Below are 72,089 nucleotides of genomic sequence, written 5' to 3'. Positions count from 1 at the left end.
GTATTGAGAGAGGGAGCAGAGGCGCTATGTGTACCCCTAACAACAATATTCAATACATCTATCGAAACAGGGAGATTGCCTGAGGCATGGAAGACAGCAAATGTAGTCCCAATCTTTAAAAAAGGAGACAGACATGAAGCATTAAACTACAGACCAGTGTCACTGACATGTATAGTATGCAAAATCATGGAGAAGATTATCAGGAGAAGAGTGGTGGAACACCTAGAAAGGAACGATCTCATCAACAGCAGCCAACATGGTTTCAGGGACGGGAAATCCTGTGTCACAAACCTACTGGAGTTCTATGACATGGTGACAGCAGTAAGACAAGAGAGAGAGGGGTGGGTGGATTGCATTTTCTTGGACTGCAAGAAGGCGTTTGACACAGTTCCACACAAGAGATTGGTGCAAAAACTGGAGGACCAAGCAGGGATAACAGGGAAGGCACTACAATGGATCAGGGAATACTTGTCAGGAAGACAGCAGCGAGTCATGGTACGTGGCGAGGTGTCAGAGTGGGCACCTGTGACCAGCGGGGTCCCACAGGGGTCAGTCCTAGGACCAGTGCTGTTTCTGGTATTTGTGAACGACATGACAGAAGGAATAGACTCTGAGGTGTCCCTGTTTGCAGATGACGTGAAGTTGATGAGAAGAATTCACTCGATCGAAGACCAGGCAGAACTACAAAGGGATCTGGACAGGCTGCAGACCTGGTCCAGCAATTGGCTCCTGGAGTTCAATCCCACCAAGTGCAAAGTCATGAAGATTGGGGAAGGGCAAAGAAGACCGCAGACGGAGTACAGTCTAGGGGGGCCAGAGACTACAAACCTCACTTAAGGAAAAAGATCTTGGGGTGAGTATAACACCAGGCACATCTCCTGAAGAGCACATCAACCAAATAACTGCTGCAGCATATGGGCGCCTAGCAAACCTCAGAACAGTATTCCGACATCTTAATAAGGAATCATTCAGGACCCTGTACACCGTGTACGTTAGGCCCATATTGGAGTATGCGGCACCAGTTTGGAACCCATACCTAGCCAAGCACGTAAATAAACTAGAGAAAGTGCAAAGGTTTGCAACAAGACTAGTCCCAGAGCTAAGAGGTATGTCCTACGAGGAGAGGTTAAGGGAAATCAACCTGACGACACTGGAGGACAGGAGAGATAGGGGGGACATGATAACGACATACAAAATACTGAGAGGAATTGACAAGGTGGACAAAGACAGGATGTTCCAGAGATTGGACACAGTAACAAGGGGACACAGTTGGAAGTTGAAGACACAGATGAATCACAGGGATGTTAGGAAGTATTTCTTAGCCACAGAGTAGTCAGTAAGTGGAATAGTTTGGGAAGCGATGTAGTGGAGGCAGGATCCATACATAGCTTTAAGCAGAGGTATGATAAAGCTCACGGCTCAGGGAGAGTGACCTAGTAGCGATCAGCGAAGAGGCTTCTTCAGTCAAGGAAAAGTTGATAGAAGCAGAAGATACAGACGATGCTCGGACTCGACCCCAATATTGTTTCATACTATGGAACAATGCTCTTCTCCAGCAACCTCAAAACTTTAAGGGTGATGGACTGATTACATCGTCTTCAAGTATCTAGGACTGAAGAAGCCTACTGTGTAGGCGAAACGTTTCATAATAAAGATACCTAACTGTTGCATATGTGTCTTACCTAACAACCTGTCGGTATTTTATACCATTTTAATGTTCAGAGTGACCTAGTAGCGATCAGCGAAGAGGCGGGGCCAGGAGCTCGGACTCGACCCCCGCAACCTCTACTAGGTGAGTACAACAGGTGAGTACACACACACACACACACACACGAGCCTAGTCTCGACCCCCACCCCGGCAAACGCATCTCTGAGTACATGTAGATATGACAATAAATACAGAAGACGGAACACTACGAAAGCTGTATTATTACCCCTGTATCTATTACTCTCACTGTCACTTAACTTTCTAAGTGTGAGACATGATGACGACAAGGTGCCGTATTTTCCGGCATATAAGGCGCACAACAGAAGTATCATAACGGTAAATCAGTAATCATATTCAAGGGTTAATTATCCTCTTACTTTACGCTAAAGCGTTAACACAAAGCCTACCCCTGACCCTGACCTTGAACATATAGGGCGCAGGCTGATTTTCCAAGACTTTTTTTTATATGAAGAAGACGCGCCTTATATGCCGGAAAATACTGTACGTGTATTAACAACTGCTTAACCCTACACTGTAACACTGAAAATAACGAGAACATTAACATTCGGTACTGAGCTGGAGATCAACATTTATAACAACTAAAAACTGCTAAACATTAACACGTTATAAAAGTCACTGACAATAAGTTTTCGCCCAGCCTTGAGAGAAACGTTGTATAACGAGAATCCTCTGCTACCACTGCTTTTACCCTTTATTATTTTAACATGGTATATGTTAATATAACAAGATCAGAATACACCCATCGGGGTATCCCAGTGGTGAGAGGCGTGACTCTCACCACTGGGGTCCTGGGTTCGAATCCCGGAAGAACCACTAGAAAAAAAAATACGGAAACTGTAGGCCAGTGGTGAGAGGCGCGACTCTCACAAAAAAAATTAAAAATACTCCCCAGATAGGGAGCCAAGGCCGGGTCACCACTATTTGAAAAAGACCCGGGCCGGGAGAGTAACGGCGAATAAGAAAAAAAATCAGTATTATTAAATATTATTCAACATTATAATAACTAACAGCAAAGCTGTAGACAATATTAACAACGGAATAATTCACAAGTTACAAACCTCACTAATACAAGACTCCTCGTAACTCTTAACTTTTGTAACTCTTTGTTAAGAGTACTGTAATTAGGACCCTGCGTTCTATCACCTCACCTTATGACCTTTCATTACTATATTTCTCCCCTCACTCCATCTCTTGCACTCCATCTTCCCTCACTATCCCCTGCCCTCCATTTTCCCCTCCATCTCTCCTCCATATCCTACTCTCCATCTCCCAGTCCCTGTTCCCTCCATCTCCTCCCACTTCATGTCCTGACCTCCTCCTCCCATTCCATCTTCCCTCACTCCATCTCCCCTCACTCCATCTCCTCCCCTCACTTCCCTCGCCATCAAAAACTACTTTTCATGGGCGTTTCTTAATATCATTTAACATTGTACTATACAAGGGGGGGGAGGAGAAGCTACATCCTTTACTCTCCTAAAAAATCCCCTTCCCCACCCCAGCCCCATAGCCACCCCCTCCAATATGCGAATTTACGACCTAGGTGTGAAAAATCCGGGCCGAGGAACATATCTAGTAATGACTCTTCCTCCACCTTTCCCTCCCCATCAACACCCTCCCCAATCTCCAACATCTTTACCCATTCCGTCCCCCCCCTTTCCTTACTCCTTCCCCATCCTCTCCTCCTCCTCTTCTCCATCTACATAGCCCACAGTGATGGATGATGATAAGTAAACATAAGCAGCGGTTGTATCCACAAAGTGACTATTATACAATATAAGGTGCACCCGTTTTTTATATAGAAAAACCCATAGCCTCTTCCCGTTTTCATTCCCATCACCCCATTCCATGTGGCTCCCTTCACCCCTTTTTCCTCTGGTCCTCGTCACCCCCTACCCCATCATCCCCACCACAACAGCATCCCCCAACCACTTCCCCTCACCCAAGAGACAGTTTCCTCTACCATTTCCCCGAGTTTACGCGCGCAAAATGTAAATAAAGGCACGTGTTTATTTGCGCGCGCAAAATATAAATAAGACGGTAGTGATGCGCGCCTAAACTTTGTTTGCATATATCTACACCAGCAACAACAATGAGCTTAGAAATTATCTTATGAGTGGTGGGGGATGTGAGGTGGTGTTCGTCGTGGTGATGGTGGGTGGTTGGTGTGGTGGTGGTGGTTGGTGTGGTGGTGGTGGTTGGTGTGGTGGTAGTGGTTGGTGTGGTGGTGGTGGTGGTGGTGGTTGGTGTGGTGGTAGTGGTTGGTGTGGTGGTGGTGGTGGTTGGTGTGGTGGTGGTGGTGGTTGGTGTGGTGGTGGTGGTTGGTGTGGTGGTGGATTGTGGTGGTGGGTGTGACGATGGGTGTGATGGTGGGTGTGGTGGTGGTGAAGGTGGGTGTGGTTGTAGTGGTAAGTGTGGTGATGGTGGATGTGGTGATGGTGGTGGGTGTAGTGGTGGTTTTGGGGGTGGTGGGTTTGGTGGTCGGTTTGGTGATGGTTTTGGGGGTGGTGGGTGTGGTGGTGGAGGGTGTGGTTATGGTGGTGGGTGCGGTGGTGGAGGGTGTGGTTATGGTGGTGGGTGCGGTGGTGGAGGGTGTGGTTATGGTGGTGGGTGCGGTGGTGGTTTTGGGGGTGATGGGTGTGGTGGTGGAGGGTTTGGTGGTGGGTTTGGTGATGGTTTTGGTGGGGGTGTGGTTATGGTGGTGGGTGCGGTGGTGGAGGGTGTGGTTATGGTGGTGGGTGCGGTGGTGGTTTTGGGGGTGATGGGTGTGGTGGTGGAGGGTGTCGTTATGGTTCTGGTGGTAGTGGGTGTGGTGGTGTTGGCGAGTGTGGTCGTGGTGTGTTGGTGGTTTTGGTGGTGATGGTGGCCGTGATGGTGGGTGTAGTGGCGGTGATGGTGGCGATGGTGATGATGGTGGCGGTGGCAATGGTGGTGGTAGTATGGATTGTAGGGGTTCATGAGGGAAGGTGAGGATGGAATGTTATGGTTGGGGGGGGGATATTAGAGGAGGGTTAACATGATGGTAATGTGTTAACATGATGGTAATGTGTTAACATGATGGTAATGTGTTAACACTGAAGAAAAGGTTAAGGGAAAAAATATTGAATTACGAGAAAGGAACAAAATAAATCGCAGTTCTCACTCTGATTTATTAACAGAAATTACGGAGAATGTTATTCTTAGGGAACTGACAAGATTCAAACCTATGGAAAAACCTGCAACCAACAGGCCGGTGCTCTAACCACTAGACCACGCAGGCATAATATTCACCCAAAAAAGTAATTATATACACTAGAGAAGGGTCGTCCAGGTTCGACACTGTGGGCCGCTTCAGCACTAATGATTCGAGGACCACAAATCTTTTATATAAATGTCGTGCCGAATAGGTAAAACTTGCGATTTTGGCTTAAATAGTAACGCTCTTCTTGCCGAATAAGGCAAGTGAAAATTTTTTTATGCAATAATTTCGCAAAAATCATTCTGAACCTAACGAAAAAAATATACATATTTCATTGTGTTTAATAATAAATTACTGTAAAGTTATTTAAAATATATTAAATTGGATTAGGCTAGATTAAACTGCAATTGTTATAATACGGTTAGGTAAGTTTTCTAAGGTTCTTTTGGTACAAATTAATTTTGACAATAACATAAATGAAAAAAAAAAAAGATTTTTAAACGTATAAGAGAAAAGTTTAGAAAGGACTTAATTTTATCTATTCGGCACATTCAACTGTCATGTCTGTTAGGAATGCTAGGTTGCAAACAAAGTCTTCATCTTGCAGCGGAGTTTGGTACACCTGTATATTGCTCAGCTTTTCATGTTGAAGAAATGAAAGGATATCTTTCCGATGAGCAAAGAAATACTGGAGCATTTTTCTAGACTCATCCACCTAATACTTGAGTGCTGTGGTAGGTCACTGAATTTGGCACTCAGATCTTCAAGGAAACATATAAATTTTTGGTTTCCGACTTATTACCGCCTCTGCATGACATTATTCATCTGTAATACCCTGCCACATACACCTTCTTGGTGGATAATGCAGTGTAGTGATACAATAATAATAATAATAATAATAATATCTTTATTTACTACAAGTACATGTACAAGGTATACAGTCCTAGCTGACATCCATGACATACTACTATATAGAAAGCCCCTTGTTATGCTCCGCATGTCGGGCAAATTAGGTCAGTGTCCCAGGATGCGACCCACACCAGTCGACTAACAACTAGGTACCCATTTTACTGATGGGGAACATTGACAACAGGTGGAAAGAAACACGCCCAATATTTCTACTCTCGCTGGGAATCGAACCCAGTTCCTCACCATGTTAAGCGAGAGCGTTAGCCACCCGAGTCATCAATCAACTCTATTTTCCTTCAGCAAGCCAATTAACCTCACATTACTGCTGGTCATAGCTCTCGCACCATCTGTTACAATACAGGAACACGTTTCAAAAGCTCCATATTCATTGACAACTGACTCAAGAGTAGCATGAATACCTGAACCTCTTGTACCACCACTCGAAGGTTTTATCTTGACCGGTTCTTCATGTACCAAGAAATGCTCATCTATAGTACGTGTGACTATGAGCAACTGACTTGTGTCACATACATAACCTTAGCGTCGCAGATACTTTAATGTATTTTTTATAGAAAATTCAACAAATCAATATATTAATAGGAGTGCTCGCGGGCCACAAAATATCAAGTGGCCCGCGGGCCCGTAGTTGGACCACCCTGCACCACTGGGTAGCATGGCCCACACTGACTGTATATTCAAGGTTTTTTTTTATGGTGAATCTCACACATGAGTTTTTACAACCTTTGAAATTATTATTATTATTATTATTATATTCATGAGAAATTCTAAATCCTTAAGAGCGAATGAGAAATGTGAATCAGATTTGATTCGAGGAAGATTGCTAGCCAGATGCAGACATTTCAAGCCTTACTGGCAACGACGTGACAGAGGTCGCCTCACACGCAGCTCATTGGAATGTCTCGAGGAGGGAGGTGGTAGGCGAGTTCAAACACCAGGACGAGACCAGGCAGGTCAGGCAGGCAGGCCTAGCCTGTAGCGTCCTGTACTTACCTTACTCAAACCATCATAGCGGTTTGCTATGATTCAAGAAAGGTGTTACTGTACATGTCTGCGTGCTGTAGGAAAGCTGGATGTTCTCACCCGTAAGACTCCTTGTCTTACATTCAGTGGAACTATACCTTCCTGCTTCTGAGATGGCAGGGTGGTGGTTCACTCACCTGCATAACTTCTTCAGCACTAGATGGTTGTGTGGTATCACGCCTGACTGTTATTGACAAAATAGAGGTCCTCTCCCGTATGACCTCTATTTTACACTCAGTGGGTGAGCAGTAGCACGTCTCACTGCTGCTGCTGCTGAGGGTAGGTGTTATCAGCAGTATGACTGCTTCACACTCACCTGCTGGATGGTACAGTCTCTGCCTGTCACTGAACTTCAGGTGTAGGTGTAAATTTGCCAAAGTTATAACAACCAAAATGCAGAATGCCATCTCTGATCGGCTTCAAACTTTCACTGTGGAGAAATTTTCTCCAGGAGGGGGGTATCAGCCCCCTTCAGCCCCTTCAGCCCTGAGGGGCCCAGCCCTCTCAGAAGGGGCAAATATCTTGTTTACTGCTACAGCGAGTAATTGATCCCAGATGCAGTACCAGTATGCGACGTGCGGTCCAGTGTTGCAAAGCGTATTTTAATAAGAGACAGTCCATCTCTTACCTTAGCAGGACAAGGAAAATCCTGCTCCCACTTTATTATCATGGTAAAGATAGTGTATATTGTTGTCTATGCTTAAAACAGCAAGAATCAAGCATTCTGCTTTGCTTCTTGGAGGGAGGGGCAAGGAAGCAAAAGTACTAAGTCAGCTTTTCCTTTGTGCTGGGGGCAGTAACGGCGTGGGGCGCTGTGACATCTTCAGATTACTTTTGACCCTACTGGGAGTCACACTGACGCCAGAATAACCAAAAAAGAACACTGATCCGTGCGTTAGTGTGAACAAAGTGTCTCACAAAACACGATAAACACTTACAGAGAAGTGTGATCAACTTCTTAGTGATATTGTGTGAACAATTATTGATGGACAGTGTAACGAGTGTTGCGATCCAACAGAGTGTAGTGCGACATTCTTCAAAGAACACTATTCTTCAATCAACTCAACGGATATCCAGGCGTAATTACGGGTCAGATACATATACCCAGGTGAGTGTTCTAACTCGTGATGTACTACTATTGACTGCGCAGTTGAGTATAAAGTCGTGAGTTAGTCACTTGTCATAAACCCCGGTGATATGCGGACCTTTGAGTCCACACACGTAAGTTTGTCAGCCATCAGCGAATAAAATATGCTGACATAACACCCCCTAGGGGTAATTTATTGTTTACAAATTATAACTCATTTCAGCCCGTTGAGGAATGACTTCGACAGCTTCTTAAGACCTCGTCTGCAGGGGCGGCTGTGCAGGCGATGAGCTGTCTAAGTTAAGTTTTCCCTATACAAAATGTATAAGCTTAGCTGGTAATACCATTTCTCAACATTCACCACTGGTGCATTTTACTGAAATTAAAGTTCACTTTCTAATGGGACTGTGTAGGACCCAGTTTGCTAATTTTATTACATTGTGGGAAAATAACTAATTCAAGCATTTATGCGAGTTTAAAATTGCCATGTTCTAGCACATCTTGTGTAGGAGAACGAGCGGAGTCAGTTTCACATAGACCAATGTGTTGGTGAGACCTTCACCTCACCAACACCACTAGTTGTTGGTGAGACCTTCACCTCACCAACACCACTAGATGTTGGTGAGACCTTCACCTCACCAACACCACTAGTTGTTGGTGAGACCTTCACCTCACCAACACCACTAGTTGTTGGTGAGACCTTCACCTCACCAACACCACTAGTTGTTGGTGAGACCTTCAATAGATGTTGGTGAGACCTATCTAGATTACTGTTGGAAAGATGTTCACCTACACAGTTGTTGGTGAGACCTTCACCTCACCAACACCACTCAGTCAGAAACAGAGACCTTCACCTCACCAACACCACTAGCAGCAGATGTAGTGAGTTCACCTCACCAACACCACTAGAAGATGATTTAATCATCTTAGATGTTGGTGAGACCTTCATCACCAACACCACTTCGGGTGAGACCTTCACCTCACCAACACCACTAGATTTACCTCACCAACACCACTAGTGGTGAGACCTTCACCTCAACAACACCACTAGATGTTGGTGAGACCTTCATGATGTTGGTGAGACCTTCACCTCACCAACACCACTAGTTGTTGGTGAGACCTTCACCTCATCAACACCACTAGTTGTTGGTGAGACCTTCACCTCACCAACACCACTAGTTGTTGGTGAGACACTGCAATATGTGGGTATCTTTACTGTTGGAAAGTTTCTGGGTTTACTGACAAATACCACAGCCTGATAACCTGAACTTCCCTTTATTATACATCAACGCTAAACTGTAAAGCCGATCGGAAGAGGCATTCTCAAGGGAATGCACGGAAACCTTTAAGAAAAAAAAAACATACGACTCCCAATGGAAATAAATCACTGACTTTTTTTGGGGTAATTTACACACGTTACTATGCGTAAAAACACCACAGAGAAAACAGGAAATAAAACCTGAGCTTTCATGTTCCTATATACGGGTTCTAACCCCGCCCGTGGTATGGTACCTTTTAAATGTTAGATACTGAGATGAAACCACACTTAGAGCAGGTGACAAAACCTCACACAAACCCGTCATGCACAAACATTTATCGAACATCAAATCAAATTGTTCGTATAAAGAACATTGTATTTTTGTGAAAAATACTTTTACCTTTAAGATTATGAACAATATTCTGGACTATAAAACTTTCAAGTTTATAGATGCCAAAACTCAAATTTGAAATATGTTGTGCATCATGCGGAATAAGAGATGATTCCACAATATTTCGTTGAACTATACATTTGTTACTAAGCAAGACAAGCCACGGGGGGTGGAAATCTTTAGCTCAAGTACTTTCACACTTCTCAGTGCATCATCAGGAGCTGTGCAATGTTGCGAGGACAGCAACAGGAGAAATAGGGTAAGATTTTTCAGAGTATGGTAGTGCGGTGGCACCAGTCAATATATGACTGAGGTAGACAGGCCCAGCGGAATGCCAACCACACACTGGTTCCCTCACACCCCACCCCCAATGGGTTGGATGGGGTAGGCCCCACAGTTTGCAGACAACATGAGGTAAAATAACCAGGAGATAGTTAATAGACAGCCCTAAGCTTCTAACCCTTGGGAACAGGTCATGTGATGTAAGAAGTTACATTACAATAGTGGATCATTTACATACAGAATGCAGCTAATGTGAACAACCTTCTAACCAAACAAATAAAAGGAATAAATCCCTCATTTTGCCAACCGGTAATACCCGATGTCGCAGAAAGTTCTAGAATATTCAGGAAATACTCTCAGTGTAAATTAATATGCCTGTGTGAATTCTCCTATTCAGACTTTTCTTTCTTATAATAACTAGGCAATTTCTTATTTTTTCCTCTTTTAACACCATTACTATCATTATCCACTATCATTATCATCATATTACTAATAAACTAATTCAGTAAACCACTAAACTGCAATCACCATCTTGCCATCAACTATGTGCACCTTATACTGCTGTACCTAGATGGGTTACGGTCACAATTGGTCACTGCCTCTCTTTTGGACTATCCTAGGATGATCGCACCTGTGCACCCATACCTAAATGAACCCCCCCCATGCCTACTTCCTTACTACTGATGTTATATTACTCAGGTTGCAGTCTGTATTGCAGCACACTACCTAGAGCACCTGCAGCATTACGATACTTGTATGCAGTAGTAGATGGGTGGGTTGTATCGACGGTCACGGCAGACCTAACATGTTAAATATTGACGTTCGTGACGGACTTAACAGGATGTTATATATTACATCAATGTTCACGACGGGTGTACCATGATTTTCAGCTTGCAGACTCGGGTCGAACATAACCGAAACATCACGAAACTCCCTGGTATAAGGAGCAATCCTGCACTTTTGTTTAACATTGTTGTTTAAGCCTGTGCACAATAAACTCCACTAAATAACTATCTATCGAGTTTGTACAGCCCATAATTTGAGTTATATAAAGCATTCCTATCATGTTTCAAGAAGAACTCAATTATGTTTCTTTCCATGATGGAACTGTTGGGTACAATTATCTGGGCGGCAGCCCACCCCGGTGGGTGATTGCAAGAGCTGACACCTAGCATGTCCTGATTGAGTACTGGTGTTGGGAAAATCTACTTTCCAGAGGCTTACCTATCTGATCAATGTATGAGTGGGCAAAAGGTGCATGGCACCTTGTAGACACCACCCACATTATTAGGCAGTCTGTGTTTAATCAATCTCTGCTTCAAAGTCCCAGTGTTTTTGAGAGTCAGATTTACGTTGTGTGTTTTTTTTAAGTGCCTCACACAGGAAGACCAAATTGTCATTCTATGGCAAGATCAATACATTTTTCCTGTCAGGTGTTTCCTTAGGTTCAGTCTTGTAGGAAGTTTTCCTAGCTGACAGTAGGGCCTTCTCAACAAAATCCCTGGGGTGTCTCAGGAATAGTCAAATGTATTACCGTTTGCAAATGTGAAACTGAGGAAAATACAAATAGGAGAAGACAAGAAAAGCAAAGCCTGCAAACAGACCTGGATAAGCTGCAAGACTGGTCTGACAAGTGGCCATTATAATTTAAGCATAGAAAATGCAAGGTTTTGAAAGTTGGGGATAAGCAAAGAAGACCAAAAAGGAGCACAGGTTCGAAGGACAAGGCTACAAAACCTCACTCAAGGAGGACCACGCAACCTGAGAATAGCATTTCGACATCTAAGTAAGGAGTCATTCACGACACTGTACACCATGTACGTCAGGTCCATACTGGAATATGCAGCACCAGTTTGGAACCCACACCTAATCAATCACGCCAAGAAACTGGAGAAAGTGTAAAAGTTTGCAACAAACTAGTCCCGGAACTGAGGGATATGTCTTACGAGGAGAGGTTATGGGAACTCAACCTGATGACACTAGAGGATAGGAGGGACAGGGGGGATATAATAACGACGTATAAAATATTGAGAGGAATTGACAAGGTGGACAGGGCTCGAATGTTTCAGAGATGGGACACAGGAACAAGGGGCCACAATTGGAAATTGAAAACCCAGATGACCCATAGGGATGTTAGGAAGTATTTCTTTAGCCTTAGAGTTGTCAGGAAGTGAAATAATCTGGAGAGTGAAGTAGTGGAGGCAAGTTCCATACACATCTTTAAGAGGTATGATAAGGCTCTAGGAGGGGGAGAGTGTAACCTAGTATCAACCAGTGAAGAGGCGGGGCCAGGAGCTATGATTCGACCCCTACAACCACAACTTGGCGAGTATAAACAGGTGGGTACAACCCCCCCCCCCACACACACACAGCATTTACCAGGCACTACCTTCCAGTTATACAAGCGTGAAACAGTAACATGTTAAACGTTTTGTACTCTGGCAGTATGCTGGTCTTCCCTTTTTTTGCCTCATGTTAAGACTACAGGTAAGTTTATTCAGGTTTACACACATACAGTTACATAGATTATCATACATAGAGAACCTAGGATAATCCAAAAAAGCCAGACAAAGTGACTTATTTCCATTGGGGTCATTTTAATACCTTATTATACTATAACAATATAAAGGAGATGTACTAGGAATAAGGTAAAATGAGTTATTTATATTTACAAGTATGTTAGCTAAAAAAAAAGTCATTCTCCTCCCTTTCTCTCGTTACATTCATTAAGCATCTTTTGGCTCTCTTCTTGAACTGGTTCATGATATGACTGGCTTTGACACGCGCAGGCAGTCTGTTCTATTCCTTTAGTGCTGTACAATAAAAGATGTTTGAAGCCTGGCCACTGACTGTGGGTACTACAAAATTGTGCTCTCTCCCCCTAGTATCATGATTTCTTTGGTTCCCAACCTTGACAATATTGGCAGCAAGATATTCTGGACAGTGGACACTGTGAGCAATTTTATAAACTTAATTTAACTTCAGTTGTTTTACTCTGTCTTCAACATTCAGCATAATGCTACCTTCTACTTACACTCAATTCTTAATTGTTCGTATTCGTGTAACATTTCATATACTATTTAGCCCAAGATTACTCCCCATGGAAATTAGTCACTTCGACTTTTTTGGGTTATCCTAGGTTCTCTACACATATGCTGCTATGTATGATAATCTATGTAACTGTATTTGTATATACCTGAATAAACTTAATAACCTGTACGGGACTGCAAAGGGAACTCCAAACAAAATTGGTTCGAATACCTGGGGAACTGCATCAATAAGGTAACGGTAACTAAAGAAAACTGGCTGGTGCAGGGGTCATACAAATGGGCAACTCAAGTAAATTGGCCCTACTGGCCCCCATCAATTGGTCCGTTGTGGAGAGAAAAAAAATACAAACTTTTATTGGGACAACACCGCCCAGAAAAGCATATTCTGTAAGTACTGTGCGGCAGTGCGCCATCTGGATTCAGTGTGACCCATACATGATCCCGTCAATGGCGTAACTCAAACTGGCTCGTACTTACTTTTCCTTCCCGCGGTGACAGCGTCGTCGGATTTCGATGTACTGGAGATGCTACGAGGGCATACACGAACTCCTGACTCCTGCTCCTCCACATTGTCACTGGAGGCGCCAGTATGGGCGACGGTGGGCATGGGCGTGTGGTACTGGGCGGAGGTGGGCGTGAGTGTGTGCTGGGTGGATATGGGCGTAAGGGTATGGTGCTGGGCGGAGGTGGGCGTGTGATGCTGGGCGGTGGGTGTGGGCGTGAGGTGCTGACCGTTGGTGGGGCAGGGAGAGTAGGAACTGGGAGGATGGACATCACTTAAGGAAGCACAAGAAGAGGAAGTGGGGGAAACGGCTGTATTTTCACTCTCCATCTTGACCAAGACGCCTGGATGGCACCCTTTGGTCAGGCAAATAAGAAAAGGGGTAATACACAAGATAAAGGGCTAAAGAGAAGGTATATCTAAAGCAGAACAGTAATGCAGAGAACGAAAACAAGTAAGATAAATGCAAATTAATGAGTGTAAGTTGACAGAGCTGGCAAAATATGCTGAAATAAGGGTGGGCAAGACCAAAACAGGAAGGAGAGGGAGGATGTGGGAGCAGAGAACTAGCAGAGTAGGTGTGAGGGATGAGGCGAACACAAGGAAGGAGGGAGGGAGAGGAAGGATGTGGGATCACAGAGACGCAGATTCAACGTTACAAGGAGTCTTCACTTTCTCATACGCACACACACCTGCAAGAGACACACTACGTTACTGACTGACGTGCCATCAAACAATTAGGTTAACAAAGGTTTAAAATTACTGAACCCCCCTCACTCATCAATCTGTCAGTTATAATTGGTTCACCACTCCGTTCCAAAATCAGACATGTTACTACATTATATTCACAAGGCATATTATACGTATATATATATATATACAACTTTGGGCAAAAAGGAAGCGATCAGTTTGATCCGAGGAAGAGAGCATAGGCTTTAATTCCTTGGATCACGGGTTCCATCAGTATAAAGGAATCATCCCCCCCCCCTCGAGTGCAATTATTCAGCATTATTACATTTATGTGAGAGCTCTAAACCCATAGGGGTCATACAGCGCCTGGGGATGGGAGGTAATCAAGTTCGCTTCAAGGAGGGAGAGGTTAGGTCCCATTCCCTGGTCCATGTGCATCTCCCTCACCGGCATCAAGGAAATGCCTTTCGAGAGATAATAATTCCATAACTAATCAATAATAATGTCAATAATTAATCATTCTACACTACAATGGTTGTAAATTCGGTAGGAACTAAAGTTCTCAAAACAAATCACCATTAACCAATAATTAAAACTTATTATCGTAACTAGAAACAATTTGACTTTTATTTACGTGTGAAGTAATAAGATTGGCAGAAAACCCTCGATACATTATTAACTATATTAATATTACTCTACTTCCGTCTATCAATTTATTTTTAAACCAATATTATTTGTTTGCACCCAAAATAAATAAGGGTAATAGAATACTTATTAATTAGAATACCCACAAGGATATAAAAGGAAAGATCAGTTTTATTTTGGAAAATGTATAAATGTTTTACAGACAGTAGTGTATATGTTGGTACAATGATTCAGAGGTTAACATAAATGTTTCAGACACAATACTGGTTATGTAATGGTTAATGGAGGTTTAAAGCCTGTCGACTGCACGTTAATCTTTTCAACACCAGACAAGAATACTGTGATCTCTAAAATAGGGATTCTAGTCAACTCAGAATGTGTACGCTAAGAGAAATTCACACCCTTAGGATATATATCCTTTCATTAAATTATATTAAATTACGCAGATTAAGCCTAGGGTAACCTAATTAAGTCACTCATCGAGGGATGTGACGCAGACATGAATATTTTAAGCTCCATGATAAATATCTGGCACCAACAAAACCTGAAGAGACAAATATTTACCATGCGTCAAATGTTAAGTCCGCTAAACATGCCGAGATCCTGCCCAGATAGAGCTAATGTCTTGTTTATGAAATAATAATGCCACCAATCATTCATAAATTACGTACACGAGATCTCCTCTACATTACAGAGATCACTAGCACGACACCTACTACATAATTTCTTAAAAAAGTAACAAAACAAAACAAAAAAAAAAGTACCAAGGCTGCCACAGAATCAGCTGTTTCATGTAAACACAGCGCCAAGGATGTAAACAAAACACTACTCTCTACATTTATCAATGGTTTGCTCCTGATTTTCACGTCTTTGGAAGGGGCTACTACGAAGTATGAATCTCTTATAAGATACAGTGCAGTTTCTACGTAAATTACGGGCTTACGATGAATAACAACGCCGATGTATGGCGGTAGGACAGCAGGTCCCAACTGAATCCAGCGGGCGATACTTACTTCACGACCATGATCTTCCTCCGCTGGTGCATTGTGGGAGCCAGGAACAGCTGACTCCCTCACAGAAAATGGTCTTCTAGATTTATCATTTTCTTTCATCGAGGTGTTTTACCATATACTATAGAATTTTTCGCAATTCGCACTCGCCTAAAAGTAAGTAAGTAAGTGAGTTTCTTTATGTAGATAAATGGTTCAGAGAACCAACATACATAGTTACAGGGGTCGATTATAATATTAATATCTTTATTTACTACAAGTACACGTACATGGTATACAGGCCATGATGACATCTAAGACATACTATTATATTATATTACATAACTGTATCTCATAAATGTATAACCTGTGGCCCTATCATACTATATTTTTTTAATTACATTACCTAATATAATACTCCATTCTTTTGAATGTACAGTAACTCATCTAATGACCATATGACCTGTTTCTGCACTACAAATCATTAATTTTACTCGTTCTGATTCGATTATATTATACATTGTTATGCTACAAATTTGTACAACTTTAATGCTTCTTATTTGAAATACTCATTTGTACTTCATGTTGTTGAAGATTGAGACACTTATGCAGCATATGGGAATCTTTATTCAGGATAAAGATTCCCATATGCTGCATAAAGATTCCCATATGCCGCATAAGTGTCTCAATCTTCAACTTGTCGGTTTTTCAAACCATTCATCACACACTTCATGTTGTAATTTGTTTACTGTAATTTCTACGACTGAATATATCATTGTCTAGCCACGTTAGGTGTTCTAGTGGTACACTCTGTAATCATTATTTTACTACATGTAAACCACACAATAACCAAATTCTGTAAACTCAGCATTGTAATCCTTATAGAGAATAAACTTTGAATTATTGTAGATCGATACCATGCCTAACCCTTCTAGGGTAGGGTAGGTGCCTGAGTCCGAGCCTTTAGCTCATAAGACTGTCATTCCCATTTGCCCCCTTGGAGCGGGGATGGCAGACCAGAGAGGCCTAGCTTGTGGCTAGGCCTGGGGACAGTTGGTCCCAAAGATGAGGAGGTCCTTGTGCCTCCTCCCATGGGAGACTTAGGTCTCAGACACTCCCTAAAGAGGGAGCCAAGGCCGGGCCACCACTTGGAAAAGGCCCGTGCCGGGAGAATGCCGGCTAATCTTTAATAATAAAAATAATAACTTTGAATTGAATTGAATTTGAAGTTAATTTTAAGCCTGCCCATAATGTTCTGCATGCAAGGGACTTTTGGCAGGTACACCCAATCACTATATTTCTTTGTATAACTATGTATCATGTCCAAATAAATAAATAAATAAAGCCGCTTGTTATGCTGAGCATTTCGGGCAAATTAAGTCAGTTTCGTCGCAGGATGCGACCCACATCACTCCACTAACTCCCAGGTACCCATTTTATACTGATGGGTGAACAGGGACAGTAGGTGCCTTTCGGAAACACGTCCCTAATGTTTTCCAGCCGTACCGGAGTTCGAACACCGGACCTCAGAGTGTGACCTGCGTGCGCTAGCGATCGAGCTACGGGACACTTGCAACAATGCTACTTTTCGTTATGGTAATATTGCATATTATTTCACCTGTTTCGTGTGATCTTATTACATATATAGATCTATAATTACGTTTAAATTATTGGGAGAAATTATTAACATATAAGGAATCCCGTAGCTCGATCGCTTGCGCACTCAGCTCACACATTGTGGTCCGGGGGTCGATCCCCGGTACGGCTGGAAAACATTAGGACGCATTTCCTTAAGATACCTGCTGTCCAATGTTCACCCATCAATTAAATGGGTACTGGTTTAGGTCGCATCCTGGGACACTGTTAACCTAATATGCCAGAAATGCTCTGCATAACATAATGACATCAGTATGTCACTGATGTCAGCTAGGCCTACATGTATACCTTGTACATGTCTATCTGCCTGCCTGGAGAATACCTGGCCCGGTCCATGACCAGGCCTCCAGGTGGATCGGGGCCTACGTTGCACTACGTGCTGGCCGCACGTAGCGCAACGTACGAACCACAGCCCGGCTGATCCGACACTGACTTTAGGTATCTGTCCAGATCCTTCTTAAAGGCAGTCAGGGGTCTATTGGTAATTGCTCTTATGGCTGGTGGGAAGCTGCTGAACAGTCTTGGGCCCCGGACATTTATTGCGTGCTCTCTTAGTGTACTAATGGCGCTACTTATATCTGTGCTCTATACATTATGTACACGTACATAACATACGGAGTACACTATGTGCTTATTTCCGAGGTTAGTTTTCCCTTAAGATATTACAACGACCCGGAAATAACTCACTTTGATTTTTTGGGTTATCATAGGTAACTTACACACGTTAAATTATGTATGATAATTGTACTTGTGTGTACCTGTACCTAAAAAAAATTACACGACGAAAATATCATTACATACTTTCTCACCTTGATTCCTATTCTGTATGAACATTAAAATGGTATAATGTCAGACACTGCTACACAAGGGTATCTTGGTACAGACCATCAACTTCGACAACCTCTACTAGTGAGAACGGCTGGGTTTGAGAGGGACCTGCCCTCCCAAAGCAACCTACGTCTCACCTCCTGGCACTATATGAGGCTCCATCCTGTCACTTCAACTTCATATTGTTTCAGACAACGGGACAATGCTCTTCTCCAGACTGAGGGACTGACCACCTCAAAACTTTAAGGGTGATGGACTGATTACATCGTCTTCAAGTATCTTCTGCTTCTATCAACTTTTCTGTACTCGACTGAAGAAGCCTACTGTGTAGGCGAAACGTTTCGAAATAAAGATACCTAACTGTTGCATATGTGTCTTACCTAACATTCCTATTCTGTTAGTATATATACTCCTGGAGTTGATCATTAAGACATGTGCAACACTTGGTTATCTTCACTGTTGAAATGTTTCGCCTACACAGTAGACTTCTTCAGTCAGATACAGAGAATCAGGTGTAGTGAAATGAAGATGATGTAATTAATTAGCTAATTTTAGTTAGTTTAGTTTAGGTAGCTTAACTTAGTTAGCTTAGTTTAGTTTACTTGGAGAAAGTTTCGAGGCTCAACTCCCCCACGGTCCGGTCTGAGACCAGGTCTCGTGGTGGATCAGGGTCTGATCAACCAGGCTATTACTGCTGGTGACACACAAACCGACTGATCAGGTACTGACTTTAGGTGCCTGTCCAAAGCCTTCTTGGAAACAGCCAGGGGACTGTTGGTAATCCCCCTTATGTATGCTGGGAGGCAGTTAAACAGTCTTGGGCCCCTAACACTGATTGTGTTGTCTCTTAGTGTACTCGTGGCGCCGCTGCTTTTCATTACCTGGAGTTTACCTGGAGAGAGATCCGGGGGTCAACGCCCCCGCGGCCCGGTCTGTGACCAGGCCTCCTGGTGGATCAGAGCCTGATCAACCAGGCTGTTGCTGCTGGCTGCACGCAAACCAACGTACGATCCACAGCCCGGCTGATCAGGAACCGACTTTAGGTGCTTTTCCAGTGCCAGCTTGAAGACTGCCAGGGGTCTGTTGGTAATCCCCCTTATGTATGCTGGGAGGCAGTTGAACAGTCTCGGGCCCCTGACACTTATTGTATGGTCTCTTAACGTGCTAGTGACACCCCTGCTTTTCATTGGGGGGATGTTGCATCGTCTGCCAAGTCTTTTGCTTTCGTAGTGAGTGATTTTCGTGTGCAAGTTCGGTACTAGTCCCTCTAGGATTTTCCAGGTGTATATAATCATGTATCTCTCCCGCCTGCGTTCCAGGGAATACAGGTTCAGGAACCTCAAGCGCTCCCAGTAATTGAGGTGTTTTATCTCCGTTATGCGCGCCGTGAAGGTTCTCTGTACATTTTCTAGGTCAGCAATTTCACCTGCCTTGGAAGGTGCTGTTAGTGTGCAGCAATATTCCAGCCTAGATAGAACAAGTGACCTGAAGAGTGTCATCATGGGCTTGGCATCCCTAGTTTTGAAGGTTCTCATTATCCATCCTGTCGTTTTTCTAGCAGATGCGATCGATACAATGTTATGGTCCTTGAAGGTGAGATCCTCCGACATGATCACTCCCAGGTCTTTGACGTTGGTGTTTCGCTCTATTTTGTGGCTGGAATTTGTTTTGTACTCTGATGAAGATTTAATTTCCTCGTGTTTACCATATCTGAGTAATTGAAATTTCTCATCGTTGAACTTCATATTGTTTTCTGCAGCCCACTGAAAGATTTGGTTGATGTCCGCCTAGAGCCTTGCAGTGTCTGCAATGGAAGACACTGTCATGCAGATTCGGGTGTCATCTGCAAAGGAAGACACGGTGCTGTGGCTGACATCCTTGTCTATGTCGGATATGAGGATGAGGAACAAGATGGGAGCGAGTACTGTGCCTTGTGGAACAAAGCTTTTCACCGTAGCTGCCTCGGACTTTACTCTGTTGACGACTACTCTCTGTGTTCTGTTAGTGAGGAAATTATAGATCCATCGACCGACTTTTCCTGTTATTCCTTTAGCACGCATTTTGTGCGCTATTACGCCATGGTCACACTTGTCGAAGGCTTTTGCAAAGTCTGTATATATTACATCTGCATTCTGCATCTGCATCTGCATCTGCATCTGCATCTGCATCTGCATTGGGGAAATGCTGCATCTCCTGCCGAATTTTTTGCTTTCGTAGGGATTGATTTTCGTGTGCAAGTTTGGTACTAATCACTGTAGGATTTTCCAGATGTATATTATCATGTATCTTTCTTGCCTGCGTTCCAGGGAATGCAAATCAAGGGACGTAACCGCTCCCAGTAATTTAGGTGCGTTATCGTACTTAAGTGTGCCGTGAAAGTTATCTGTACATTCTCTAGGTCAGCAATTTCGCCTGCCTTGAAGGAGGCAGTAAGTGTACAGCTTAGTTTAGGTAGCTTAGTTTACAAAATATATAATGTTTTATTAAGGTTTCGTACATAAGTTAACTTTTTTAGAACGGTGTTACATATAGATATTACGTAAAAAGTTAAGCTAGGGTAAGACAAATTAGTGTTCCCTCAAGGGAGGTTCTTTGATGATGGTGCGGGGCTCTTGATCTAAGAGGTCAGACGTGTGCTCCAGTTCCTTGAATAGGCCCTGAATGGCCTTTCGTCCCCCTCCAGGGGCTGTATAACCCCTACGGATTTAACGCTCCCCCATGAATGAAAGAATAAGAATAAAATAAGTGTGACTTATTTCCGCGAAGGTCCTTGGAATAATAATAATAATATTAATTGAGGTTCAAGCATACAATGTGATTTAAAAGCCCATCATATACACAGTATTTAGACCCGGCACAGGTGTAAACACTGGTCGTGTTCCCTTACACCTGCTGACCCTTTTCACCTGGCGGTAAGTAGATACCTGGGTTTTAGCCGACTGGTGTGGGTCGCATCCTGGGGGACAAGATTAACCTAAGTTGCTCGAAATGTTCTGCATAACCAGTGGCTTTCTATATACGTCACTGATGTCACTTAGATCCGTATAAGTTGTATCATGTGCTTCTAGAAAACAAAAATGGTAGAAAGTGGCTGGTGGCTCAGTGGAAGCGCCATCGGCTAACAACCGAAGAACTAGCCGGGTTCGATCTTTAGGATTAATAAATCGAATGAAGTGCCTGCTGCAAACATAAGTGCACAGCACAAATATCTTCAAAAAAAAAAAAAAACTGCAGTCTAAGGATGGTAATACAAGAATTGCTTTTGATTTTCACCTAACCGTTTAAATGGAGGCCAAAAAAGAAAGAAGATATATACGCAGTGACAGGGCATGACCAGTCGTATGTCATACTGACTGGAGCCGACATGTGTTAAACATCTGTGTCTTACAGCTTAGCTTGCATTTTTAATATTAATTTACGATTTAATTTGACATTTTTATGATACTCCTCCATATCCAGTAGTTTCACTATTACAGTATCATATAGTGGGTTTAGGAACTGTGACTTATATAACATTCCTCTAGTCTTAAGTACGCCATAATGTAAATAAAACAATAAAAAACTGCAGTGCTAGAAACAAAAACTGTCTATACATGTAGGTAGGAGCCATACATAGCTTTAAGAAGAGGTATGATAAAGCTCATGGAGCAGGAAGAGTGACCTGTAGCGGCCAGTGAAGAGGCGGGGCCGGGAGTTGCGAATCGACCCCTGCAATCACAACTGAGTACAACGGTCATACAACGCCTGGGTAATGGACGACAATCAAAAATGATTCCAAGGAAGGGGAGCTTCATGTTCTTTGTCCAGTAAATGACCATCGTACAACTGTCTAAGAAATGTGAATATTCTTTTCACAACAACATATTACAAAAAATTATGGAAAATATTCCACCTCAGCCTAGTATAACTAAATGATAGCCACCGTGACACCTATTATCCTTCACCACAACCTGTTCCCATACCCCCCTCAAGGAAGGTTCCTTGATGTTGGTGAGGGGCTCTTGATTTAGGGAATTGGATCTGTGCTCCAGTTCCCCGAATTAAGCCTGAATGCCTTCCACATCCCCCCCCCCCTTAGGAGCTGTATAATCCTCCGGGTTTAGCGCTTCCCCCTTGATTATAATAATAATAATAATGTTCCCATACCACTCCTAGCTTTATGGCTCGTACGTTGGTTTGCGTGCAGCCAGCAGTAACAGCCTGGTTGATCAGGCTCTGATCCACCAGGAGGCCTGGTCACAGACCGGGCCGCGGGGGCGTTGACCCCCGAAACTCTCTCCAGGTAAACTGCAGGTATACCAGCGTTACTCAGCCAGGGTTCTCTGGAACCCCAGAGCTCAGCGAGAGGTCACTAGGGGTTCCCACAGAATTAGTCATAACTTGACTTAAGAAATCGTAATGACACGATTGCAAATAAACCATACCCCCGGCCGGGATTGAACCCGCGGTCATAGAGTCTCAAAACTCCAGCCCGTCGCGCTAGCCACTAGACCAGCTAGCCACAATAAGATTCATCCAACTAGGTATATTTCTACACCATAGGAAAGTTAGCACAGGCACCACTGTGACCACAAATGCAAGTTTTTACAGACGAATCTCCAGCTAGCGTGGCCGTGACGAACTCTAGCTCAAGTCCCTTCACTGCCGTCAACATGACTTAAGAAATCGTAATGACACGATTGCAAATAAACCATACCCCCGGCCGGGATTGAACCCGCGGTCATAGAGTCTCAAAACTCCAGCCCGTCGCGCTAGCCACTAGACCAGCTAGCCACAATAAGATTCATCCAACTAGGTATATTTCTACACCATAGGAAAGTTAGCACAGGCACCACTGTGACCACAAATGCAAGTTTTTACAGACGAATCTCCAGCTAGCGTGGCCGTGACGAACTCTAGCTCAAGTCCCTTCACTGCCGTCAACATGACTTAAGAAATCGTAATGACACGATTGCAAATAAACCATACCCCCGGCCGGGATTGAACCCACGGTCATAGAGTCTCAAAACTCCAGCCCGTCGCGCTAGCCACTAGACCAGCTAGCCACAATAAGATTCATCCAACTAGGTATATTTCTACACCATAGGAAAGTTAGCACAGGCACCTCTGTGACCACAAATGCAAGTTTTTACAGACGAATCTCCAGCTAGCGTGGCCGTGACGAACTCTAGCTCAAGTCCCTTCACTGCCGTCAACATGACTTAAGAAATCGTAATGACACGATTGCAAATAAACCATACCCCCGGCCGGGATTGAACCCGCGGTCATAGAGTCTCAAAACTCCAGCCCGTCGCGCTAGCCACTAGACCAGCTAGCCACAATAAGATTCATCCAACTAGGTATATTTCTACACCATAGGAAAGTTAGCACAGGCACCTCTGTGACCACAAATGCAAGTTTTTACAGACGAATCTCCAGGCACAGAGGTGCCTGTGCTAACTTTCCTATGGTGTAGAAATATACCTAGTTGGATGAATCTTATTGTGGCTAGCTGGTCTAGTGGCTAGCGCGACGGGCTGGAGTTTTGAGACTCTATGACCGCGGGTTCAATCCCGGCCGGGGGTATGGTTTATTTGCAATCGTGTCATTACGATTTCTTAAGTCATGTTGACGGCAGTGAAGGGACTTGAGCTAGAGTTCGTCACGGCCACGCTAGCTGGAGATTCGTCTGTAAAAACTTGCATTTGTGGTCACAGAGGTGCCTGTGTTAACTTTCCTATGGGCAGTGAAGGGACTTGAGCTAGAGTTCGTCACGGCCACGCTAGCTGGAGATTCGTCTGTAAAAACTTGCATTTGTGGTCACAGAGGTGCCTGTGCTAACTTTCCTATGGTGTAGAAATATACCTAGTTGGATGAATTTTATTGTGGCTAGCTGGTCTAGTGGCTAGCGCGACGGGCTGGAGTTTTGAGACTCTATGACCGCGGGTTCAATCCCGGCCGGGGGTATGGTTTATTTGCAATCGTGTCATTACGATTTCTTAAGTCATGTTGACGGCAGTGAAGGGACTTGAGCTAGAGTTCGTCACGGCCACGCTAGCTGGAGATTCGTCTGTAAAAACTTGCATTTGTGGTCACAGAGGTGCCTGTGCTAACTTTCCTATGGTGTAGAAATATACCTAGTTGGATGAATCTTATTGTGGCTAGCTGGTCTAGTGGCTAGCGCGACGGGCTGGAGTTTTGAGACTCTATGACCGCGGGTTCAATCCCGGCCAGGGGTATGGGTTAATTAGTCATAAATAGGCTAATCATATATAAATGCATTATTGAGTCATTTTTGTGTTTAATTTTATATTCGTAACTATACTGGTATAAACGTACGGCATAAAAGACAAAGAAAGATATTAATAATGATATATAATTTTTATGTAGGGGTTCCCTGATACATGAAAATTATTTCAAAGGTTCCGTAAGGGTATGTAGACTGAGAAATGCTGGTCTATAGACTCAAGACTGGAATACTGTATTACTGTGACATTGTTACTGCAACACTGTATTACTGTAACACTGTATTACTGTGACATTGTGTTACTGTAACACTGTATTACTGTGACATTGTGTTACTGTAACATTGTATTACTGTGACATTGTGTTACTGTAACATTGTATTACTGTGACATTGTGTTACTGTAACATTGTTACTGTAACATTGTATTACTGTGACATTGTTACTGTAACATTGTGTTACTGTGACATTGTGTTACTGTAACATTGTATTACTGTGACATTGTGTTACTGTAACATTGTATTACTGTGACATTGTGTTACTGTAACATTGTATTACTGTGACATTGTGTTACTGTAACATTGTATTACTGTAACATTGTGTTACTGTAACATTGTATTACTGTGACATTGTTACTGTAACATTGTATTACTGTAACATTGTGTTACTGTAACATTGTATTACTGTGACATTGTTACTGTAACATTGTATTACTGTAACATTGTGTTACTGTAACACTATTACTGTGACATTGTCTTACTGTAACATTGTATTACTGTGACATTGTGTTACTGTGACATTGTATTACTGAAACATTGTGTTACTGTAACATTGTATTACTGTAACATTGTATTACTGTAACATTGTATTACTGTGACATTGTTACTGTAACATTGTATTACTGTAACATTGTATTACTGTGACATTGTGTTACTGTAACATTGTATTACTGTGACATTGTTACTGTAACATTGTATTACTGTAACATTGTATTACTGTGACATTGTTACTGTAACATTGTATTACTGTAACATTGTGTTATTGTAACACTGTATTACTGTGACATTGTTACTGTAACATTGTATTACTGTGACATTGTGTTACTGTGACATTGTATTACTGTAACATTGTGTTACTGTAACATTGTATTACTGTAACATTGTATTACTGTAACATTGTATTACTGTGACATTGTTACTGTAACATTGTATTACTGTAACATTGTATTACTGTGACATTGTGTTACTGTAACATTGTATTACTGTGACATTGTTACTATAACATTGTATTACTGTAACATTGTGTTACTGTAACATTGTATTACTGTGACATTGTTACTGTAACATTGTATTACTGTAACATTGTATTACTGTAACATTGTGTTACTGTAACATTGTATTACTGTGACATTGTTACTGTAACATTGTATTACTGTAACATTGTATTACTGTAACATTGTATTACTGTAACATTGTATTACTGTAACATTGTGTTACTGTAACATTGTGTTACTGTAACATTGTATTACTGTTACATTGTTACTGTAACATTGTCTTACTGTAACATTGTATTACTGTAACATTGTATTACTGTAACATTGTGTTACTGTAACATTGTATTACTGTGACATTGTTACTGTAACATTGTATTACTGTAACATTGTATTACTGTAACATTGTGTTACTGTAACATTGTATTACTGTAACATTGTTACTGTAACATTGTATTACTGCAACATTGTATTACTGTAACATTGTATTACTGTAACATTGTTACTGTAACATTGTATTACTGTGACATTGTTACTGTAACATTGTATTACTGTGACATTGTTACTGTAACATTGTATTACTGTAGCATTGTTACTGTAACATTGTATTACTGTAACATTGTATTACTGTGACATTGTTACTGTAACATTGTATTACTGTGACATTGTTACTGTAACATTGTATTACTGTAACATTGTATTACTGTAACATTGTGTTACTGTAACATTGTATTACTGTAACATTGTGTTACTGTGACATTGTGTTACTGTAACATTGTATTACTGTGACATTGTTACTGTAACATTGTATTACTGTGACACTGTTACTGTAACATTGTTACTGTAACACTGTATTACTGTGACATTGTTACTGTAACATTGTTACTGTAACATTGTATTACTGTGACATTGTGTTACTGTAACATTGTATTACTGTGACATTGTATTACTGTGACATTGTGTTACTGTAACATTGTGTTACTGTAACATTGTATTACTGTAACATTGTATTACTGTGACATTGTGTTACTGTAACATTGTATTACTGTGACATTGTATTACTGTAACATTGTGTTACTGTGACATTGTATTACTGTGACATTGTGTTACTGTAACATTGTATTACTGTGACATTGTATTACTGTGACATTGTGTTACTGTAACATTGTGTTACTGTAACATTGTATTACTGTAACATTGTATTACTGTGACATTGTGTTACTGTAACATTGTGTTACTGTAACATTGTGTTACTGTAACATTGTATTACTGTGACATTGTGTTACTGTAACATTGTATTACTGTAACATTGTATTACTGTGACATCGTTACTGTAACACTGTATTACTGTTACATTGTTACTGTAACATTGTATTACTGTAACATTGTGTTACTGTAACATTGTATTACTGTGACATTGTGTTACTGTAACATTGTGTTACTGCAACATTGTATTACTCTAACATTGTGTTACTGTAACATTGTATTACTGTGACATTGTGTTACTGTAACATTGTGTTACTGTGACATTGTGTTACTGTAACATTGTATTACTGTAACATTGTATTACTGTAACATTGTTACTGTAACATTGTATTACTGTGACATTGTTACTGTAACATTGTATTACTGTGACATTGTTACTGTAACATTGTATTACTGTAACATTGTTACTGTAACACTGTATTACTGTAACATTGTATTACTGTGACATTGTTACTGTAACATTGTATTACTGTGACATTGTTACTGTAACATTGTATTACTGTAACATTGTATTACTGTAACATTGTGTTACTGTAACATTGTATTACTGTAACATTGTGTTACTGTGACATTGTGTTACTGTAACATTGTATTACTGTGACATTGTTACTGTAACATTGTATTACTGTGACACTGTTACTGTAACATTGTTACTGTAACACTGTATTACTGTGACATTGTTACTGTAACATTGTTACTGTAACATTGTATTACTGTGACATTGTGTTACTGTAACATTGTATTACTGTGACATTGTTACTGTAACATTGTATTACTGTGACATCGTTACTGTAACACTGTATTACTGTGACATTGTTACTGTAACATTGTATTACTGTAACATTGTGTTACTGTAACATTGTATTACTGTAACATTGTGTTACTGTAACATTGTATTACTCTAACATTGTGTTACTGTAACATTGTATTACTGTGACATTGTGTTACTGTAACATTGTATTACTGTAACATTGTGTTACTGTAACATTGTATTACTCTAACGTTGTGTTACTGTAACATTGTATTACTGTAACATTGTATTACTGTAACATTGTGTTACTGTAACATTGTATTACTCTAACATTGTGTTACTGTAACATTGTATTACTGTGACATTGTGTTACTGTAACATTGTGTTACTGTGACATTGTGTTACTGTAACATTGTATTACTGTGACATTGTGTTACTGTAACATTGTATTACTGTGACATTGTGTTACTGTAACATTGTGTTACTGTAACATTGTGTTTCTGTAACATTGTATTACTTTAACACTGTATCACTGTAACATTGTATTCCTGTGATACTGTATATAGCAATGTTACTGTAGCATTGTAACATTGTATTACTTTAATATTGCATTACTTCAACATTGCGTTACTTTAACATTATATTTTTAACACTGAATTTAACATTGTGCTACTGGAACACTGTATTACTGTAACACTGCATTTAATATTGTCACTGTAACACTGTTACTGTAACTGTGGAGAAATTACCTAACATAGAAATGTAACTCACAGTTCCGTGTCCTCCTTTGTTGATACCAGAATCAGCATGGCAGTGTCAGCCATTAAGGACACCGCTAGTCTCCAAGCGGATATTAACCAAGTCTTAGTGGGTCTCAGAAAACAATATGAAGTTCAGCGAAGACAAATTTCAATTACTTCGCTATGGAAAATTCGAGGAAATAAAAATCGGATCGGATAATAAAACAAATTTCGAGCACACAGGCTCGCCCACAGGATGGGTATGGGGTTGCATAACGAAGATGTTAAACTAATAAGCACACAGTAGAGCAAAAAACTAGTGTGAAGGACCTTGGAGTGGTAATTTCAGAGAATCTCACTTTCAAAGATCACAACAATGTATCTACTACATTTGCTAGGAAAATGATATGATGAATAATGAGAACATTCAAAACTAGGGATGCCAAGCCAATGAAGATTCTCTTCAAATTGCTTGTTCTCTCTAGGCTGGAGTATTTCTGTACACTAAGGGCCCTTTTAAGGCAGGTGAAATTGCAGACCCAGAGAACTTCCACGGCACGTATAAGTACAATAAAGTACCTAAATTATTGGGAACAGTTGAAGTCCCAGCACAAATAAGGGGGATTGTCAATAGACTCCTGGCTGTCTTCAAGAGCGACCTGGAGAGGCACCTTAAGTCAGTATCTGACCAGCCAGGCTGTGGTTCCTAAGTTGGTTTGCGTGCAGCCAACAGTAACAGCCTGGTTGATCAAGCCCTGATCCACCGCGAGGCCTGGTCATGGACCTGGCCGCGGGGGCGTTGATCCCCGAAATACCCTCCAGCAGCGCTCGAGATGGAATGGGAGGTAATCAGGTTTAATCCGAGGAATGGGAGGTCAGGTCCAAACCCTTGGATCAAGAGCAGTCATCGGCATGATAGAACCTCCCTAGAGCGGACTGTAACTTAGCTAATAAAACTCTCCGGTCCCGTTCAAGGACTGTTGTTTCATCTCAAGAGCGCCAGTTTCTGCTGCTGCTGTTTCATCTTAGTAGTGTCAGTTTCTGCTGTTGTTTCATCTCAGTAGTGTCAGTTTCTGCTGCTGCTGTTTCATCTCAGTAGTGCCAGTTTCTGCTGCTGTTGTTTCATCTCAGTAGTGTCAGTTTCTGCTGCTGTTGTTTCATCTCAGTAGTGTCAGTTTCTGCTGCTGTTGTTTCATCTCAAGAGCGCCAGTTTCTGCTGCTGTTGTTTCATCTCAGTAGTGTCAGTTTCTGCTGCTGTTGTTTCATCTCAGTAGTGTCAGTTTCTGCTGCTGCTGTTTCATCTCAGTAGTGTCAGTTTCTGCTGCTGCTGTTTCATCTCAGTAGTGTCAGTTTCTGCTGCTGTTGTTTCATCTCAGTAGTGTCAGTTTCTGCTGCTGTTGTTTCATCTCAGTAGTGCCAGTTTCTGCTGCTGTTGTTTCATCTCAGTAGTGTCAGTTTCTGCTGCTGTTGTTTCATCTCAGTAGTGTCAGTTTCTGCTGCTGTTGTTTCATCTCAGTAGTGTCAGTTTCTGCTGCTGTTGTTTCATCTCAGTAGTGTCAGTTTCTGCTGCTGTTGTTTCATCTCAGTAGTGTCAGTTTCTGCTGCTGTTGTTTCATCTCAGTAGTGTCAGTTTCTGCTGCTGTTGTTTCATCTCAATAGCGTCAGTTTCTGCTGCTGTTGTTTCATCTCAGTAGTGTCAGTTTCTGCTGCTGTTGTTTCATCTCAGTAGTGTCAGTTTCTGCTGCTGTTGTTTCATCTCAGTAGTGTCAGTTTCTGCTGCTGCTGTTTCATCTCAGTAGTGTCAGTTTCTGCTGCTGTTGTTTCATCTCAGTAGTGTCAGTTTCTGCTGCTGCTGTTTCATCTCAGTAGTGCCAGTTTCTGATGCTGCTGTTTCATCTCAGTAGTGTCAGTTTCTGCTGCTGCTGTTTCATCTCAGTAGTGTCAGTTTCTGCTGCTGCTGTTTCATCTCAGTAGTGCCAGTTTCTGCTGCTGTTGTTTCATCTCAGTAGTGTCAGTTTCTGCTGCTGTTGTTTCATCTCAGTAGTGTCAGTTTCTGCTGCTGCTGTTTCATCTCAGTAGTGCCAGTTTCTGCTGCTGTTTCATCTCAGTAGTGTCAGTTTCTGCTGCTGTTGTTTCATCTCAAGAGCGCCAGTTTCTGCTGCTGTTGTTTCATCTCAGTAGTGTCAGTTTCTGCTGCTGTTGTTTCATCTCAGTAGTGTCAGTTTCTGCTGCTGTTGTTTCATCTCAAGAGCGCCAGTTTCTGCTGCTGTTGTTTCATCTCAGTAGTGTCAGTTTCTGCTGCTGTTGTTTCATCTCAGTAGTGTCAGTTTCTGCTGCTGTTGTTTCATCTCAAGAGCGCCAGTTTCTGCTGCTGTTGTTTCATCTCAAGAGCGCCAGTTTCTGCTGCTGTTGTTTCATCTCAGTAGTGTCAGTTTCTGCTGCTGTTGTTTCATCTCAAGAGCGCCAGTTTCTGCTGCTGTTGTTTCATCTCAGTAGTGCCAGTTTCTGCTGCTGTTGTTTCATCTCAGTAGTGTCAGTTTCTGCTGCTGTTGTTTCATCTCAAGAGCGCCAGTTTCTGCTGCTGTTGTTTCATCTCAGTAGTGTCAGTTTCTGCTGCTGTTGTTTCATCTCAGTAGTGTCAGTTTCTGCTGCTGCTGTTTCATCTCAGTAGTGTCAGTTTCTGCTGCTGCTGTTTCATCTCAGTAGTGTCAGTTTCTGCTGCTGTTGTTTCATCTCAGTAGTGTCAGTTTCTGCTGCTGTTGTTTCATCTCAGTAGTGTCAGTTTCTGCTGCTGTTGTTTCATCTCAGTAGTGTCAGTTTCTGCTGCTGCTGTTTCATCTCAGTAGTGTCAGTTTCTGCTGCTGCTGTTTCATCTCAGTAGTGTCAGTTTCTGCTGCTGCTGTTTCATCTCAGTAGTGTCAGTTTCTGCTGCTGTTGTTTCATCTCAGTAGTGTCAGTTTCTGCTGCTGCTGTTTCATCTCAGTAGTGTCAGTTTCTGCTGCTGTTGTTTCATCTCAGTAGTGTCAGTTTCTGCTGCTGCTGTTTCATCTCAGTAGTGTCAGTTTCTGCTGCTGTTGTTTCATCTCAGTAGTGTCAGTTTCTGCTGCTGTTGTTTCATCTCAGTAGTGTCAGTTTCTGTTGCTGCTGTTTCATCTCAGTAGTGTCAGTTTCTGCTGCTGTTGTTTCATCTCAGTAGTGTCAGTTTCTGCTGCTGTTGTTTCATCTCAGTAGTGTCAGTTTCTGCTGCTGTTGTTTCATCTCAGTAGTGTCAGTTTCTGCTGCTGTTGTTTCATCTCAGTAGTGTCAGTTTCTGCTGCTGCTGTTTCATCTCAGTAGTGTCAGTTTCTGCTGCTGTTGTTTCATCTCAGTAGTGTCAGTTTCTGCTGCTGCTGTTTCATTTCAGTAGTGTCAGTTTCTGCTGCTGTTGTTTCATCTCAGTAGCGCCAGTTTCTGCTGCTGTTGTTTCATCTCAGTAGTGTCAGTTTCTGCTGCTGTTGTTTCATCTCAGTAGTGTCAGTTTCTGCTGCTGTTGTTTCATCTCAAGAGCGCCAGTTTCTGCTGCTGTTGTTTCATCTCAGTAGTGTCAGTTTCTGCTGCTGCTGTTTCATCTCAGTAGTGTCAGTTTCTGCTGCTGTTGTTTCATCTCAGTAGTGTCAGTTTCTGCTGCTGCTGTTTCATCTCAGTAGTGTCAGTTTCTGCTGCTGCTGTTTCATCTCAGTAATGTCAGTTTCTGCTGCTGTTGTTTCATCTCAGTAGTGTCAGTTTCTGCTGCTGCTGTTTCATCTCAGTAGTGTCAGTTTCTGCTGCTGTTGTTTCATCTCAGTAGTGTCAGTTTCTGCTGTTGTTGTTTCATCTCAGTAGTGTCAGTTTCTGCTGCTGTTGTTTCATCTCAGTAGTGTCAGTTTCTGCTGCTGTTGTTTCATCTCAGTAGTGTCAGTTTCTGCTGCTGTTGTTTCATCTCAGTAGTGTCAGTTTCTGCTGCTGTTGTTTCATCTCAGTAGTGTCAGTTTCTGCTGCTGCTATTTCATCTCAGTAGTGTCAGTTTCTGCTGCTGCTGTTTCATCTCAGTAGTGTCAGTTTCTGCTGCTGCTGTTTCATCTCAGTAGTGTCAGTTTCTGCTGCTGTTGTTTCATCTCAGTAGTGTCAGTTTCTGCTGCTGTTTCATCTCAGTAGTGTCAGTTTCTGCTGCTGCTGTTTCATCTCAGTAGTGTCAGTTTCTGCTGCTGCTGTTTCATCTCAGTAGTGTCAGTTTCTGCTGCTGCTGTTTCATCTCAGTAGTGTCAGTTTCTGCTGCTGTTGTTTCATCTCAACCGCAAGTTTTTGTTGCTACTATTGTTAATTTTATGTATTTGTTTATTGCAACCATTAATGTAACATCGTCTTCCTGATGCAGTTTATTTTGATTGTGCTTCAAACTATTATAAATAGTTCTGCAATATATCTTAGTTGATCTCGTTGCATTATTATTATAATCATGGGGGAGCACTAAATCCGTAGGGATTATACAACGCCTGTGGGGGGACGGGATGGAAGGTAATCAAGCTTAATTCAGGAACTGGAGCACAGATCCAATTCCCCAGATCAAGAGCCCCTCACCAGCGTCAAGGAACCTCCCTTGAGGGGTGATCTCGTTGCAATGTAGCCTATTTTTGCTGAAATAAGACTAATAAGGCATATGTATACAACAACACATTAAAGACAACATGTTAGTATTATAACTAAATCTATTATTATTGCAGTCATACCATTATTGTAGTAACTTACTGTGCGCTAAACCTGTAGGGATTATACAGCGCCTGAGGAGGGGGGTGGATAATACATAGCCTGTGGGATGGGGGGATGATGGAATGCATTCAGTCTTAATTAGGGAATTGGAGCACAGATCCAGTTCCTTACATCGGAAAGTGCCAAATCCGTATGAGTCATACAGCCCCTGTAGAACAGAAAATCAGGTTAGGTCCAGTGACGGGGAGGGTAGAGCCAGTCCCATGGATCAAGAGTCCTTCGTAAGCATTAAGGCATTAACCACCCTTGAAGGTGGGGGGGGGGTTAAGGGTGTATTATAAAGCTATCAAACAAAGATGTACCTCGCTGGTGTGGTGGTAGGGAGGCTGGTACTTGCACGGACCACGTTAGTTATTTCATAAAATGTTATTACTTCATTGTTCACCATACCCGTACCAAACACGTCCACCGTGGTGTTGACCTCCTGGGATCACTACTCGCAATATTTTTTTTTCATACAAGACAGCAGGTATGTACATATTACTCTTATTAAGTAGTGTCTTCCGTCAAGGTGTCTTGCTCTCAGCGGATATACTTACTGCCATAATGTGTTAAAATACTACATTTTTTTTTCTTTTCTAACTAAAGGAGCGACCAAGTTGTTGCATCAAGCAGTGTGTTGCATCCCCTGACTGGTTGCCTGCTCTTCCAACACTGAGTCAGACAGCCTCAGACTCTGCTCTGCCACCATCATTCTCCATCACATCACCCTGCTGATACACATCATTATAGTGTCTCCAGGACAACACTGCTTCTCTGAGACAATCATCACAGGTATCTTACGAATATTATGCTCACAACAAACCTGCTAAACATAAGTTAAATGAGTAATTCTTAAGTTTATATTTACTTTGTGTACATAACACGTAATGATTATAACAGACCCGAGGCCACACATGTTGAAGGCATAAAACCTACATTACGTAGATATAACGTAGTACAACCCACCTATTTTTTTTTTTTTTTTTTGGGGGGGTGTTAGGGTGCGCGGTTAATTACAAGTATCAGTGACTCGTAACACTAGGTGTCTTGTATTTCTTTATTACAACTTTAATTACGTAACTAGTGTGCAGCCCGTCCTCCGAGGTTATATATTATTATTATAAACCATAACCGAGGAATGCTAATTGACGTTCTTTGTGCTTAACGATACTTTATAATATGTAAATCACATTGTAAATCTTGCAAAGAAATGAAAAAAATATGTAATATATATATTTGAATTTGAAGCGCTAAATCCTTAAGGGTCATACGTTTGTTATATAGCCCAAGGCTACATAAACGTATTTTTGTTTTCAACGTCGCCGGAATGTGTTTGTAAAACAGTATAAACCTTCATTATCAATGTCTTGCTCAAGGGAGCTTAATTACCACTCCAGGGAAACATCGCCATTGTCCCACAATCATTTCCATGTTAGTGGCTGTCTTGTGTACCTAACAATGTTTTATTACATGTAAACTACATTATCCTCGTACAACATAAAAAGACATACAAATTTGAATCATGAAGTCGTATGCTGTTTTATCCATCCACAGCCGCTTGGTACCTGTGAAGAGCTCATGGTCCAAGGAAATGGAGCTAACCCTCCCTCGGATCGAATCCTATTGCCTTCCATTTTCCATTTTACGTTTTTAGCGCTCCTAATTTGAATACAATAATAATGGCATATTATGCGTGTTCATGTGCTGGTTGTCACTGCTGAACCTTAAATTAAAAGTAACGTAATCTAAGATGGTCACTATTTTTGTCTGCATTGATCGTTCAGAAATAGATGTTTGTAAATGAGTCTTAACTCTAGCTGGGAGTTAAGAACACGAGAATGAAGAACACTACAATAGGTCTACTGGTCCATGATGGACCAGTGAATAAAAGATTGCTTACTATTTTTTTTAATACATATGTAATAAGCTTTATTCAGGAAAATCTGCAAATATTTTAGGCAGTATAAATTTCTACAGTAGCTCTGAAATAGCATATATTTTTTGTAAGACATAAAACAATAGTATGGTATAACATAGATTATTATATGCAATGGAAAGCACAAAAATCGTAGGGGCTATACAACACTAAGAATCAATCTTAAAAAAAGACATAGACTGAACACGTCGACTTTTGGCTGAGGGACTGATTCCCTCAAACTCCTCATCATTCTCGTTCTCTGTCCCCTCAAGGAAGGTTCCTTGATGTTGGTGAGGGGCTCTTGATTTAGGGAATTGGATCTGTGCTCCAGTTCCCCGAATTAAGCCTGAATGCCTTCCACATCCCCCCCAGGTGCTGTATAATCCTCCGGGTTTAGCGCTTCCCCTTGATTATAATAATAATAATAATAATAATAATCTCGTTCTCTGTATTGGACTGAAGAAGCCACTTCCTGGTAAAACTTTTCCTCAATAGAGATTCCCAATTGCTGCACAAGTGTCTTATTCTTCAACTTATTGGTTTGTCAAACCATTTACATCACAGTAAGACATGACTACAGCATATATTCAATATATTTTAAACCATTGCTTAGGGTCCCTACCCTGCTGCACTGCATGACCTTGTAGATGAATGGTTCAGAGAACCATTCTCCAGACGTATGCAGTATTCTATTCAAGATTGATGGACTGACCACATCAACTCAAGGTTGAGGGACTGATTACCTCATTCTCCTCCTGTTCTTCGAGATTCTCCTTTGTATGGACTGATGAAGCCACTGTGTGGCGAAACGTTTCCTCAATAAAGATACCCAAGAGTTGCACATGTGTCTAATTTATCAACTGCATGACCTAATAATAATCCCTCTCGCTCTTGCTACCCAATACCCCTGAACCCTTCCCTGCCCTGCTGCGCTGTATGACCCTTGTAGGTTTAGCATAGGGTCAATAGTCCTGTTTACTTCAGAACTGCTAGTTTACCTGGCCACTGATTGTTTACATGATCAGTTAGTCATACTGCTCGTTTAACTGAGCTAGACTGCTGCCTGCTTGGTTACCTAGTCATAGTACTGACAGCTTGTTTACTTGGTCACTCTCCTTGTTTACTTAAGAACATAAGAAAGAAGGAACACTGCAGCAGGCCTACTGGCCCATGCGAGGCAGGTCCAAGTCTCCTATCGGCTTAAGCCAATGCCCAACCTAGTCAGGTCAGGTCACATTCACTCAAGGAAGGAACACGGCACCAGACCCAGCAGCACAAGCTAGTCAGGTCCAACTCACACCCACTCATGTATTTATCTAACATATTTTTAAAACTACACAACGTTTTAGCCTCTATAACTGTACTTGGGAGTTTGTTCCACTCATCCACAACTCTATTACCAAACCAGTGCTTTCCTATATCCTTCTTGAATCTGAATTTTTTCAACTTAAAACCATTGCTGCGAGTCCTGTCTAGGCTAGATATTTTCAGCACGCTATTTACATCCCCTATATTTATCCCTCCCTCCCATTTATACACCTCAGTCATATCCCCCCTAATTCTATGCCTTTCTAGAGAGTACAGATTCAGGGCCCTTAGTCTATCCTCATAGGGAAGGTTTCTGATACATGGGATCAACTTTGTCATCCTCCTTTGTACATTTTCCAGAGCATTTATATCCATTCTGTAATACGGTGACCAAAACTGTGCAGCATAATCTAAATGAGGCCTAACCAAGGATATATAGAGTTGAAGAACAACCTGAGGACTCCTATTATTTATGCTTCTTGATATGAAGCCAAGAATTCTGCTAGCTTTATTGTGAACACTTATGCACTGTTGTCTTGGTTTCAGATTACTGCTAACCAGAGCTCCTAAATATTTTTTGCAATCCGTAATATTAAGATCTACATTATTTAGTTTATATGTGGCATGGTTATTTTCGTGTCCAACATTTAGAACTTTGTATTTGTTTATATTAAACTGCATCTGCCACTTCTCCGACCACTGCATCAGTCTATTTAAATCTTCCTGGAGTGCTCTAATGTCCTCGTCAGAATGAATTCGATGGCCTGTTTTGATGTCATTGGCAAACTTGCTTATGTCGCTCTTTATGCCCTCATCTATGTCGTTTGTGTAGATTGTGAACAACAGGGGGCCCAACACTGATTCCTGTGGAACACCACTCGTGATGCTTCCACAATCCGATTTCTCCCCATTTATGCAAACTCTCTGCTGCCTATTTGTCAACCATGCCTCTATCCAGGAAAAAAATTCTTCTATTCCATGTGCCTTAATTTTCCTCAATAGTCTCTGATGTGGGACCCTGTCAAAAGCCTTACTGAAGTCCATATACACAATATCATATTCATTACCATGATCTACCTCTTCAAATACCTTATTGAAAAAAGTTAATAAATTCATAAGGCAGGAACTCCCCTTTGTAAAACCATGCTGAGATTCGTTGATTAATTTATGCTTTTCAAGGTGGCTACGAACTGCCTCGGCAATTATTGATTTCATAGATTTTCCCACTATGGAGGTTAGGCTTATTGGTCTATAATTCGATTTTAAGGACCTGTCACCTGCTTTGAAAATAGGTATCACACTTGCCATTTTCCACTTGTCTGGCACCATGCCAGTTTGTAGTGATATGTTGAAAAGATTAACCAAAGGTTTGTTAAGCTCCTGTTTACATTCCTTTAGAACCCTTGCATACAGTTCATCAGGGCCTGGGGATTTGTTAGGTTTTAATTTATCTGTTTGTCTAAGGACCATGTCACTTGTGACCCTAATCATCCATAGTTTATCGTCCTGTTCTACATAAATTATTATTTCTGGATTATCGCTAGTATCTTCCTGTGTACTTCACAACAGCAGTAACAAACATTGACTGGCACACTGAGCTAGAAATCTATACAGATATTGACGAATGTTTTAATAATTTTCTAAAAAAGACCCAATACCTCTATAACAAGCACTGCCCTAAAAAAACTAAACAAATGACAGCTAAGAGACTGAACAGTCCCTGGCTAACACCCAGCATTCTCAAATCCATAAATACAAAACACCGATATGAAAAACAGTACAGAATGGGTCACATAACCAGAGACCAAACAAAACGTTACTCGTCAATCCTAACCAGCCTGATAAGAAGGGCAAAAAAATTGTATTATGAGAACAGATTATCCAACTTACGAGGTGATATGAAAAAGACCTGGAAGACCCTATCACAAATTCTGGGAACAAAAAAGATATCACGAAATAGCAAAATAAAATTAGCAAAATCAGATGAACCCCAAATCCCACCAACAGAAACAGCAAACAGACTCAATGATTTCTTCTCCACTATAGGACAAAACCTTGCCAATAAAATCCCAAGCTCAGATACCCCACCAAATGACTACCTCACTGGCAACTACCCGAACACACTGTTCCTAGCTCCGACTAACCCATACGAAGTCTCCCTTATTATCAACGCACTAAAAAACAAGGCAGGAGATTTAAATACCTTACCACCCTTTATATACAAAAAACATACACGTGTCACAAGTACTATCACCAATCATTGCAACACTCTTTAACAAATCCATTGAATCCTCCACCTTCCCTACAGCTCTCAAAATAGCAAGGGTCACCCTGATCCATAAAGGAGGAGACCAAACTGAGTTGAATAACTATAGGCCAATATCCAATTTACATCCTCTCTCAAAAATCTTCGAAAAATTAATTCATAAACGAATCTACTCCTACCTCATCTCCCAAAACATTCTCAACCCCTGCCAATTTGGATTCAGGCCTAATAAAAATACTAATGATGCTATTATACACATGCTAGAACATATATACACTGCAATAGAGAAAAAAGAAGTCCCACTGGGGATCTTCATTGACTTACGTAAAGCTTTTGATACAGTTGACCATGACTTGCTCTACATAAAATTGTCACACTATGGTATTAGAGGGCACACCCTCAACTACCTCAAGTCATACCTCAGCAACAAAAGCCAATATGTGTATGCAAATGGGGCAAGCTCTTCCGCTCAACCAATTACAGTTGGTGTCCCACAGGGAAGTGTCCTTGGCCCTCTTCTCTTTCTCCTATACATAAATGACCTACCAAATGCTTCGCAATTACTCAAACCCACACTTTTTGCAGATGACACTACATACGTCTTCTCTCACCCGAGCCCAGTCACGCTAGCCAATACTGTAAACACCGAATTACAGAAAATATCTACCTGGATGAGGACTAACAAACTTACACTAAACATTGACAAAACCTACTTCATTCAGTTTGGTAACAGAGCTACAGATGTACCTCTTAACATAATGATAAACAGATCACCTATCACAAAGCTAACAGAGGGAAAATTCTTAGGAATCCACCTTGATAATAGACTCAAATTTCATACACATATACAACAAATTTCTAAGAAAATTTCCAAGACTGTAGGCATACTATCGAAGATACGGTACTATGTTCCACAGTCAGCCCTCCTGGCCCTTTATCACTCTCTTATTTACCCCTATCTCACCTATGGAATTTGTGCATGGGGCTCAACAACAATTAACCATCTCAGACCACTAATTACCCAACAAAAGGCTGCAGTTAGAATGATAACAAATTCTCACTACAGGCAACACACTCCACCAATATTCAAAACACTCAACCTACTCACCATACAAAACATCCATACTTATTACTGCACCTATTACATACATAGAACACTTAACTTTGATATTAACCCTCCCCTCAAACATTTCCTTGCCAACCTCAACAGAACACATGACCATAACACAAGGCACAGATCACTCTTTGATGTTCCTCGTGTCCATCTCACGCTATGCAAAAACTCAATGCACATAAAAGGCCCTAAAATCTGGAATTCATTACCTGTAAATATAAAAGAAACACTACCTGTTTATAAATTCAAGTCTCTTCTCAAAGATCACTTACTCACTCAAAACCAAATAAATACTGAATAACTGAACCTTAGAAATTGTATATCCTAAATGTTACTCTTAATTATATCACACAAATGTTAAACCTAGGACCCAATCTAACTTTATTATTTTTTAAATACACTACCTAACAGAATACTCCATTCGACTGAATGTACAGCAATGCATGCAACCATATGACCTGTCTTTGTAATACTCATTTGTGCTTTATAGTTATCTGTTTACAATAATGTTTTATCACTTATTTCATCATTGCTTAGTTAATCTTAAGTTAATTTTAAGCCAGCCCGTAATGCTATGCATATAAGTGGCTTTGGCATGCTGCTCTTACCTGTATTTTTTTTGTACCTCTGTATGTATGCTAAAATTACTAAATAAATAAATAAATGAAAGTGGAGTGCGTGTCTCCGAGCTGGCCAGGTTGTATAGTAAACCCCAATCAACCATCGCTACTATTGTGTCCAACAAAACAGCAATCAAGGAAGCTGTTCTTGCCAAAGGTTCAACTGTGTTTTCGAAACAGAGATCGCAAGTGATGGAAGATGTTGAGAGACTCTTATTGGTATGGATAAATGAAAAACAGATAGCAGGAGATAACATCACTCAAGTGATCATAAGTGAAAAGGCTAGGAAGTTGCATGAGGATTTAATTAAAAAAATGCCTGCAACTAGTGATGATGTGAGTGAATTTAAGGCCAGCAAAGGTTGGTTTGAGAGATTTAAGAAGCGTAGTGGCATACATAGTGTGATAAGGCATGGTGAGGCTGCCAGTTCGGACCACAGAGCAGCTGAAAAATATGTGCAGGAATTCAAGGAGTACATAGACAGTGAAGGACTGAAACCTGAACAAGTGTTTAATTGTGATGAAACAGGCCTGTTTTGGAAGAAAATGCCAAGCAGGACCTACATTACTCAGGAGGAAAAGGCACTCCCAGGACATAAGCCTATGAAAGACAGGCTTACTCTGTTGATGTGTTCCAATGCTAGTGGTGATTGGAAAGTGAAGCCTTTATTAGTGTATCACTCAGAAACTCCCAGAGCGTTCAGGCAAAAGAATATCCTCAAGGCTAATTTGTGTGTGCTGTGGAGGGCAAACAGTAAGGCATGGGTCACTAGGGACTTTTTCTATGACTGGTTACACCAAGCATTTGCCCCCAATGTGAAAGATTACCTAACTGAAAAGAAATTAGACCTTAAGTGCCTCCTGGTGTTAGACAATGCCCCTGGTCATCCTACAGATGTGGCAGAGCGACTTTATGGGGACATGAGCTTCATTAAGGTGAAGTTTTTGCCTCCTAATACCACTCCTCTCCTGCAGCCCATGGACCAGCAGGTTATTGCAAACTTCAAAAAACTGTACACAAAAGCTCTGTTTGAAAGGTGCTTTGTAGTGACCTCAGAAACTCAATTGACTCTAAGAGAGTTTTGGAGAGATCACTTTAATATCCTCAGTTGTGTAAAACTTATAAGTAAGGCTTGGGAGGGAGTGACTAAGAGGACCTTGAACTCTGCTTGGAAGAAACTGTGGCCAGAATGTGTAGACCAAAGAGATTTTGAAGGGTTTGAGGCTAACCCTGGGAATCCTATGCCAGTTGAGGAATCCATTGTGGCATTGGGAAAGTCCTTGGGGTTGGAGGTTAGTGGGGATGATGTGGAAGAGTTGGTGGAGGAGGACAATGAAGAACTAACCACTGATGAGCTGCTAGATCAACTTCAGCAGCAAGAGGCCAGACCTGAGGAAACTGGTTCGGAGGAGGGGAGAGAGAAATTGAAGAAGTTGCCTTCTTCAAAGATTAAGGAAATGTGTGGAATGTGGCTTAAAGTGCAAACCTTTTTTGATGACAATCACCCTAGCACAGCTATTGCAAGCCGTGCTGGTGACTATTACACTGACACTGTTGTGAAACACTTTAGGAAAGTCATAAAGGAACGAGAGGTATAGGCCACTATGGACAGATATGTTGTGCGACAGAAGTCCAGTGACTCTGAAGCTGGTCCTAGTGGCATTAAAAGAAGAAGGGAAGTAACCCCAGAAAAGGACTTGACACCTCAAGTCTTAATGGAAGGGGATTCCCCTTCTAAACACTAAGACTCTCTCCTCCTCCCATCCCATCAATCATCACCAGATCTTCAATAAAGGTAAGTGTCATGTAACTGTGCATGCCTTTTTCAGTTTGTGTGTATTAAAATTAATATTTCATGTGGTAAAATTTTTTTTTTTTCATACTTTGGGGTGTCTTGCACGGATTAATTTGATTTCCATTATTGCTTATGGGGAAAATTCATTCGCATAACGATAATTTCGCATAACAATGAGCTCTCAGGAACGGATTAATATCGTTATGCGGGGGTCCACTTAGAAGAAAACCCACAGGGGTGTACATGTACATGTATGTATAGTGTGACCTATGTGTAAGTAGAAGTAGCAAGACGTACCTGAAATCTTGCATGTTCATGAGACAGAAAAAGGGACACCAGCAATCCTACCATCATGTAAAACAATTACAGGCTTTTATTTTACACTCACTTGGCAGGACGGTAGTACCTCCCTGGGCGGTTGCTGTCCACCAACCTACTACCTAGGTCCTCATTACATATTAATGTAAATTTACTTATTTTGTACAGCCTATCCCTACTTAGTGACGTACTCGTTTACCGATGCCTCGGACTTACAATGGGCTCTCTGACTAGTATTCATGCCTAAATAATGTATATCAGAGCTGATTTCCTCTATTCTGTTTATTTCAATATGCAGTGGACCCCCGACTTACAATCAGCTCCCAACTTGAACAATTATGTAAGTGTATTTTTGTAAGTGCTTTTGTAAGTGTATTTTTGGGGGTCTGAAACAAACTAATCTAATTTATAGTATTCCTTATGGGAGCAAATTCATTCGGTAACGGCACCTGAACAACCTTCTGGAACAAATTAATATCGTAAGTCGGGGGTCCACTGTTCTACAGTATGCTACTGTATAAACATTTAAAAATATACCAGAAATGTTATAAATGGTGCAAAGGTTACATTAAAACAATATCAGAGATGGTTGACACAAACCCACTACCATTATAGTATGCTCCTCACTTAGCGACGAATTCGTTTAACGACGCAGTCTTAGGAACACCACTGCGAGAACAGGAAATTAAAGTGTACAGTGATAAGAAAAAAAACTTGATTATTACAATGGCTATGTAGGAACGAAGGGAATTTTAACACTGTACTAATTATAAGTGTAGAAGAATAATAGAGACCAGAGGTACATAAGGATGAATACAAGTTGACTATCACTAAACTGGCATTATTGGGACCTGTAGGGTGCCAGATTATTGATTTTTGCTGGATCACAGAGTGGTTAGGTTAGAATACACTTAATAAAGGTTAATAAAGTTAACCAACTTGACTTACACAAGAAATTTTGGCTTGTTTCATCACCAGAGTTCAACACCTTCACTTACACATAGCCTAAACCACTTCATCAGAACTTGATCTAGTTTTTAACTTTTTCCTTCCTTCATTGTTTTCCTTTCACACATCTGTTTCTTTGAATCACTGTTAGCAAAGAAACTCAGCAATTTTTCTTTCTGTTTCTATATGTCATAAACTGTGGAAGAGCCAATATTGTACAATTCACACAAGCTTCTCAACTTTATCTTTTATGGACAATGTAAGGTGTTTGCACTTTACACAATGAGAAGCATTTCCTTTATTTATTGGAACCATGGCTAGGGCTAAGAGTGAGCAGGTTATAACAATAAATGGAGGAAAACAAATTGGAATGACTTATGCAGCAAGTAGTACCCCCAAACAGTAGCGGCAGGTTGGTGTGGCGACCTGGGAAATTTGAAATTACGCCAGCCAAAATTAGTGCCAGATTAGTGATGGAACCATATTAGTGACTGCTGGATCAGTGATGGCCAACCTGTACTGGATTAATACTCAATAGGCAGGTTTCAAAGATGTGTATGAATCGTTGTAAGGCAAGTAGATTTTTTTTTTTTTTTGCAGTAGCTTTTGAAGCAACTGACAGAGAAGGAATCTTTGGGATCGTCAGGTAGTGTGTGCCAGATTTTGGGGCCTTATATGTTTTGAGTTTTTACTCAGGTCAAGTCAGACATGGGGGACATCAAATGGCATAGGTAATTACAGTGGAACCTCGACTTATGAGTACCCCAACATACAAGTTTTTCGAGATATGAGCCATTGCTTGGTCAGTTTTTTGCTCTGAGTTATGAGCCAAAATCCGAGTTACGAGTGAGCTTCCCCTTTCCCCCAACCTGCACACCTCGCTTGTGTTTATCTGTGATTTCATGCTTTAATTCCATGGACATCATCCTCTTTTTCTTCTCAGCACTGTCCTTTGCACTTATTTTTCTAGACCCATGGTTAGAAAAAAGAAGTTTGGCAAAATAACTACAAAATGCAAGCAAAGCAGGAGAGAAATGCTTCCACGGTGAGGTAAACAGTGTGCTGCGCCAACTAGTGGCGATGTTCTGAAGCTCCTCATTATTATTATTATTAATTTAGGGAACTGGAGCACAGATCCAATTCCCTATATCAAGAGTCCCTCACCAGCGGTAAAGTTCCTTGACTCTGGTGAGGGGCCCTTGATCTAGGGAATTGGATCTGTATTCCAGTTCCCTAAATTAATAATAATAACGAGGAGCTTCAGAACACTGCCACTAGTTGGTGCAGCAAATGCCACAACATCCACTGAGCAGTGTACTGTTTTCCTCGCCATGAAAGCATTTCTTTCGTGCTTTGCTTGCATTTTGTACAGTTATTTTGCCATATTTCTTTTTTCTAACCATGGGTCCTAAGAAAGACAGCGCTGAGAAGAAAAAGAGGATGATGCCCATGGAATTAAAGCATGAAATCATAGATAAACACAAGCTAGGTGTGCAGGTTGTGGACTTGGCTGTGGACTTAACTGTAGATTTAGATTTTGCCACCGAAGTGGCTAGTTTATTGTGCACCCCATATCCATCCTGTGGACGGTAGCGCAAGAGCATATGGATACACAAAAGGCCCAGGAACTAGGCCCCAAGGGGTTAACATGAATACATATGGATTTATATCTACATATCTCTAGTTCACTTATCTGTTACAAGCAAATTTAGGAAATTTGCTTAGTAACTATATCTGGTATCTTATTTTCATTAATAAGATATCTTGACATGTCACTTAACTGTAGCAGTGATAAAGTGTAGCATTTAGAGTGTAGCAAGTAAGTTAAGCGATTAAGCGATAGAAAAAGGATGAAACGAAACAAACTCCTTCACTGTTGTTCTTGGGGTTTATGGGGCCACTGACAGCATATGCCGCTCTGCCTATTTTCCACCCTCAGCTTCCGCCACCATCTCCTCTCGAAAGTAAATATGTATGGAGACTATAAAACCTATTTATTTCTTTACATTCTCTATTATGTTTTATTATTTTTTTATACAATGTTTCTTATTTATAAATGCATACATTGTTTCAGTGTTTTCCTTATGAAACTAGTGATCTTGTGCAGTTAGCCTCACAAACACTCCGTTTTCAGGAGGAGAAAAATGGGAAGATATGGTCAGTGTGAGTGCGGGAGTGGGAGCGGCAGGCCGCCACCACTCGCCATATTATGGCCTATTTTATTCATTCTATAGTATATATCATGTTTCTATGTTATTTATATTCTTTATTATGTCATATTAGATCAATTGTGATAGATAAGTAAGCAGTAGAGTTGATATTAGCATTATATTGAAGTATTCTGTTCTGCCTCCCGAGAGCAGGAATTCTGCTGGAACGGATTAATGGCATTTCAGTTAATTTAAATGAGGAAAATTGATTTGATATACTATGAGCAAATTGAATTATGAGCTTGGTCACAGAACAGATTAAACTTGTAAGTCGAGGTTCCACTGTATTAACTGCATTTTGGACAATCTGACTATACAGCTGCCTGGCAAATCCAAGGCTCCATCCACCACTGGCACCCAGTGCCAAAAAATATTTCCCAAGGATGCCATGATGTATGGTATATTTATCTATTAATATTTGGTAAATACATTAGAATTTACCATATACACTGGACCCCCGACATTCGATGGCATCGACATTCGATGCATTTTAACGCAAAAATTTTGCTAATTGTTTCTCTGTATTCTCGATAAGCCACACCAACAACAATCTCTCCACATCTTCGAATAGTACAGCTGACCGTGATACAGCAGCAGCAGCAGCAGCTTACCGTGGTGCAGCAGCAGCTGACCGTGGTATGTTAGTACAGTTGACCCCCGCCTTACGAATGCATCGCGTTACGTTAAATCCGCCATACGAAGCATTTGAACGCAAAAATTTTGCCTCGCCTTACGTGATTCGTCCGGGACGCGTCCCATGTGTGGCCTCAGCTGCCCCGTGGGTGCCAGTGTTTACAAACCAGCCAGTGCGGTTGCATCTAAGCATACATTCAGTACATTTCATATTATCACAGTGTTTTTAGTGCTTGTAACTGCAAAATAAGTCACCATGGGCCCCAAGAAAGCTTCTAGTGCCAACCCTGTGGTAAAAAGGGTGAAAATTACTATGGAAATGAAGAAAGAGATAATTGCTAAGTACGAAAGTGGAGTGCGTGTCTCGGAGCTGGCCAGGTTGTATACCAAACCCCAATCAACCATCGCTACTATCTTGGCCAACAAAACGGCAATCAAGGAAGCTGTTCTTGCAAAAGGTGCAAGTTTGTTTTCGAAACAGAGATCGCAAGTGATAGAAGATGTTGAGAGACTGTTATTGGTGTGGATAAACGAAAAACAGATAGCAGGAGATAGCATCTCTCAACCGATCATATGTGAAAAGGCTAGGAAGTTGCATGACGATTTAATTAGAAAAATGCCTGCAACTAGTGGTGATGTGAGTGAATTTAAGGCCAGCAAAGGTTGGTTTGAGAGATTTAAGAATCGTAGTGGCATACATAGTGTGATGAGGCATGGTGAGGCTGCCAGTTTGGACCAAAAAGCAGCTGAAAAATATGTGAAGGAATTCAAGGAGTACATAGACAGTGAAGAATTGAAACCTGAACAAGTGTTCAATTGTGACGAAACAGGCCTGTTTTGGAAGAAAATGCCAAGCAGGACCTACATTACTCAGGAGGAAAAGGCACTCCCAGGACATAAGCCTATGAAAGACAGGCATACTCTTTTGATGTGTGCTAATGCTAGTGGTGATTACAAAGTGAAGCCTTTATTGGTGTATCACTCTGAAACTCCCAGAGTGTTCAGGCAAAACAATGTCCTCAAGGCTAATTTGTGTGTGCTGTGGAGGGTAAACAGTAAGGCATGGGTCACTAGGGACTTTTTCTATGACTGGTTACACCATGCATTTGCCGCCACTGTGAAAAATTACCTAATGGAAAAGAAATTGGACCTTAAGTGCCTCCTGGTATTAGACAATGCTCTGGTCAATGAAGAACTAACTACTGATGAGCTGCAAGATCATCTTCAACAGCAAGAGGCCAAACCTGAAGAAACTGCTTCAGAGGAGGGGAGAGAGAAATTAAGGAAGTTGCCTACTTCAAAGATTAAGGAAATGTGTGCAAAGTGGGTTGAACTGCAAACCTTTATGGATGAAAATCACCCTGAAACAGCTACTGCAAGCTGTGTTGGCAACCTGTACAATGACAGTGTTATGGCCCATTTTAGGGAAGTCTTAAAGGAACGGGAGGTACAGAGCTCTATGGACAGATTTGTTGTGCGACAGAGGTCCAGTGACTCTCAAGCTGGTCCTATAATAATAATAATAATAATATCTTTATTTACTACAAGTACATGTACAAGGTATACAGTCCTAGCTGACAGCAATGACATACTACTATATAGAAAGCCCCTTGTTATGCTCCGCATGTCGGGCAAATTAGGTCAGTGTCCCAGGATGCGACCCACACCAGTCGACTAACACCCAGGTACCCATTTTACTGATGGGGAACATAGACAACAGGTAGAAAGAAACACGCCCAGTGTTTCTACTCTGGCTGGGAATCGAACCCAGGCCCTCGCCGTGTGAAGCGAGAGCGTTAGCCACCAGGCCACCAGAGCCTAGTGGCATTAAAAGAAGAAGGGAAGTAACCCCAGAAAAGGACTTGCTACCTCAAGTCCTAATGGAAGGGGATTCCCCTTCTAAACAATAACTTCCACACTCTCCCCTCCTCCCATCCCATCAATCATCACCAGATCTTCAATAAAGGTAAGTGTCATGTAGTCTATTCTTAGTAGAGTAGTAATTGTGCATATCTTCTTCAGTTTGTGTGCATTAAAATTAATATTTCGTGTGTTAAAAAAAATTTGTTCTCATACTTTGGGGTGTCAGGAACGGATTAATTTGATTTCCATTATTTCTTTTGGGGAAAATTAATTCGGCTAACGATAATTTCGGCTTACGATGAGCTCTCAGGAATGGATTAATATCGTAAGGCGGGGGTCCACTGTATTTCGATAGTATTTCTCACCCTTTTTACCACAGGGTTGGCACTAGAAGCTTTCTTTGGGCCCACGGTGGCTTATTTACCTGTTACAAGCACTACAAACACTGGAATAACACAAAATTTATCGAATGTTTGTGTGCACCCATCTGCCCTGGCTTGTAAACAATGTCACACCAGCTCAGCTGAGGCACTCAAGCCAGACGGCTGTGTTCGGGATGTATGATGTAAGTCGAGTTTTTCAATGTAGGTCGGGGTCAAATTTTTACGCTGACAAGCATCATAAGTCGATTTTATCGTAGGTTGAGGCCATCATAAGTCTGGGGTCCACTGTATATTGTTTATTATATCATATTAGATGAATTGTGATAAATAAGTAAGCCGTACAGTTGATGTTAGTGTCATAAAGTATTTTGTTTTGTCTCCAGAATGCAGGAATGGATTAATGGCTTTTCAATTAATTTAAATGATGAAAATTTATTTGATATATACGAGTAAATTGAGTTACGAGCTAGGTCACGGAACGGATTAAACTCATAAGTCAAGGTTCCACTGTATAACTAAAAGAGTTGGAGTCAGAAGTGCCATAAATAAAGGAGTCAGAGTCGAAGGTTTTATGTGCCAACTCCACAGCCCTGGTCTATACACTTACAACATCTGGCACGGTGCTTCCCTATCCACCCTTTCATATGCCTTTTCCAAATCTGTAAATGCAATGAAAATATCCTTATCCTTATCTAAATACTGTTTTATTATTATTTTTTTAGCGAACTGGCCATATCCTCCCAAGGCAGGGCGACCTAAAAAGAAAAATGAAAGTTATTATTATCATTATTTTATACTTCCCATAACATTTTTGTTGCCAAATTTTCAAGTTTGTATATTCAACTCCAACCTTTATATTATCCTTTGTACCTGTGTACCTGTCTACCTGTCTACTATCTTACTATCATATTATAACCAAGACATTACCCTTGTTATTTTTTTACTATTATTCTTTTGTACTTGAATTGTGAATTATATTTTGTCAATTTAAATCTAGTTATACTCCTGATCTTGTCAACAACCTATACCAGACTCTAGTGCAATTGCAAGTACCATTTCAATTTGTATTTTTATATTATAAGTTTGTATTATAATTCCTACTCTGAGATTGTTTTCATATCTTAGTGACTATATTGTGTGTGCAATTAGTGTATATTTCAATTATATTATTGTTCAAGGCCCTTAACTATCTTTTGCTAACTAGTACCAACTACCTCATATATTTTTTTTTCTACTTTTTTTATTCTTTTGCTACCTTAACTTGCATATTTTATCTTGTCAATTTAATTCTAGTTATACTCTAATTCTTGTAAACAACTTATATAACACCTTAGTGCAATTACAATTGAGAGTCTTGTGCCTTTTTTATATTATTAGATTAAACTCAGTTGTACTATAGTCAATACCAAATTCATTATATTAGACCATATTGCAATTACTAGTGAGAGACTGGTGCTATTTTTAATTTGTATTGTTATATTATTAGATTAAATCTAGTTGTACTATAGCTCATTCTAGCTCAAAACATAGACTCCACAAAAGTCATTATATTAGACCTTAGTGCAATTATTTGATTACCACTTTTATTGTTCACCACAACTTATATTAGTCCCTTTTATATTATAATTTTATATTATAATTCTAACTTTAAAGAATTACCTTTAAAGTACTACCTACTATCATATTCCCAAGCTCCATTATTTGATCATCACTTTATTTGTTCACCACAAATTATTTTAGTCCCTTTTATATTGTCTCCTTTATTTTAGCTTTAAAAAACTACCTTAGCTCATTATTTTTACATTTGTTAAATAATTCAGGTGCTATTTTTTTTAGCTTTAGAATATTTACTTTATTTTTTACTTAATTCTAACTATAGATTCACTACAAATCTTAATGATTACAAGCATTGATCCTGATACCAACCTCTTATTTAATGACTTAAATGATTCAAACAGTTACTGTAATTACTACACAGCAGAACAATCAAAGGCACTTCTCAGAGCTAACAACAACATAACTATCTTTAACTACAATATCAGATCTTTAAGCAAGCATTATGATGACCTCCTAGCATTACTAAATTCCTTGCATGCCAATATGTCCATCATTACACTAACTGAAACCTGGCTAAAGCCTGATACTACAGATGTCTATGCCATTCCTGGTTACACAGCCATACACAACTGTAGGCCAGACCAACAAGGGGGTGGCACTGCTATATACTACTCAGACCAACTAGAATGTATCACTAATACTTGCACAAGGGATGAACATGGGGAATATATAATAGCTAAATTCAAATCCAAATACCTACAAAAACCTCTCACAGTGATAAACATCTACAGAGTTCCACAATCAAACATTAGCCAATTTAGTCAAAACCTAGGAAGTATGATAACTGATGCACGCATGAACAAAGATCACTTACTACTCTCAGGTGACTTCAATATAAATCTCCTGCAAGACCAGGACCCACACGTTACTGAATTCACAAACACAATGAGTAACTGCATGTTGCTACCAACAGTAACAAAACCTACAAGAGTTACAGAGACTAGTGTTTCCCTACTTGACCACATCTGGACCAACACCATATCCCCTTTAAAATCAGGCATAATTACAGATAATACCACAGACCACTACCCTACTTTCCTCATAACAACTCTTGGTAAAATACCCCAAGACACTACTAAAGTCACCTTCAGACTTCACAATGAGGCAGCCATTAATAACTTCACAACAGCAGTAACAAACATTGACTGGCACACTGAGCTAGAAATCTATACAGATATTGACGAATGTTTTAATAATTTTCTAAAAAAGACCCAATACCTTTATAACAAGCACTGCCCTAAAAAAACTAAACAGATGACAGCTAAGAGACTGAACAGTCCCTGGCTAACACCCAGCATTCTCAAATCCATAAATACAAAACACCGATATGAAAAACAGTACAGAATGGGTCACATAACTAGAGACCAAACAAAACGTTACTCGTCAATCCTAACCAGCCTGATAAGAAGGGCAAAAAAATTGTATTATGAGAACAGATTATCCAACTTACAAGGTGATATAAAAAAGACCTGGAAGACCCTATCACAAATTCTGGGAACAAAAAAGATATCACGACATAGCGAAATAAAATTAGCAAAAGCAGATGAACCCCAACTCCCACCAACAGAAACAGCAAACAGACTCAATGATTTCTTCTCCACTATAGGTCAAAACCTTGCCAATAAAATCCCAAGCTCAGATACCCCACCAAATGACTACCTCACTGGCAACTACCCGAACACACTGTTCCTAGCTCCGACTAACCCATACGAAGTCTCCCTTATTATCAATGCACTGAAAAACAAGGCAGGAGATTTAAATACCTTACCACCCTTTATATACAAAAAAGCGTCACAAGTACTATCACCAATCATTGCAACACTCTTTAACAAATCCATTGAATCCTCCACCTTCCCTACAGTTCTCAAAATAGCAAGGGTCACCCCGATCCACAAAGGAGGAGACCAAAAAGAGTTGAATAACTATAGGCCAATATCCAATTTACACCCTCTCTCAAAAATCTTCGAAAAATTAATTCATAAACGAATCTACTCCTACCTCATCTCCCAAAACATTCTCAACCCCTGCCAATTTGGATTCAGGCCTAATAAAAATACTAATGATGCTATTATACACATGCTAGAACATATATACACTGCAATAGAGAAAAAAGAAGTCCCACTGGGGATCTTCATTGACTTACGTAAAGCTTTTGATACAGTTGACCATGACTTGCTCCACGTAAAATTGTCACACTATGGTATTAGAGGGCACTCCCTCAACTACCTCAAGTCTTACCTCAGCAACAGAAGCCAATATGTGTACGCAAATGGGGCAAGCTCTTCCGCATAACCAATTACAGTTGGTGTCCCACAGGGAAGTGTCCTTGGCCCTCTTCTCTTTCTCCTATACATAAATGACCTACCAAATGCTTCGCAATTACTCAAACCCACACTTTTTGTAGATGACACTACATACGTCTTCTCTCACCCGAGCCCAGTCACGCTAGCCAATACTGTAAACACCGAATTACAGAAAATATCTACCTGGATGAGGACTAACAAACTTACACTAAACATTGACAAAACCTACTTCATTCAGTTTGGTAACAGAGCTACAGATGTACCTCTTAACATAACAATAAACGGATCACCTATCACAAAGCTAACAGAGGGAAAATTCCTAGGAATCCACCTCGATAATAGACTCAAATTTCATACACATATACAACAAATTTCTAAGAAAATCTCCAAGACTGTAGGCATACTATCGAAGATACGGTACTATGTTCCACAGTCAGCCCTCCTGGCCCTTTATCACTCTTATTTACCCCTATCTCACCTATGGAATTTGTGCATGGGGCTCAACAACAATTAACCATCTCAGACCACTAATTACCCAACAAAAGGCTGCAGTTAGAATGATAACAAATTCTCACTACAGGCAACACACTCCACCAATATTCAAAACACTCAACCTACTCACCATACAAAACATCCATACTTATTATTGCACCTATTACATACATAGAACACTTAACTCTGATATTAACTCTCCCCTCAAACATCTCCTTGCCAACCTCAACAGAACACATGACCATAACACAAGGCACAGATCACTCTTTGATGTTCCTCGTGTCCATCTCACGCTATGCAAAAACTCAATGCTCATAAAAGGCCCTAAAATCTGGAATTCATTACCTGTAAATATAAAAGAAACACTACCTGTTCATAAATTCAAGTCTCTTCTCAAAGATCACTTACTCACTCAAAACCAAATAAATACTGAATAACTGAACCTTATAAATTGTATATCCTATATGTTACTCACAATTATATCACACAAATGTTAAACCTAGGACCCAATCTAACTTATTATTTTTTTAAATACACTACCTAACAGAATACTCCATTCGACTGAATGTACAGCAATGCAAGCAACCATATGACCTGTCTTTGTAATACTCATTTGTGCTTTATAGTTATCTGTTTACAATAATGTTTTATCACTGATTTCATCATTGCTTAGTTAATCTTAAGTTAATTTTAAGCCAGCCCGTAATGCTATGCATATAAGTGGCTTTGGCATACTGCTCTTACCTGTATTTTTTGTACCTCTGTTTGTATGCTTAAAATATGCTTAAATTATTATTATTATCTACTACTACTACTACAGTACGTATTTAGTTTATTAAATTTTTCAGAAAAAATCAAATGATGTTGACAAATATAGGTTTATATTTCATGATTGAGATACACTACTGTATATTCAACAGGTTTCTGTGGCAGCAGATATGAAGTGAGAGATCTTCGTAGCTGGAGATGTCCCTGTATTAATGCTTGGCAGTAATGAAGACTTGAGATTAAGAATTATTGATCAATCAAGAGGTTAGCTGATGCAAGTTATCAGGGTTGACAAACTACCTTATAGTGTTCTCGAACTAATTGTAAGTAAGGAAGCCGTGCTAGATTATGTGATGGATTCTCTGGACATGGCTCAGCTTGACTTCTACTCAGAGCAGGTAAATAATTCATCCCTTCAGTGTCAAAAATGTATCGCTGAAGAAAGTGAAATGTGGTGGGACTCTTTCACAACTATGTTGGTGATGAAAGAAGTGATTGTGATGACTGTGGCCTGTGCACTAGGCTTAATATCCAACATCCTCGCTATTTATCTCGTGGCTGCCTCAAAGAAAGGGCTGCATCTCACTGCCAGTTATATCATCAACCGGGCTGTAGCTGATATTCTCTTCCTTTTAACTGTTCCGTATGATGTTCGAGCACACATGCAAGACTCTTGGGTGTTTGGTTCTTTATTATGTAAATTTCGTTCATCTCTCGTCATTATTGGCCCTATTGTAAGCTCAGTCTCCCTAATGGGTCTGAGTGGCAGCTGGTACATAGATACCTGCATGTCAGGAGTCTCAGCCAAGTTCCGTTCAAACTTGCTGAAGATAACTTCTGCCATGTCATGGATTACCCTCTTCCTCTTCAGTATACCAACATTTCTGCAGTCTGAGATTTTCAAAGAGGTTTTGCAAGAACGTTTCCATTGTGTGTCCCTACCCTTGTCAGAGGATTCACCCTTAAGCCAGGTCCTCAGGTTTCTTATCATATTATTGACTTTTGTTGTTCCATTTGTGATGTGCTGGGTGTTCATCAGCCTCATTATTCCTGCATACAAGAGTCAAACCTGCAAACCTCAAGAGCAGAACATTTCAGAAATGAACAAAGGGGAGTCATTGTACCCTTACAGACTGCTCGTGTCTCTGTTGGTGGTCTTCACAGCTTGTCAGGTGCCTTACTGGCTAGTGTACCTGGTGCAGGAATTTTTACAAGGAATTGAACTAAGTCATGTTGCATTGTTGGCCTTCCCAGCAACCTTGTGTCTTCCTAGCATTAATGCTGCCATCAACCCCTTAATGTGTATTTACTATTTGAAGGATCTTAAGAAGAGCCAGTGTAGAGCAAAGGAGACTGAGGAGAAGCCTCAGATGATAGCTCTTGTGCATCTTTGAATTGTGTTGACCTAACTTATCATACCACATTTTGATCATTCTCACCTAAAAAAAAAATCCCACTGCATTCCATTGTGTTCCTATTGTCACTTTAACCTAAACCGCTTTACTGTAATGTTTCATTTGTGCTACCTATTTGCCTACCATTGCAAAGCTATTGTCAAAAAACACCTTACCTTAATGTGAGCCTAAGGACAATCTGTTATGCCAAATAAATTCTGAAACCCTGTCTTTCATCCAATATTTTCTCTCTTTTTGTTCCATCCTTCCTCCAAGTCGCATTTATTACTAGAAAGTCATTCTTTGTATCAATTCTGGTACCTAGCTTTGTCCATGTATCTTTAATTAGATTTTTATATTGAATTACTGACTGTATACTTATTCTCATGTACTATATATATCTTATTGCCAAGTACAGTGGTACCTCAGGATACGAACTTAAATCATTCCAGAAGGCTGTTCGAGTACTGATACCGAACAAATTTGTTCCCATAAGGAATAATGTAAATTAGATTAATCCGTTTCAAACCCCCAAAAATGCACTTACAAAAGCACTTACATAATTACACACATAATTGTTCGAGTTTTGAGCTGTTCGTATCCCCAGGTACCACTGTAATTATAAGTTAGTTTTAAGGCTTCCCAAAAAACCTTGCCAAACAAGGGGCTTTCTATAAAGTAGTTTATACATTTCAGTTGCCCTAATTGTATACTGTACAGAACTCCACTTCATAGAAATAAACTTGTTTGTTTATTATCTCTAGAGGAATACTACTTTACTATAGGAGAGTGGTACCGTCACTTATGATTTTTTGCATTATGATGCTTTTTGCATTTATGACATTGGCATTTTTTGAACCCATTAATTACTTATGAACAAATGATTTCTGAACCTGTTAATTACTTATGAACAAGAGACTCAGTGTTCTGATATTTTGATTTGCATTTTTATTAGGTATGAATTACAAATGTTGTTTTCTCTGTAGATTTTTCAAAATGCATTCACACTTTGTGTGTACTTTTTTTTTTTTTTTTTTTTTTTGTAGAGATTATGTTAGTCAGTGGCTGGGTGGTAATACAGGGAGGTGGGTGGGTTGTCTGGGAGCCCTGGAGGTAGGTCCAGACTTCAGGCTGGTGGCATCTCACCCTCATAATGAAGATAAAGATGTTTATTTTGTTAAAATACAAAGGTTACATTGGATGGTTTCATAAATTGTATATTACAGTTACAGGTTGGTTACAGTTTTAGGTAAATCATATTATTACATATTCTAATACAAGCCCATTATTATGTAAAACATTTCAGATATGGTCAGCCTAGGAAAGGTTGGAGGGAGGGGGTGAAGGAGGTTTTGTGTGCGAGGGGCTTGGACTTCCAGCAAGTGTGCGTGAGCGTGTTAGACAGGAGCGAATGGAGAGAAATGGTTTTTAGGACTTGACGTGCTGTTGGAGTGTAAACAGGTAACATTTATGAAGGGATTCAGGGAAACCAGCAGGCCGGACTTGAGTCCTGGAGATGGGAAGTACAGTGCCGGCACTCTGAAGGAGGGGTGTTAATGTTGTAGTTTTATAACTGTAGTGTAAGCATGCCTCTGGCAAGACAGTGATGGAGTGAATGATGATGAAAGTTTTTCTTTTTCAGGCCACCCTGCCTTGGTGGGAAACAGCTGATGTGTTAATAAATAATAAAAAAAAAATTCAGGCAGACTAATTCTAAATGTTTTTTAGGACTTCATATGCTGTTGGAGTGTGAGCAAGGTAACATTTATGAAGGGATTCAGGGAAACCGGCAGGCTGGACTTGAGTCCTGGAGATGGGAAGTACAGTGCCTGCACTCTGAAGGAGGGGTGTTAATGTTGAAGTTTTATAACTGTAGTGTAAGCACGCTCTTGGCAAGACAGTGATTGAGTGAATGATGATGAAAGTTTTTCTTTTTCGGGCCACCCTGCCTTGGTTGGGAACAGCCGATGCGTTAATAAATATAGTAGACCATTATATTACATGGTAGTTATGTTCCTGAAAACGCCGTGTTTGGTAAAACCGTTAGATAAACTGAATAATTTGTGGGAAAAATAGGGTTCATTCCTGGGAGCCTCCAAAAAACCAAACAGCTTCTTTTTAGACCAACAGATCTTACAAGAAGAAAAGTGAATATAATTGTAGTTCATTGTCGTGATATATTATGTTTTTACTGCTTAACCCTTTCACTGTCGGGACCTCTGATTCTAAACTCTTGCTGTGTCAAAAAATATTCCAAAAAAAAAAAAAATTAATACCAAAATATTTAGAATATTTTTGTGAGTGTTTTAAGATAAAAACAAAATTTTGTGATCAGTACTTCCTGAGATATAAAGGCAAGAAATTGAAAGAAAGTGAACCACTTACAGCAACATCGGCGACTGCTGCTCACTCAGTAATGTTATTTTTACTTTTATTCTACTTTTTTCTTTAATTTTTTAATATTTGATTTTTTCAAGTAACTTTTGTGGCCTGTGAGACTAATACAGTGCATAATGTATATATATCCACTTATTGTATGCAACACAATAACTGCACAAACATTTTTATCATTATATTGTTGACAAACCCTGTTTACACAAACCCACGCTGCCTTCCCCGCCACTGACACAGCCTCCCCCACTACCCACACTGCCTTCCCCACCACCCATGCCATCTTTCCCACCACCCACATGGAAATACATGTATGTCACTTTGACTTTTTTGGGTTATCCTAGGTGATCTACACATACGCTGCTATGTTGTTTACACAAACTCACACTGCCTTCCCCACCACCAATGCTGCCTTCCCCACCATCGATGCTGCCTTCCCCACCACCCACATGGAAATAAGTCACTTTGACTTTTTTGGGTTATCCTAGGTACTTTACGCATATGGTGCTATGTTTACACAAACCCACGCTGCCTTCCCCACGACCCACACTGTCTTCCCCACCAACTATGCTGTCTTCCTCACCAACTGTGCTGTCTTCCTCACCACCCACATGGAAATAAGTCACTTTATCTGACTTTTTTAGTGGAAGGTTGATAATCGTCTGGGTTTTCAGCACTATTTCTGGTATCCTGGACATTGCTTTCTGTCATAAACTCCTCAGAATCATGAAATTCATCTTCACTGACACTTTAATCTGTGTTAGACCTATCACTTGGGAAGGGAAGAGTCCCAATTCACTGGAGAGTGAGGTATTCCTTACCACTAGGCTTGGTGACCAAGGCGTACTGAATTAGCACTCCCACAGTGCACTGCAGCCTCCCAGATTTTTTTCATACTGTGCACACTAGCACAGACCCATTCTCTCACATGCAGGCCTACCAGCTTTCTCCCACCAGATCTGAAGCTGCTAGAAATTTGGCGCAGTATTATGGGACTGACACTGGCTTGCAAGCTGTAATATTACAGGACCTACAGTGAAAGGGTTAATAAGACTACAGATGCAACAGAAATAATAGTATTTCTTAACTTAAATTGTGGGTACTCGTGTTTGTGGATGATTGTGAATAGAGTGGAGATGCATGGTGTGGCCCTACTGGGCTGAGGTGGATGGTTGTTTGTTGTCGGCAGAAGTGGATGGTAGAGGTTCTGGTACTAAAGTCGATGGTTGTATTGGAGTGTGCATAAATTTTGTAATGGATGTCTGGGCTCTTTTACCTTGCAGTACATTATACAGCTGATAGTAAGGCATCATCAGCTAGTCTAGACCCCGTTTCAAAACACTGCTTTTAGATTTGTCAGGGTCCTCTTCAGTGAAAAAGTCTGCTAGTTTAGCAGCAACATGGAACTGCTCCTGTAACTGCTGCTCGGGTTCTTCTTCTGTTATGTGGCTCCCAACGTTTCCTCTGGACTCCTGTCTTCAGCATCATCATCTTCTAAGAGCTCATTCATATCTTCAAAACCATCACCTGGTAATCTCCTTGCCAGCTGAACAATTTCCTGAACCTGACTCTCAAGCAAGGGAAAACCAGTGAAAGAATTAACTACAGAAGGCCATAACTTTCCTCAGCCTGCATTTAATGTTGATTGGGGCACTTCACTCCATGCTGTTCTAGCATAGCTGATGGCATCTGCAATGTTAAATTTATTCCAGAAACTTGGTTCCGCCAGATTGGAGTCAGAGCCCATTGATGCAACTAGTTTCTTCATAACTTCTTTTGTGTAGTTACACTTTAATGCCTTAATAACTCCCCAATAAAGTGGTTGTATTAAAGATGTTGTATTTGGAGGTAAACATTCAACTTTTACATTAGAGATATATCAGATATCTGCATCCACGGAACATCCGCACAATTTGTTACATCCGCATTTGACTGTAAACAGATATCCACATGTGCATCCACATTCTCAAAATAAGTAAGACAGACATCCTCATACACATCTGCATCTGCAGATATCTAAATTTTCACATCTGATGCATCTCTATTTTACATGTGGAGTCACATCCAGCAAAGCTTATGGATGAGTACAGGAATTATCAAGAATGAAGAGAGCCTTGAATGCAAGGTTGTTCTTGTGCAGGTAAAACTTGACTTCAGGAATAAAGTGGTGCTTAAACCAGTCAATAAATATTTCCTCTGTCATCCTCTGTCAGTCCTCTCCAGCAACAAGTTTTAGTTTTATTTACTTGTTGTAATCTATGTGTCATTATTTTTATGAGATGAGATCCTGGGTTATTCATTACACGAGCTTGTATATTCACCTCATTCTTTTAATTGTACAAACTGATGCTTCATTAAGGCCGTAGGCCCTCACTGTATCCACCACACCTGAGCCACTCATAAGCTTGTCTAATATCTCGATTTTCTTCGTAACTCCTAGACTTAAACCTTTTCTTGCTGTTTGCTATTGTGGTTATTTGGATTTATCTGAAGAAGGAAATTTTGGATCAGTTTTAGAGACCGAGTTTTCATAAATCTATAAATCTAGAATGGATATCAGGAGGTCTGCTGTATAACATTATGAACAATGGAAAATTTTTAGCATCATCATTAGGTTAGAACTTTGGAAGAAGTGCCAAAAGGATATTATTTGTAATATCGTCACAAAATCAAATCAAATCAAAGTTTATTCTCTATAAGGATTACAATGCGGGGTTTACAGATTTTGGTTATTGTGTGGTTTACATGTAATAAAATACTAATTACAGAGGGGGCCACTAGAACACCTAGTAAGGCTAGGCATTTTGGGCAAACTTAGATTAATTCTTAACCCTAAATTATTACAAATTGTGGAGTAAGTTGACTAAATACTAAATGACTAAATACTAAGTTACTAAATAGTAGTTTGTGAGTTCAGCAATGTGAATGCTTTTGTTTTGGCACAATACATAGTTTCTGTATTGGAGTATCGCAGACAAACTTGTGACTAGTTAGGAATCATTATTTTAAGATTAAGATACGTATTTCTGTGCTTATAGTCAAATGGGTGAGTGAGTGAGTGTAAGTGTGAACCACCAGGTGGTTTTTATGTAGTTAGTTGACGGGGTGTATCAGGGAGATAAGATGTTTTCTAACGGTAGTTTTGAAGGTGATGAATGTGTCTGCAGTTCTAGAGTTTTCAGGTAGGGTGTTCCAGATTTTAGGGCCTTTGACATACACATTGAATTTTTGTGTAGATTTAGTCGGACACGGGGAATGTCGTAGAGATGTTTGTGTCTGGTGTTATGCTTGTGGGTCCTGTCACAACTATCAAGAAAGCATTTTAGGTCAAGGTTAATATTGGAATTTAAGGTCCTGTATATGTAGATTGCACAGTAGTAAGTGTGGATGTGCTGAACAGGGAGTAAGTTTAGATCTATGAAGAGTGGGGGGAAGGGGGCATTGCCAGGGATGGGATTTAGTAATTATTCTTACTGCGGCTTTTTGTTGAGTTATTATTGCTTTAGGTGTATTGCTGCAGTTGAACCCCAAGCACAAATAGCATAGGTGAGGTATGGATAAATGAGTGAATGGTATAGTGTGAGAAGGGCATTTTGCAGCACGTAGTATCGTATCTTGGAGAGGATCCCAACTGTTTTGGATACTTTTTTTGATATGTGTTGGATATGGGTGCTGAAATTCAGGTTGTTGTTGAGGTATAGGCCTAGGAATTTGCCCTCATTATGTCTGACAATTAGAGTGCTGTCAATCTTAATGTTTAGTTGTGCAGCACCTGCTCTGCTACCAAACATAATATAGTAGGTTTTGTCAGTGTTAAGTGTAAGTTTATTGGCTGTTATCCAAGTTGATATTTTGAGCAGCTCCTCATTAACAATGGTGTTGAGGGTGGCAAGATTAGGGTAAGAGATGACATAAGTCATGTTGTCAGCAAAGAGAATGGGATTCAGGTGTTGGGATATGTTTGGAAGATCATTGATGTAAATGAGGAAGAGCAGGGGTCCAAGGACACTTCCCTGTGGAACTCCAGTATCAAGTGGCCATGTTGATGATGCTGTGTCTTTAATGGTGACATACTGATACCTATTAGTAAGATAGGATTTTAAATATGCAAGCGCATGGCCTCTTATACCATAATGGTCAAGTTTGTGGAGTAGGATGCCGTGGTCTGCTGTGTCAAAAGCTTTTCTTAGGTCAATAAAAATTCCTAGTGGAAATGGTAGACCAGTGAAATGGGTTACAAGGTGAAAGTAATAAGTGCTATAACGACTGGAATTTATAAAAATAGATATGATAGATTCTATACTAAAGACAGTTTAATGATCATAGCTCTACACCTAAGTTAGAAATACAGTATATTTTTAATAGATACTGTAATCACCAGTGCAACCTTGCAATACATGACAGCACAGGTAATTGAGGTTTCCAGTATTTTAGAGCTTTATATATAGTCTTCAGTAAAATTATGAGCAGTATTTAGTAATTCTGTCTTGAATCTTTTATTATGTTAACAGTATCTGCCTTATCCTGTTATTAACTGATGAATTGTAACATAGTATTCTTTTTAAGTAAATGATTAAATATTTGTGACTGCTGTACCTAATTAAGTCTTGTCAGTTTTCTAACCCTTTCACTGTCAAGACTCTTGATCCTGAACACACTCCCAGTGTCGAAGAATTTAAAAAAAAAAAAAAAAAATTTATGAAATGATAGAGAATCTTTTCCCAATGGTAATGACACCAAAAGTACAAATTTGATGGAAAACTTACGGAATTACGCTCTCGTGAAGTTAGCGGTCTCAGTGTATATGCATCGGCGTTTTTGTCCACTCTGAGCCCCATTTTCAGCCAATTCCATTGTTCCAGTCGACCAAACTCATAGCTATTTCGTTAGAACTCCATTTGTTCTATCAACTGGGTACAAGAAACCACCCATTTACGAATTTCAGCTACCCAGAAAAGTGGTCAGAAATTGGCAATTTGGCCAATTTCATGCAAATTTCAAAAGATGCCAATTTCAAAATAGGGTCCAGAATAAACAATGCAGACATTTCTGGCACTAAAATACCATTTTCTCTGTCCATTAGTCACATCTCCAGGCCCCTCTTATATTCTACTCTTGCCTTCCATTTTGAATTTTTAATCACACAAAAATTAGAAGATTTACTGTTATGCAGACTACTGCATTATCATATAATTGTATAAATAATATCAACCCATTTGTGACTTAAGAAATCGTAATGACACGATTGCAAATAAACCATACCCCCGGCTGGGATTGAACCCGCGGTCATAGAGTGGCTAGCTGGTCTAGTGGTTAGCGCGACGGGCTGGAGTTTTGAGACTCTATGACCGCGGGTTCAATCCCGGCCGGGGGTATGGTTTATTTGCAATCGTGTCATTACGATTTCTTAAGTCATGTTGACGGCAGTGAAGGGACTTGAACTAGAGTTCGTCACGGCCACGCTAGCTGGAGATTCGTCTGTAAAAACTTGCATTTGTGGTCACAGAGGTGCCTGTGCTAACCTTCCTATGGTGTAGAAATATACCTAGTTGGATGAATCTTATTGTGGCTAGCTGGTCTAGTGGTTAGCGCGACGGGCTGGAGTTTTGAGACTCTATGACCGCGGGTTCAATCCCGGCCGGGGGTATGGTTTAACCCATTTGTGACTGTGTATTAGACTGGCCAGTTGGACACGTATTGGACAGTGACGTCATTTGTTTACTCTTGAACATCGGCAAAAATTGAACATTTCCGCTACTTTGAGCTCAATTTCAAGGTACTTTTCATCGTGAAACCGATCAAAATCATCTCTATTTCTGTAATATATCTTCCATTCCATCAAATGAGACCAAGAACATGAGAATACAACCATAAATACCATATGAAAATACACCTCAAATTCGGCATTTTAATCCCAAGCCATTATGCACTGCTTGCTGCAGGATTTTTTATACTGCGCACACTGACCATGCAGACCCATTCTCTCACATGTAGGTCTACCAGCTTTTTCCTGCTAGATGTGAAGCCGCTAGAATTTTTGAGTATTAATACATCACCAATACTGGGTCGTAAGACATATCTATACGGCACCAACATTGAAAGGGTTAAAGTTTCCAGTGGTTTTAGCACTAAGTACCTCATGTTGTATAACATTCCATTGTTCTACCACTCTGCAAGGAAAAACCTCTTAATATTCTTTCAGCCGATTTTCTTCTTTAGTAGTTAATGGGGTTAGGAAGTCTTTCTTGTCCATCCTGTCATATGTTCATGTGCTCTTGTGTCTGCATTTATGTGTGTTTATACATATTTGTGAAAATGATGAGACAGCATAACTTGACACACAAAAATGGACAACCCAAAATGGTAAAACATACCAACAAGTACTATATGAATAAGATGCACTATGCATGACCCACGAAATCATTATGACACGATTGCAAACAAAACGTACCACGGGCGGGGATAGAACCCGCAATCAGAGAGTCTCAAAACTCCAGACCGTCGCGTTAGCCACTGGACCAGCTAGCCACAATAAGATTCGTCCAACTAGGTATATTTCTACACCATAGGAAGGTTAGCATAGGCACCACTGTGACCACAAATGCATTTGTGGTCACAGTGGTGCCTATGGAGTCTGGAGTTTTGAGACTCTCTGATCGCGGGTTCTATCCCCGCCCGTGGTATGGTTTTTTTATGCACTATGCAGTTTGGCATTTACTCATTCCATTCAAAAGTGTCCATACAATTAATCTTGACACCCTAATTGTAAGTGACTGTCATCCCTTATCACTTTAAATATCTCTTATAGTATCAGAAACCAGACAGATATGGCAAAACTATGAACATTGGAATCAGAATCCACCAATGAGTTGGCATGAATGTATACTATCAATAAGGGAGTCCATAATGTTAATGTGTTTGTATCTGAGACTAAAGGAAGAAATTAAGAAAGAGCACTAAGTACAGAAATTTTGTGGAGAGTGAGTAATTGTACTGTAGTGAGAGTGAGTATAGTAGGGCCCCACTTTACGGAATTCCACTAATACGGCAATTTCAGATTATGACCAAAATTTGCTATATGGCGAGTGGTCTTTCAAATACGGCACGCCCCACCCAGTTTGTTTACATTCTCCATGACCACATCTCTCTATTATGTCTGGAAATTTTCCAGAATTTCAAGTGTTTTAAAGTTATTGCATATTTTATATATACTCTCATAATTATACTTTTGTGTACCTGTACCTACATATGGCCTCTCCTCATTTAGCGATGAAGTTTCATTCCTAAGACCACGTTGGTAAACGAATTCATCGCTAAGTGAGGAGCATACTACAATGGTAGTGGGTTTGTGTCAACCATCTTTGATATTGTTTTAATGTCACCTTTGCACCATTTATAACATTTCTGGTATAGTTTTAAATGTTTTTGCAGTAACGTACTGTATATTGTAATAATCAGACTAGAGGAAATCAGCTCTAATATACGTACAGTGGACCCTCGACCAACGATGGCATCGTAAACATTAAATCCGACTTGCAATACATTTTAATGCAAAATTTTTGTCTCGACTAGCGCTAAAAAACTCGACCAACGCCATTCGTTCCGTTCGAGTTGCGTCCACGTGTGGCCTGCTCAGTGTTTACAAGCCAGCCACCGTGGTCGCATCCAAACATTCAATCGGAACATTTCATATTATCACAGCGTTTTTAGTGATTGCACCTGCAAAATAAGTCACCATGGGCCCCAAGAAAGCTTCTAGTGCCATCCCTGTGATAAAAAGGGTGAGAATTAGTATGGAAATTAAGAAAGATTTTGAAGGGTTTGGGGCTAACCCTGAGATGCCTATGCCACTTGTGGAATCTATTGTGCCTACTTCAAAGATTAAGGAAATGTGTGCAAAGTGGGTTGAACTGCAAACCTTTATGGATGAAAATCACCCTAACACAGCTATTGCAAACCGTGCTGGTGACTATTACAATGACAATGTTGTGGCCCATTTTAGACAAATCGTAAAGGAACGGGAGGTACAGAGCTCTATGGACAGATATGTTGTGCGACAGAGGTCCAGTGACTCTCAAGCTGGTCCTAGTGGCATTAAAAGAAGAGGGGAAGTAACCCCGGAAAAGGACTTGACACCTCAAGTCCGAATGGAAAGGGATTCCCCTTCTAAACACTAACACCATCCACACTCTCCCCTCCTCCCATCCCATCAATCATCACCAGATCTTCAATAAAGGTAAGTGTCATGTAATTGTACATGTCTTCTTCAGTTTGTGTGTATTAAAATTAATATTTCTGTGGTAAAATTTTTTTTTTTTCAATACTTTGGGGTGTTAGGAACGGATTAATTTGATTTCCATTATTTCTTATGGGGAAAATTAACTTGACTAACGATAATTTCGACTAACGATGAGCTCTCAGGAACGGATTAATATCGTTGGTCGAGGGTTCACTGTACATTATTTAGGTGTGCATACTAGTCGGAGAGTCAGTCGTAAGTCCGAGTCGTCAGTAAACAAGTACGTCACTAAGTGAGGAGAGGCTATATACTTACTGTGCTGGCGTGCAGGTACACATTAAAATCACTAAGAGTCTCTATACTCGGTGCCATATAATAATCTCTTGGGCGTATTACATGTCGTATATTATGTTAATATAGACATTTCCATTAATCCATCTATCATATTTTTTTCAAAATTATATAATAAACATGCTGCATAACATATAAACATGATACATACACCCACAGTATAAAAATGATAAATATGAGATTTGTTTACAAAGCGGTTGATAGGCGTGTCGGAAGAATTACATTTTCTCTAGTCAACCACCAGTTACTTAACTGTAGAAAAATATTCCTTTCGTATGCCTTCTATCTACAGCTATTCATGACCCATGTGGGTTTAGTGCTTCTTTTTTATTATTATAATAACAGTAACTTGTAATAATAATAATTTGTAATAATAATAATCACTCTTAGTAAGTAAGTTTATTCAGGTATACATAAATTTATTTATTTATTAATTTGAACATGATACAGAGAAGTACAAAGGAATACAGCTATTAAAGTGCAACATGACAAAGCCCCTTGTATGCAGAGCATTATGGGCTGGCTTAAAATTAACTTAAGATTAACTAAGCAATGATATATTCAGCGGTAAAAACATTATTGTAAACAGATAACAATTTAGCACAAATAAGTATTACAAAGACAGGTCATATGGTCATTTACTGTGTTGCTGTGCATTCAGTAGAATGGAGTACAGTGGACCCCCGCATAACGATCACCTCCCAATGCAACCAATTATGTAAGTGTATTTATGTAAGTGCGTTTGTACGTGTATGTTTGAGGGTCTGAAATGGACTAATCTACTTCACAATATTCCTTATGGGAACAAATTCGATCAGTACTGGCACCTGAACATACTTCTGGAATGAAAAAATATTGTTAACCGGGGGTCCACTGTATTCTGTTAGGTAATGTAATTAAAAAATAACAAGTTTGATTGGGTCACAGGTTAGACATTTATGAGATACAATAATGAGAAACATTTATGAGATACAATTATTCAGTATTTATTTAGTTGTGGGTGAGTAAGTGATTTTTGAGAAGAGACTTGAATTTATAAACAGACAGTGTTTCTTTTATATTCACAGGTAATGAATTCCAGATTTTAGGGCCTTTTATGTTCATTGAGTTTTTGCATAGCGTGAGATGGACACGAGGAACATCAAAGAGTGATCTGTGCCTTGTGTTATGGTCATGTATTCTGTTGAGGTTGGTAAGGAGATGTTTGAGGGGAGGGTTTTTGTCAGAGTTAAGTGTTTTATGTATGTAGTAGGTGCAGTAATAAATATGGATGTTTTGTATGGTGAGTAGGTTTAGAGTTTTGAATATTGCTGGAGTTTGCTGCCTGTAGTGGGAATTTTTATCATTCTGACCGCAGCCTTTTGTTGGGTAATTAGTCGTCTGAGATGATCTATTGTTGTTGAGCCCCATGCATAAATTACATAGGTGAGATAGGGGTAAATAAGTGAGTGATATAGGGCCAGGAGGACTGACTGTGGAACATAGTACCGTATCTTCGATAGTATGCCTACGGTCTTGGAAATTTTTTTGGAAATGTGTTGTATATGTGTTTGAAATTTGAGTCTATTATCAAGGTGGATTCCTAAGAATTTTCCCTCTGTGAGTTTTGTGATAGGCGATCCATTTATCATTATATTAAGAGGGACATCTGACGCTCCGTTACCAAACTGAATGAAGTAGGTTTTGTCAATGTTTAGAGTGAGTTTGTTAGTCTTCATCCAGGTAGATATTTTCTGTTACATAGTTACATAGATTATCATACATAGCAACATATGTGTAGGGAACCCAGGATAACCCAAAAAAGTCAGAGAGTGAGGCGCATTAACCTTTAAACTGTCCAAACGTAGATCTACGTTTGCATGCTCCAAACGTAGATCAACGTTTTATTTTTCATCCCTTCAAATTTGGCACAATAGGCTTGAGTCGCCTAGACATGAAAGAATGGGTCTGTGCACTCAGTGTGTGCACTATTAAAAAATCTGGGAGCACTTAGTACCTTGTGGGAGCACCAGCTAGAGCAAATAGCGTGGCAAACACCAGGGATTCACTGATACCATGTCACATTAACACTCCCAATTTAAGAGGAAAGTAAAAATAGGTTAGATAAATACATGAGTGAGTGTGAGTTGGACCTGACTAGCTTGTGCTACTAGGTCTGATGTCATGCTCCTTCCTTCAATGGATGTGACCTGACTAGGTGGGTCATTGGTCTAAGCTGGGGGGGGACATGTACCTGCCTTGCATGGCCCAGTAGGCCTGCTGCAGTGTTCCTCCTTTCTTTTGTTCTCATGTATTCGGCAGGCTGGCCAGCTGGCTTGCTTTGGCTGTCTCTCTGTCTATATCTATGTGAGAGTGAGTACTGTACAGCAGTGAGAGTGAGTACTGTACAGCAGTGAGAGTGAGTGCTGTACAGCAGTGAGAGTGAGTACTATACAGCAGTGAGAGTGAGTGCTGTACAGCAGTGAAAGTGAGTGCTGTACAGCAGTGAGAGTGAGTACTATACAGCAGTGAGAGTGAGTATTGTACAGCAGTGAGAGTGAGTACCATACAACAGTGAGAGTGAGTACTATACAACAGTGAGAGTGAGTACTGTAAAACAGTGAGTGAGCACTGTACAGCAGTGAGAGTGAGTACTGTACAGCAGTGAGAGTACTGTACAGCAGTGAGTGAGTACTGTACAACAGTGAGAGTGAGCACTGTACAGCAGTGAGAGTGAGTACTGTACAGCAGTGAGAGTGAGTACTGTACAGCAGTGAGAGTGAGCACTGTACAGCAGTGAGAGTGAGTACTGTACAGCAGTGAGTGAGTATTGTACAGCAGCAAGAGTGAGTACTGTAAAACAGTCAGAGTGAGCACTGTACAGCAGTGAGAGTGAGTACTGTACAGCAGTAAGAGTGAGCACTGTACAGCAGTGAGAGTGAGTACTATACAACAGTGAGAGTGAGTACTGTACAGCAGTGAGTAAGTACTGTACAGCAGTGAGAGTGAGTACTATACAACAGTGAGAGTGAGTACTGTACAGCAGTGAGAGTGAGTACTGTACAGCAGTGAGAGTGAGTACTGTACAGCAGTGAGAGTGAGTACTGTACAGCAGTGAGTAAGTACTGTACAGCAGTGAGAGTGAGTACTATACAACAGTGAGAGTGAGTACTGTACAGCTGAGTGAGTACTGTACAGCAGTGAGAGTGAGTACTGTAAAACAGTGAGAGTGAGCACTGTACAGCAGTGAGAGTGAGTACTGTACAGCAGTGAGAGTGAGTACTGTACAGCAGTGAGTGAGTACTGTACAGCAGTGAGAGTGAGTACTATACAACAGTGAGAGTGAGTACTATACAACAGTGAGAGTGAGTACTGTACAGCATCGAGTGAGTACTGTACAGCAGTGAGAGTGAGTACTATACAACAGTGAGAGTGAGTACTGTACAGCAGTGAGAGTGAGTACTGTACAGCAGTGAGAGTGAGTACTATACAACAGTGAGAGTGAGTACTGTACAGCAGTGAGAGTGAGTACTGTACAGCAGTGAGAGTGAGTACTATACAACAGTGAGAGTGAGTACTGTACAGCAGTGAGAGCGAGTACTGTACAGCAGTGAGAGCGAGTACTGTACAGCAGTGAGAGCGAGTACTGTACAGCAGTGAGAGCGAGTACTGTACAGCAGTGAGAGCGAGTACTGTACAGCAGTGAGAGTGAGTACTGTACAGCAGTGAGAGTGAGTACTGTACAGCAGTGAGAGCGAGTACTGTACAGCAGTGAGAGCGAGTACTGTACAGCAGTGAGAGCGAGTACTGTACAGCAGTGAGAGTGAGTACTATACAACAGTGAGAGTGAGTACTGTACAGCAGTATCAGTAACACACAGGCTGTCCATCTTGCTAACATGGTGTTTTATTTCCTGTTAACCATAAAGTTGGATGTATTTTAATTTTGTTTTTACAGTTTGGGTATAATTCTTATTAATATGTTAAACTGTTTGTGTGTTACGGTAAATCATTGTGTTTGTACAATGCTGTATTTGAAGTTCAGTGTTTTAAAATACGTAGTTATTTTTATTAATTAGGTATATACAGTGGAACCTCTACTTGCGAGCGTGTCCACGTGCGAGTTTTTCCAAATACGAGCAGTCGATGAGCCGATTTTTTGCTTCCATACACGAGCAAAATTTCCACGAGCGAGCAGACCTCAAGGCAGGTTCCTTGACATTGATGAGGGGCTCTTGCTCTTGATCTCGGGAATTGTATCTCATTTGTTTGTTGGACTATCTTATTGAAACTTGGGCAATATATGATGGAAAGATGCTTCTTAATGTACACCAAAAATGAAAGAAATCTAAGCATAAATAATGGAGTTCACTTCCCAGCAATTAGCCACCCCTTAGTGGTAATTTTGAATGGTTTTTATGGTTGTAAACTCTCGTCTACCGCCGACACCGCCCATACCACTACATGAATGACATATTTTATTCATTCTAGAATATATATCTTGTTTCTATGTTATTCATATTGTTTGTTGTCATACTAGATGAACTGTGATAGATAAATAAGCTGTATAGATGATATTAGCGAAATTATTCATGAAGTATTTTGCCCGGTCTCCAGACAAACTCTTGTCCACCACCGACACCGCCCATACCACTACATGAATGACATATTTTATTCATTTTAGAGTATATATCAGGTTTCTATGTTATTTATATTGTTTATTATGTCATATTAGATGAACTGAGATAGATAAATAAGCTGTAGAGTTGATATTAGCGAAATTATTAAAGTACAGAATTCCACTGGAACGGATTAATTGCATTTCAATTAATTTAAATGAGGAAAATTGATTCTGCAAATGAGCAAATCCAGTTGCGAGCAAGGTCATGGAACGGATTAAACTCGCAAGTAGAGGTTCCACTGTATACTGTACTGCATTTTATCTTATTTGTGTACTATTATTTGTAACATTTAGAATAATTGACAGTATGACTTGTAGCTGTTGTTATTGCAGTATTAATGTATTATCAGTATTGTGTTGGTTAATATACAAAATTATAATTTTTTTGTAGGTACTGTAATTGGTTAGCATATTAATTGTTTTGTATATTGTACTTTTAGTTATGTTTGTATTAGTACAGTATTAGTCTTTTTTCACTGAGTTGACATCAGTTTCTTTACACAGAGTGTTCTTGTGTTCAGAAAACCTTTACTCAATATAATAATAGAATTTTATTTTGCTATTGTATATACCTGCAACAAGGTCATCTTAATATACTTCTGGTAGGTACTTTATTGAAAAAATTGTTCCTATACTACCAGCATTGTTTATCCTAAGTCTCCTGGGTGCATATTTCCAAGGTCAAAATCTACATCAGTTCCTAGATTAAAAGCTTTAAATTTTGGTGTTTATAAAACTTCTGGTATTCCAGCATTTTCTTGGCTGATATGCCTTTTGTTTTATATTTGTTGAGGAGTATTTTTGAGCACAAGAGTGAGTTGCTTTTATATTATAGGTTTATTGGTTTTCTTTTGGTGAGAAGAGAGTGTGTGTTAAGCATTTTAATAATTTTTGTTGATGGTGCATGCTCTGGTGAAACCACCTTGGGTAGATCAGTTATTGTATAAATTTCTTTTAGTGTAGTCCTAAAAGAGTTCGGTGCATGTTTGATTATATTCAGTATCTTGATGGGATACTTTCCATCAGTGTGTAGCATTGGTGTTAGTTCTGGGGATGGTGAAGTGGATGTTTTTAAAATAGATTAGGTATTTTACTGAAATATGACACAGTAAATAAACCCAAGATATTTTGTAATGAATGACTGTCATTCATTATGACTTATCTTGGGTTTATGGACTACATACTTAACTTGGAGAGCTATGAGAATAGATGTACTGTACCAAGAAAACTGTCAGGGCAGGAGATGGGA

General features: G+C 40.3%; 1 protein-coding gene across 1 annotated transcript; it reads left to right on the top strand.

Moving 5' to 3' along the window:
- Positions 1–33,587: 33,587 nt before the first annotated feature.
- Positions 33,588–62,343, top strand: LOC128688610 (lysophosphatidic acid receptor 6). The gene is made up of 3 exons (XM_053776515.2): positions 33,588–33,736; positions 33,856–34,041; positions 53,959–62,343. The coding sequence occupies exon 3, from the start codon at positions 54,079–54,081 to the stop codon at positions 55,198–55,200; it is 1,122 nt and encodes a 373-aa protein (XP_053632490.2). The 5' UTR covers positions 33,588–33,736; positions 33,856–34,041; positions 53,959–54,078; the 3' UTR covers positions 55,201–62,343.
- The last annotated feature ends 9,746 nt before the right edge of the window (positions 62,344–72,089 follow it).

Source organism: Cherax quadricarinatus, chromosome 1 (genome assembly GCF_038502225.1).
Source record: "Cherax quadricarinatus isolate ZL_2023a chromosome 1, ASM3850222v1, whole genome shotgun sequence".
Classification (NCBI taxonomy): Eukaryota; Metazoa; Arthropoda; class Malacostraca; order Decapoda; family Parastacidae; genus Cherax; species Cherax quadricarinatus.
Note: the sequence above shows the minus strand (reverse complement) of the source record. Positions and strands in the feature narration are given on the sequence as shown.

What these genes read in the sequence shown, in the direction of transcription:
- LOC128688610 (XM_053776515.2), top strand. Translation starts at nt 54,079, where the DNA reads ATGCAAGTTATCAGGGTTGACAAACTACCTTATAGTGTTCTCGAACTA.